We start from the raw sequence: 72,089 nt of genomic DNA, 5'->3' as shown, positions 1-72,089 counted from the left end.
GCAGTATTCCTCGACAAAAGGAAATGTCGTGGTCCTTACTGTCAGCGATAAGAGAACGACGGTTGATAAGCCAGTGCACATTTTATTACGTAAAAGGAAACATTAAATGTTTACTCTGAACAATGGCAGCAGTTTTATCGTACCGGTACACATGAAGTGCCGCTCCGCTAAGCTACAGTTCATCCGCTACGTGGATTCTGCAGCGCCACGCCCTGTACCTCCAAGGTCGGTAGCCTCTCGTTAACAACTATAGATAACGTTTCCGCTTGCAATCATCATCGCTATCATCGCACTGTGCTATAACCATTGGGACTTTCGACTCGTTGCGAACGTCCTCATTTACTGTTGGTATTCCCATAAAGTCCTCGGTCGGCCCACTCTGGCAGTATTTCATATTTACTCTGCACATCTTGAATGATTGCTGTACATTCTATTTTGTCTCCCCTTTCAAAGCTAAAGGCATTCGAAAGGACCGCATTTTCGAGACCTGTGCCATATTCTCTCGCTTGGATGTTGTAAGATATCTTATCAAACAGCAGCCCCACTTGCTTCCATAGCATTAACTATAAACACTGCCTTCCAAAAATTCAAGCATCCAGAAAGAGACGAGAAAATGAAATGAAACTGCCCACGGGTTGAGAGGGTATGTGATGTTATTTCAGTGATCACAAAATCGAATTAAACTTACAAAATGTTCAAATGTGTGTGAATACTTAAGGGACCAAACTGCCGAGCTCATCGGTCCCTAGACTTACTCACTACTTAAACTAATTTTATGCTGACAATAATACAAACCCATACCCGAGGGAGAACTCTAACCTCCGGCGGGAGGGGTCGCGCAATCCGTGACACGGCGCCTCAAACCACGCGATCAAACTTACAATGAGCTTGGAAATATGAGCAACTTATTAGCATGAAGCCGCTCTCCGCCTGGCCAGCACGCAAGCATTGACAAATCTGGTGGAGATGAGATGCATCCTTTGTAACCTCTCTCGAGTTAGCTGGACCACAACTGTTGTAACAGGTCCTTTATACCGGTATTCCTGGGATTGGGACAGACTTGACGTCCGAGCATTTCTCACACATAATCTATAGAGGACATATCCGGGGCCACGGGAGTGTATCGATATCCCGCACATAGTTCACAGACACACGTTGATGAGGATTATCCTGCTGAAAAATGGCCCCACGATGCTGTCGCACAGGACGTAGCACATGAGTACGCAGGATGTCCACGATGTATTTTTGTGCTGTCACTTAGTGAAGTCATAACTAATGGCTCCCCACACCATGAGACCAGGAGTAACACAGCTCTGCCGTTGGAAGGATAGGACTGCTATCCACCTGGCCACCATACTCACCGATGTAGGTCATCAAGTGTACGAAGCACCGCGATTTATCGCTCAACACAAGGCAACGGCCGTCATCAGCAGTCCATGGTTCTCAGTCATGCCGCCACCCCAAACGCAGCCGCCTGTTTTGTAGTCTTAACGGCAGCCTTCGCGTGAAACCCAATTCTCTAGCACGGCTGTTTCTAATCTCCGACCTCTGTTGTGGGGTGACACACAATGTTGGAGGGAATCCATTGCTTATTCTAGGATGGCAGGTGCACAGTAGGGTCTACGGCCGTCCACCATTTGGTGGCTAGATATGGCCGACTGTAGTCTTGACGACACACACGCCTGGTACCACGCCACCGTACAGTGCACTACCTGATCACAGACACATCCGAATGCCACATAATTCGGGATATTGTAAGGTCTGACTATCTATCCAAATCGAGAGGTACACTAAGGTACCTTCCAAATTCTGCCAGGTGCCGATAACGCTGTCTCACACTGTAGCGAGAGGAGACTACAGCTGCAATACCGAATTATTATTTTCACTCAAGTTTGTACTATTAACCGATTTCCAATTACTTCTCAGCTGTGATTCTCGTCGGACGTCACTTTCCGCGGATTATTTAATTTCACCCCATATATCACAGCGTCTCAGCAGACGGCTAATAGTTGGCAGCGACTGCCTCCGTTCACTCACGACGTTTCGCAACAGGTTTGGGACTAATCTACACCGGCCCAGCTCTGAGGAGAATCTGATCTCCGTCTGCAGATCCGTCGTGCTGATCCTCTCTTAATGTAACTTCACCTTCTCCTGCGGATATAAATTTGATTAATGCTCACATATCTGACTCCGTAACGTCAAAAGCCTCAAACCACACGTCCATCGCCATTCGCGAACAACGAGTATTCGTAACAAACTCAAAATATTTAAGAAAATTATCCGAATTCTATCTCGGAGCATATACTACCCTTCCAGGCCTTTATAATGACAATATTACTAGTATATCTGGCTGATAGATGTGATACAGCAACCCTAACTGCCATCAGTGTAGCAACCTGGAGAAACATAACCATTAAGTAGAAACACAATTTTTTCTGTATATTGTCAAAATTTAACCGCGTGTGTTAGAAGCTTTCATTATTATCAATTTATGTCTGAAATTGTGCTAAACGCAATCTCTGAAAATTACTTCGAACAGTTAGTTCATGAACCCACACGAATAGAAATGGATGTGAAGACTCACTTGACCTCTTGTTGTTATTGTTGTGGTCCTCAGTCCTGAGATTGGTTTGATGCAGCTCTCCATGCTACTCTATCCTGTGCAAGCTTCTTCATCTCCCAGTACCTACTGCAACTTACATCCTTCTGAATCTGCTTAGTGTATTACCCTCCACGCTGTCCTCCAATGCTAAATTTGTGATCCCTTGATGCCTCAAAACATGTCCTAACAACCGATCCCTTCTTCTAGTCAAGTTGTGCCACAAACTTCTCCCCAATGCTATTCAATACCTCCTCATTAGTTACGTGATCTACCCACCTTATCTTCAGCATTCTTCTGTAGCACCACATTTCGAAAGCTTCTATTCTCTTCTTGTCCAAACTGGTTATCGTCCATGTTTCACTTCCATACATGGCTACACTCCATACAAATACTTTCAGAAACGACTTCCTGACACTCAAATCTATACTCGATGTTAACAAATTTCTCTTCTTCAGAAACGCTTTCCTTGCCATTGCCAGTCTACATTTTATATCCTCTCTACTTCGACCATCATCAGTTATTTAACTCCCTAAATAGCAAAACTCCGTTACTACTTTAAGTGTCTCATTACCTAATCTAATCCCCTCAGCAGCACCCGATTTAATTTGACTACATTCCATTATCCTCGTTTTGCTTTTGTTGATGTTCATTTTATATCCTCCTTTCAAGACACTGTCCATTCCGTTCAACTGCTCTTCCAAGTCCTTTGCTGTCTCTGACAGAATTACAATGTCATCGGCGAACCTCAAAGTTTTTACTTCTTCTCCATGAATTTTAATACCTACTCCGAATTTTTCTTTTGTTTCCTTAACTGCTTGCTCAATATACAGATTGAATAACATCGGGGAGAGGCTACAACCCTGTCTCACTCCTTTCCCAACCACTGCTTCCCTTTCATGCCCCTCGACTCTTATAACTGCCATCTGGTTTCTGTACAAATTGTAAATACCCTTTCGCTCCTTGTATTTTACCCCTGCCACCTTCAGAATTTGAAAGAGAGTATTCCAGTTAACGTTGTCAAAAGCTTTCTCTAAGTCTACAAATGCTAGAAACGTAGGTTTGCCTTTTCTTAATCTTTCTTCTAAGATAAGTCGTAGGGTTAGTATTGCCTCACGTGTTCCAACATTTCTACGGAATCCAAACTGATCTTCCCCGAGGTTCGCTTCTACCAGTTTTTCCATTCGTCTGTAAAGAATTCGCGTTAGTATTTTGCAGCTGTGACATATTGAACTGATAGTTCGGTAATTTTCACATCTGTCAACACCTGCTTTCTTTGGGATTGGAATTATTATATTCTTCTTGAAGTCTGTGGGTATTTCTACTGTCTCATAAATCTTGCTCACCAGATGGTAGAGTTTTGTCATGAATGGCTCTCCCAAGGCCATCAGTAGTTCTAATGGAATGTTGTCTACTCCCGGGGCCTTGTTTCGACTAAGGTCTTTCAGTGCCCTGTCAAACTCTTCACGCAGTATCTTATCTCCCATTTCATCTTCATGTACATCTTCTTCCATTTCCATAATATTGTCCTCAAGTACATCGCCCTTGTATAAATCCTCTATATACTCCTTCGACCTTTCTGCCTTCCCTTCTTTGCTTAGAACTGGGTTTCCATCTGAGCTCTTGATATTCATACAAGCGGTTGTCTTCTCTCCAAAGGTCTCTTTAATTTTCCTGTAGGCAGTATCTATCTTACCCCTAATGAGACAAGCCTCTACATCCTTACATTTGTCCTCTGGCCATCCCTGCTTAGCCATTTTGCAGTTCCTGTCGATCTCATTTTTGAGACGTTTGTATTCCTTTTTGCCTGCTTCATTTACTGCATTTTTATATTTTCTCCTTTCATCAATTAAATTCAATATTTCTTCTGTTACCCAAGGATTTCTATTAGCCCTCGTCTTTTTACCTTCTTGATCCTCTGCTGCCTTCACTACTTCATCCCTCAGAGCTACCCATTCTTCTTCTACTGTATTTCTTTCCCCCATTCCTGTCAATTGTTCCCTTATGCTCTCCCTGAAACTCTCTACAACCTCTGGTTCTTTCAGTTTATCCAAGTCCCATCTTCTTAAATTCCCACCTTTTTGCAGTTTCTTCAGTTTCAATCTGCAGTTCATAACCAATAGATTGTGGTCAGAATCCACATCTGCCCCTGGAAATGTCTTACAATTTAAAACCTGGTTCCTAAATCTCTGTCTTACCATTATATAATCTATCTGATACCTTTTAGTATCTCCAGGGTTCTTCCATGTATACAACCTTCTATCATGATTCTTAAACCACGTGTTAGCTATGATTAAGTTAAGCTCTGTGCAAAATTCTACAAGGCGGCTTCCTCTTTCATTTCTTGCCCCCAATCCATATTCACCTACTATGTTTCCTTCTCTCCCTTTTCCTACTGACGAATTCCAGTCACCCATGACTATTAAATTTTCGTCTCCCTTCACTACCTGAATAATTTCTTTTATCTCGTCATACATTTCATCAATTTCTTCATCATCTGCAGAGCTAGTTGGCATATAAACTTGTACTACTGTAGTAGGCATGGGCTTTGTGTCTATCTTGTCCACAATAATGCGTTCACTATGCTGTTTGTAGTAGCTAACCCGCACTCCTATTTTTTTATTCATTATTAAACCTACTCCTGCATTACCCCTATTTGATTTTGTATTTATAACCCTGTAATCACCTGACCAAAAGTCTTGTTCCTCCTGCCACCGAACTTCACTAATTCCCACTATATCTAACTTTAACCTATCCATTTCCCTTTTTAAATTTTCCAACCTACCTGCACGATTAAGGGATCTGACATTCCACGCTCCGATCCGTAGAATGCCAGTTTTCTTTCTCCTGATAACGACGTCCTCCTGAGTAGTCCCCGCCCGGAGACCCGAATGGGGGACTATTTTACCTCCGGAATATTTTAGCCAAGAGGACGCCATCATCATTTAATCATACAGTAAAGCTGCATGTCCTCGGGAAAAATTACGGCTGTAGTTTCCCCTTGCTTTCAGCCGTTCGCAGTAGCAGCACAGCAAGGCCGTTTTGGTTAATGTTACAAGGACAGATCAGTCAATCATCCAGACTGTTGCCCCTGCAACTACTGAAAAGGCTGCTGCCCCCCTTCAGGAACCACATGTTTGTCTGGCCTCTCAACAGATACCCCTCCGTTGTGGTTGCACCTACGGTACGGCCATCTGTATCGCTGAGGCACGCAAGCCTCCCCACCAACGGCAAGGTCCATGGTTCATGGGGGAAGACTCTTAGTAACAAATAATCCTGAGCTAGCAACGGGCATCAAACCGGATACAGGGGTTAGTGAACAAAGGGTTGTCGTAGCGAGAATGAATGTTGTAACCACTAAACCCTCCAATTATAAACGAGAAATATACAAAGAGAGAGAGAGAGAGAGAGAAAGAGAGAGAGAGAGAGAGAGAGAGAACAGATAAGAAGAATTCACTTGACGCCTTCCTGAGAGACGATCTCCACTCCTTCCAAATTAACAATGTCAGTGTAGACCAGATGTGGCTTTAATTCAGAGGAACAGTATCGACAGAAATTGAGAAATATATACCAAATAAACTAACAAACAACGTAACTCATTCCCCATTGTACACAAAACGGGTCAGAACACTTTTGCAGAAACAGCAAAAAGAGGGTGCCAAATTTAAACAACGCAAAACCTCCAAGATAGGCTACCTTTTACAGAAGCTCGAAATGTAGCGTGGGCTTCAATGCGATATGCTTGTAATAGTTTCCACAATGAAATTTTGTCTCCAAACTTGGCATAAAATCTTGTCGTATGTAAACTATGCATGGGGCAAGACACAAACAATGCCTTCTCTGCTCGATAGCAATGCAAATACGATCGATGACACTGCTGCCAAAGCAGAATTACTAAAACAGCCGTTCGAAATCCCTTCACGAAAATGACGGACAATATATTCCAGAATTCGAATCAAGAACAGCTGCCAGCACGAGTTACTTAGAAGTAGAGAACCTTGGAGCAGTGAAGCAACTTAAATCGCTTAATAAAAGCAAGTCTTCTTGTGTAGACAGTGTGCCAATTAGGTTCCTTTCGCAGTCCGCAGATACTCTCATACTTAACAATGACATACAATCGCTCGCTGGACGAAAGATTCGTACCCAAAAACTGGGAAGATGCACAGATCACACCAGTGCTCAAGAAGGGCAATAGGAGTAATCCACTAAATTACAGGGCCCTATTGTTAACGTCGATTTGCAGCAGGATTCTGGAGCGTATATTTTATTCGAACATTATGAATTATCTCGAAGAGAAGGGTTTATTGTCACAATGGCAACACGGATTTAGACAATATCGTTTTTGTGAAACACAGCTAGCTCTTTACTCACACTAAGTGTTGATTGCTATTGATAAGGGATTTCAAATTCATTCTGTATTTCTAGATTTCCAGACGTCTTTTGATACTGTACCACACAAACGGCTTGTAGTTAAATTGCTTGATTATGGAATGTCGTCTCAGTTATGTGACTGGTTTTGTGATTTCCTCTCAGAGAGGTCACAGTTCGTAGTAACTGACGGAAAGTCATCGAGTAGAACAGAAGTGATTCTTGGTGTTCCTCACGGTAGTGTTAGAGGCCCTCTGCAGTTCCTTATCTGTAAAAACGATTTAGGAGACAATCTGAGCAATTGCCTTAGGTTGTTTGCAGATAATGATGTCGTTTATCGCCTAGTAAAATCATCAGAAGAACAAAGCAAATTCCAACACGATTTACACTCCTGGAAATTGAAATAAGAACACCGTGAATTCATTGTCCCAGGAAGGGGAAACTTTATTGACACACTCCTGGGGTCAGATACATCACATGATCACACTGACAGAACCACAGGCACATAGACACAGGCAACAGAGCATGCACAATGTCGGCACTAGTACAGTGTATATCCACCTTTCGCAGCAATGCAGGCTGCTATTCTCCCATGGAGACGATCGTAGAGATGCTGGATGTAGTCCTGTGGAACGGCTTGCCATGCCATTTCCACCTGGCGCCTCAGTTGGACCAGCGTTCGTGCTGGACGTGCAGACCGCGTGAGACGACGCTTCATCCAGTCCCAAACATGCTCAATGGGGGACAGATCCGGAGATCTTGCTGGCCAGGGTAGTTGACTTACACCTTCTAGAGCACGTTGGGTGGCACGGGATACATGCGGACGTGCATTGTCCTGTTGGAACAGCAAGTTCCCTTGCCGGTCTAGGAATGGTAGAACGATGGGTTCGATGACGGTTTGGATGTACCGTGCACTATTCAGTGTCCCCTCGACGATCACCAGTGGTGTACGGCCAGTGTAGGGGATCGCTCCCCACACCATGATGCCGGGTGTTGGCCCTGTGTGCCTCGGTCGTATGCAGTCCTGATTGTGGCGCTCACCTGCACGGCGCCAAACACGCATACGACCATCATTGGCACCAAGGCAGAAGCGACTCTCATCGCTGAAGACGACACGTCTCCATTCGTCCCTCCATTCACGCCTGTCGCGACACCACTGGAGGCGGGCTGCACGATGTTGGGGCGTGAGCGGAAGACGGCCTAACGGTGTGCGGGACCGTAGCCCAGCTTCATGGAGACGGTTGCGAATGGTCCTCGCCGATACCCCAGGAGCAACAGTGTCCCTAATTTGCTGGGAAGTGGCGGTGCGGTCCCCTACGGCACTGCGTAGGGTCCTACGGTCTTGGCGTGCATCCGTGCGTCGCTGCGGTCCGGTCCCAGGTCGACGGGCACGTGCACCTTCCGCCGACCACTGGCGACAACATCGATGTACTGTGGAGACCTCACGCCCCACGTGTTGAGCAATTCGGCGGTACGTCCACCCAGCCTCCCGCATGCCCACTATACGCCCTCGCTCAAAGTCCGTCAACTGCACATACGGTTCACGTCCACGCTGTCGCGGCATGCTACCAGTGTTAAAGACTGCGATGGAGCTCCGTATGCCACGGCAAACTGGCTGACACTGACGGCGGCGGTGCACAAATGCTGCGCAGCTAGCGCCATTCGACGTCCAACACCGCGGGTCCTGGTGTGTCCGCTGTGCCGTGCGTGTGATCATTGCTTGTAGAGCCCTCTCGCAGTGTCCGGAGCAAGTATGGTGGGTCTGACACACCGGTGTCAATGTGTTCTTTTTTCCATTTGCAGGAGTGTAGATTAAGTATCTGTATGGTCTAAAATTTGGCAATTGACCATAAATAATGAAAAGTGTGAGGTCATTCATATGGGTGCTAAGAGGAATCCGTTAAACTTCGGTTACCCGATAAATAAATCAAATGTACAGGCCGTAAATTCAACTAAATACCTAGGAATTACAATTACAAACAACGTAAACTGGAAAGAACATACTGAAAATGTTGTGGGGAGGGCGAGCCAAAGGCTGTATTTCATTGGCGGAACACTTATAAGATGAAACCGATCTACTAAAGAGACTGCCTACACTCTGCTTGTCCGTCCTCTTTTGGAGTACTGCTACGCAGTGTGTGTCCTTACCAGATAGGATTAACGGAATACATTGAGAGAGTTCAAGAGCAACACGTTTTGTATTACCGAGAATTACGTGGAAGAGTGTCACTGACATGATACAGGAATTGGGGTGGACATCGTTAAAACAAAGGCGGTTTTCGCTGCGGCGGAATCGTCTCACAAAATTTTAATCACCAACTTAGTCCTCAATACGAAAATATTTTGTTGACTTACATGGGAAGAAACGATCATAATAATAAAAGAAGGGGAATCAGAGCTCGCCAAAACGATACAGGTGTCCGCTTTTTCTCCACGCTCTGTTCGAGATTGGAATAATAGAGAATTATTGCGATGGTGGTTCGATGAACCCTCTGCTAGGCACTTAAATGTGATTTGCGGAGTATCCACGTATATACAGATGTAGATGTAGATAGGTATCTAAAGTTAATGATGAAACGTGCGTTTGTAACAGAAAATTGAAAAATCTATAGTGAGCACCAATTGGGTTGAATAAATTTTATGGGACCGAATGATGAATTAATAAAATAATCCACAATCGCTTTCTGCGCTTACTGAAGTGTCACCACATGCGTCATAGGCTTCTAGCTGACTCAGCAATAGCCATTTTTCCATGTCAGGAAACAATGCATGCGAGTTAGCAAGTATTTTCACATGCGTGACTCAACCTCTTCAGATAATGTGGCGAACGTTTTTCAGAGCGAAGTGAACAACTGTAAAATCTCAGTTACATTAAAATCCTTGTTGTCATTGCTACCTTGACAAATATTTAAATGAGGCCAGAAGCGTTTACTTCGTAAACTGACACATGTGTCCTCAGTGAGGCCTCGTCACCTTGTAAGCTACATTTTAATGTCAGAATCCCCACTGTTTCTATACTGCATAAAACATTATTTTATTACGGTAATGTTTATGGTGTAAACAATAATTTTGAAAGTAGTTGATGCAAATAATCAGCAGTAATTACACTACTGGCCATTAAAATTGCTACACGAAGAAGAAATGCAGATGATAAACGGGTATTCATTGGACAAATGTATTATACTAGAACAGACATGTGATTACATTTTCACGCAGTTTGGGTGCATAGATCCTGAGAAATCAATACCCAGAACAACCACCTCTGGCCGTAATAATGGCCTTGATACGCCTGGGCATTGAGTCAAAGAGAGCTAGGATGGCGTGTACAGGTACAGCTGCCCATGCAGTTTCAACACGATACCACAGTTCATCAAGGGTAGTGACTGGCGTATTGTAATGAGCCAGTTGCTCCGCCACCATTAAACAGACGTTTTCAATTGGTGAGAGATAAGAATGTGCTGGCCAGGGCAGCAGTCGAACATTTTCTGTATCCAGAAAGACCCGTACAGGACCTGCAACATGTGGTTGTGCATTATCCTGTTGAAATGCAGGATTTCGCAGGGATCGAATGAAGGGTAGAGCTACGGGTCGTAACACATCTGAAATGTAACGTCCACTGTTCAAAGAGCCGTCAGTGCGAACAAGAGGTGACCGAGACGTGTAACCAATGGCAACCCATACCATCACGTGGGGTGATAGGCCAGTATGGCGATGACGAATACACGCTTCCAATGTGCGTTCACCGCGATGTCGCCAAACACGGATGCGACCATCATGATGCTGTAAACAGAACCTGGATTCATCCGTAAAATGATTATTTGTCATTCGTGGACCCAGGTTTGTCGTTGAGTACATCATTGCAGGCGCTCCTGTCTGTGATGCAGCGTCAAGGGTAACCGCAGCCATGGCCTCTGAGCTGATAGTCCATGCTGCTGCAAACGTCGTCGAACTGTTTGTGCAGATGGTTTTTGTCTTACAAACGTCCTCATCTGTTGACTCAGGGGTCGAGACATGGCTGCACGATCCGTTACAGCCATGCGGATAAGATGCTTGTCATCTCGACTGCTACTGATACTAGGTCGTTGGGATCCAGCACGGCGTTCCGCATTACCCTCCTGAACCCACCGATTCCATATTCTGCTAACAGTCATTGGATCTCGACCAACGCGAGCAGCAATGTCGCGATACGATAAACCGCAATCGCGATAGGCCACAATCCGACCTTTATCAGTCGGAAACGTGGTGGTGCGTATTTCTCCTCCTTACAAGAGGCATCACAACATCGTTTCACCAGGCAACGCCGGTCAACTGTTGTTTGTATATGAGAAATCGGTTGGAAACTTTCCTCATGTCAGCACGTTGCAGGTGTGTCGCCACCGGCGCCAACCTTGTGTGAATGCTCTGAAAAGCCAATCATTCGCATATCACAGCATCTTCTTCCTGTCGGTTAAATTTCGCGTCTGTAGCACGTCATCTTAGTGGTGTAGCAATTTTAATGGTCATTAGTGTATAAACAAAAACTTATGAGACAGGAGTTTGAGCTACGATTGTAGATCTGTGTAAGAGTTCAGCATTCCTTGGGTGCGGTATTGTAGCAGCAAGGTTCCCGTCTTATTTTCTCTAAGAAACTGAACTGAATATATTCCGACACGTAATTTTCATAGAAAGACGTCCAAGATAAAGGTATATGTATAGCTAAGAGGGATATAACTTTTGTTCCACACTTCCATAGTTATAACGTTTTCATAGACGTAGAACATGTCATAAAAAGTGGGAGATGCATTATTCCGGAAAAAAATGTACGCTTATGTTTCTTTTTTGCTTACTAAGTGAAATGGCTCTGAAGTATGGCGAATAGGATAAAAACATAAAAGCCTGAAACACATTGTCGTTTGAAGGGATATGGCCTTACCAAACGTTTCACAAATATGCAAATGGAGGGAGAGTGTTGCGCTTGGAGGAGAGCGTACCTAGGGACACATATTATTTCCTGGTGGGTTTTTCGGTCTAGTCATCTATTTTAGAATCACGTGAAGAAGTGCGCACTAGGTACCACCAGAAGCAGTTTCCGGCGTTTTAAGTTATTTTTGCAGCGTTTGTAGGTACTAAGAGTTCTACATATTTATATGCTGTAAAATGAATTAAAGCTATTTGAGGATATTGTTCATTCTTCAGTCACGGAGTTTTATGGTGAGTAAAACTGTGTATATTTTTAATACTAGTTATACACTAATACCAACCATTAGGAGCAAATCAAATATGTTCTTTATTATATAACACCAGTGTAGATTTTGTAATTATTTTTTTTGCAGAGAGTTCACCTAATTTGTAATTTGATTACTGCAATGATTCTTTTAATTTACTTTGTGTACTATTTTCCATCAATACAGATTATGTCACTAATATTTTCGAATGATACCGAAGCTTTGTTAAACCAACTCACAACAGTACACTTCCTGCCAGTAAAAGTGCAGCACCTAGAAGAGCGGAGGAAACAAAATGGAAACATAACGGGTTGACAGAGTACGTGATTTCAGTGATTGCAATTCGAATCAAATTGACAAAGAACATCGCAGTATGAGCCCGCTTATCTGTATGACGTTCCACCTGCTCTGGCTTGGATGCATACAATGATTAGTTGGGAACGTGTAATAAATATGTTGTATTCTCAGCCGTTGCTGTCATCAGCATTAGCGGCTGCAAATTCCGGCATAAGAAGTTACACTCGTTCTGCCAGCTGCCTCCTGAAAGAGGGAAAGGAGCGGAAATACACTCCTGGAAATTGAAATAAGAACACCGTGAATTCATTGTCCCAGGAAGGGGAAACTTTATTGACACATTCCTGGGGTCAGATACATCACATGATCACACTGACAGAACCACAGGCACATAGACACAGGCAACAGAGCATGCACAATGTCGGCACTAGTACGGTGTATATCCAACTTTCGCAGCAATGCAGGCTGCTATTCTCCCATGGAGACGATCGTAGAGATGCTGGATGTAGTCCTGTGGAACGGCTTGCCATGCCATTTCCACCTGGCGCCTCAGTTGGACCAGCGTTCGTGCTGGACGTGCAGACCGCGTGAGACGACGCTTCATCCAGTCCCAAACATGCTCAATGGGGGACAGATCCGGAGATCTTGCTGGCCAGGGTAGTTGACTTACATCTTCTAGAGCACGTTGGGTGGCACGGGATACATGCGGACGTGCATTGTCCTGTTGGAACAGCAAGTTCCCTTGCCGGTCTAGGAATGGTAGAACGATGGGTTCGATGACGGTTTGGATGTACCGTGCACTATTCAGTGTCCCCTCGACGATCACCAGTGGTGTACGGCCAGTGTAGGAGGTCGCTCCCCACACCATGATGCCGGGTGTTGGCCCTGTGTGCCTCGGTCGTATGCAGTCCTGATTGTGGCGCTCACCTGCACGGCGCCAAACACGCATACGACCATCATTGGCACCAAGGCAGAAGCGACTCTCATCGCTGAAGACGACACGTCTCCATTCGTCCCTCCATTCACGCCTGTCGCGACACCACTGGAGGCGGGCTGCGCGATGTTGGGGCGTGAGCGGAAGACGGCCTAACGGTGTGCGGGACCGTAGCCCAGCTTCATGGAGACGGTTGCGAATGGTCCTCGCCGATACCCCAGGAGCAACAGTGTCCCTAATTTGCTGGGAAGTGGCGGTGCGGTCCCCTACGGCACTGCGTAGGATCCTACGGTCTTGGCGTGCATCCGTGCGTCGCTGCGGTCCGGTCCCAGGTCGACGGGCACGTGCACCTTCCGCCGACCACTGGTGACAACATCGATATACTGTGGAGACCTCACGCCCCACGTGTTGAGCAATTCGGCGGTACGTCCACCCGGCCTCCCGCATGCCCACTATACGCCCTCGCTCAAAGTCCGTCAACTGCACATACGGTTCACGTCCACGCTGTCGCGGCATGCTACCAGTGTTAAAGACTGCGATGGAGCTCCGTATGCCACGGCAAACTGGCTGACACTGACGGCGGCGGTGCACAAATGCTGCGCAGCTAGCGCCATTCGACGGCCAGCACCGCGGTTCCTGGTGTGTCCGCTGTGCCGTGCGTGTGATCATTGCTTGTACAGCCCTCTCGCAGTGTCCGGAGCAAGTATGGTGGGTCTGACACACCGGTGTCAATGTGTTCTTTTTTCCAATCCCAGGAGTGTAGTTTAAGGGCACACTCTTGCCCTTGTGGTGGAAATGTACCCATAGTACGCGGAATAAACAGCAATGATCAACTTAATGAGAATGCAGAAGGAAATGGAAACCACTGCATTAAGGGCATGTAAAGTGCATGCGCAGGAACTATTGTCTTTAGCTGAAGTTTCATGCCGATGCATCCATTGGTAAACGGTTGCGGATTAGTCCCCCATTCGGATCTCCAGGAGAGGACTGCCAAAGGGGATGTAATCGTAAGAAAGTGTTGGAATAATCAACGAAAGGATAACTTTCTAGTTGTTGGAGCGTATAAAGTCAGAAGTTTGAATGTGGTACGGAAGATAGAAAATCTGAAAAGTGAAATGCAAAGGCTCAGTCTGGATGTAGTGGGGATCAGTGAAGTGCAATGAAAGGAAGATAAGCATTTCTGGTCAGACAAATCAGCAGAAGATGGTACAATGGGTATAAGAAGGTACGGCATAGAGTTACTGCGAATTCCTCAGTGATAGGACTGTCCTCATTAGATTCGATAGCAAATCAACGTGGACAACAATAATTCAGTTATGAGTGCCGAAGTCGCAAGCAGAAATGACAATATAGAGAAACGGGAAATTCAGTATGTAAACGGATATGAAAATCTAATACTTGTGGGGTAATGGAACGCAGTTGCAGGGGAATGAATACAAGAATGGATTACGGGAGAAAATGACCTTGGTAGAAGGAATGAAAGAGGGGAAAGACTGAATTCAATAAATTTCAGTTAGTAATGGCGAATATTCTGGGATCACAAGAGGTGGAGGGATACTCGGAAAAGGCCCACGTACACCGGAAGATTTCACCTTTAGTACATCATGATAGAATTTACGAAAACTGATATTGTTCTGTAGGGCATAGAGGAGGTGATATAGACTCATACCACAATTTAGTAATGGTGAAGACTAGACTAGTTTAAGAGAACAGTCCGAAAGGATCAATGTGGATGTTTACTGCGGACTGATGAAACGCGTCTACAGTTCTCTACGAATATGATGAAAACGATAAGGAATGCTACTGTAGGCAGTTCAGTAAAAGAGGAGTGTAGATCAGTAAAAAGAACAATCAGATGTAGGACAGACGAGCGAGCATATTTATAAATAAGATATCTGCGAAGAGATCATAGGTAATAGAAGAGGTATTTCAGCTGATCGGCAAAAGAAGGAAGTACAAAAAGTATTTAGAGAAGGACAGGATTACAGCAATACATATCATCTAGGAATGAAACAGATAGGAAGTTCAGGGAAGCCAAGGCAAAATGGCTACCGGCAAAAGGGGAAGAAACCGAAAAAGAAATGATGGTCGGAAGGTCTGACTCAACATGTAGAAACGTCGAAAAAACCTTTAGTAAAATTAAAAGGAAGAGCGTCAGCATTAAGAATGTAACCAAAATTCCACAGTTAATCGCAGAGAAGAGAGCGGGTATTCGTAAATAGGGGGAAAACTGTCTTCAGTTTGAGGGGGAAGATTGGGCCGTAGCTGGCTGATGCTATGCGTTGGATTAAATCTTGGTTGCTATTCTGTGTTTAGTCTCCTGCGGTTATCGCGATTACGCTGTTATCCTCTCTTTCCGCGGGTGGCAGCAGCGGTGTGTATCGATATTCGCACCTTGGACTATCTTTGGCCTGTCACTTATAGTTTCTGGCTGGGGTGTGTGTGGGCAGTTGGTCAGTTGGCGTGGAGCAGCAAGGAAATCTCTGAGACGCGTTGTTTGGCCGGGCCCGCTGGCGACCTCTATGCGGTGTTGGAGTGTGTGGTGCTGTTCCCATTGCTACGAGGTTCGTGGCTGACCGATGCTGGACGTGAAAGTTGAGTATTTACTTAATCTACCAGCAAATCACGACTGTTCACATTGTATCGTTTGGAGTTCGTTGTTGGCTGTTGCGATATTCCCGCGAGCAACAACATGTGTTTTCAAGTTGGCAAATTTTAGCCACCCTCCGGTGGAGTTGAACTGTACGTGGTTATTTGAATTGAAGTGCACCAGCGGACTCTTCTGCCTTGTGGCCGTTAACATTCCGGTTACCTGCCCTGGCAATGTACTTTCCTCATTGTGTGTACTTTGACAGCTCAATGTGTAATTTATTGTGGGCGCCAATACCTTCTACGTTGTTCCATTGAACTCCCTGTCGTGTGCTGGTCGGTTAAGGCGGAGGTTATCTTGTCGGTGGGTCCGTTGACTGTCTGTAGGTTGGGTTGTCGTCGGATCGACAATGGTTGGGCCGACTGCCTGTCCACCTCTAGTGTTTGAATTCCAGGCCGACTCTCGGAACTTCTGAGCGCCCTTGGGTCTATTGCCTTTTCTTGTTTGTTCTTGTTGTTTGTACCTGTATGGCTTCTAGCCGACTTTTAGATTAAGGTTGTTTTGCCCTTAAGGCGTCAGATGGTCTAGTCGTTCAGCCTACTTTAAGAACTGTTATACGTAAAGCCTTTGGCATTTTTAAAATTAATGTTATTGAGTCTTAAGAGTTGGGACTTCAGCCGATTTTTAATTTAAGTTGTTTGCTCTTAAAGTGTCAGGTTCTTAGGGCCTTCAACCGATTTTGAATTAAAGTTGTTCTACTCTCAAGGCGTTAGATGTTTTGGACCTTCAGCCTTATTTAAGAACTGTTTCACGTAAAGCCTTTGGCATTTTTAAAATTAACGTTAATGAGTCTTAAGTGTTGGGCCTTCAGCCGATTTTGAATTTGAGTTGTTTGCTCTTAAAGTGTCAGATTCTTCGGGCGTTCAGCCGATTTTGAATTTAAGTTGTTTGCTCTTAAAGTGTCAGATTCTTTGGGTCATCAGCCTAAATTAAGGAACTGTTTTAAAATAAGGCTTTGCCTTTCAAATTTCTGATTTTGGTAGAACTATAAGTTATTGGCTTTCAGCCGTGTTTAAATTAAAGTGGTCTTGTCCTTAAGGCGTGAGATTGTACGGCGCATTCAGCCGCTAATTAAGTTACAAAACTTAAGTTTTTTTTTTTAAAATGTTTCTTGGCTCTTGTAATGTTTGATCAAATAAAATGTTCGAGCGTAACTGACAGCCGCTTATTTTGGTCCCTTTCCACAACTTAAACTACCTGTCCTGCGTGTTTAGCAGGGCGTCTCAGTGGGTGTCTGAGCCTCCTACTTGCAAGTACTTTAGTCCGTATTACTACTCGCAGAACTCGGGCTGAATAACGTCTTCCTGTTACTCCTTACTGATACTCTCGAAGTCAGTGACCGATCTGGCCCGACCAGCGATAGACAGCTGGTTAACTCAGCGTTGACAGGAGGTGCTGAACTCTTCCTGGAGGTGTGCAGCTGCCCGCTCTTCCCACTGCCTCGCGGGCCAGCGCTTTTTTGATGCCGTTTGGCGGCGCTCGCTGGTCGGTGTGCGGTCGATGCTTTAGTACTGCAGAGTAAGGTTCCCAGTCTAATGAACGATACTCAAGAATCGATCGGACGAGCGTTATGTAAGCCACTTCCTTACGTTACGAATCTCTCTATAAATCTCAGTCTGGCATCTGCTTTTCCTACTACACTCCTGGAAATGGAAAAAAGAACACATTGACACCGGTGTGTCAGACCCACCATACTTGCTCCGGACACTGCGAGAGGGCTGTACAAGCAATGATCACACGCACGGCACAGCGGACACACCAGGAACCGCGGTGTTGGCCGTCGAATGGCGCTAGCTGCGCAGCATTTGTGCACCGCCGCCGTCAGTGTCAGCCAGTTTGCCGTGGCATACGGAGCTCCATCGCAGTCTTTAACACTGGTAGCATGCCGCGACAGCGTGGACGTGAACCGTATGTGCAGTTGACGGACTTTGAGCGAGGGCGTATAGTGGGCATGCGGGAGGCCGGGTGGACGTACCGCCGAATTGCTCAACACGTGGGGCGTGAGGTCTCCACAGTACATCGATGTTGTCGCCAGTGGTCGGCGGAAGGTGCACGTGCCCGTCGACCTGGGACCGGACCGCAGCGACGCACGGATGCACGCCAAGACCGTAGGATCCTACGCAGTGCCGTAGGGGACCGCACCGCCACTTCCCAGCAAATTAGGGACACTGTTGCTCCTGGGGTATCGGCGAGGACCATTCGCAACCGTCTCCATGAAGCTGGGCTACGGTCCCGCACACCGTTAGGCCGTCTTCCGCTCACGCCCCAACATCGTGCAGCCCGCCTCCAGTGGTGTCGCGACAGGCGTGAATGGAGGGACGAATAGAGACGTGTCGTCTTCAGCGATGAGAGTCGCTTCTGCCTTGGTGCCAATGATGGTCGTATGCGTGTTTGGCGCCGTGCAGGTGAGCGCCACAATCAGGACTGCATACGACCGAGGCACACAGGGCCAACACCCGGCATCATGGTGTGGGGAGCGATCCCCTACACTGGCCGTACACCACTGGTGATCGTCGAGGGGACACTGAATAGTGCACGGTACATCCAAACCGTCATCGAACCCATCGTTCTACCATTCCTAGACCGGCAAGGGAACTTGCTGTTCCAACAGGACAATGCACGTCCGCATGTATCCCGTGCCACCCAACGTGCTCTAGAAGGTGTAAGTCAACTACCCTGACCAGCAAGATCTCCGGATCTGTCCCCCATTGAGCATGTTTGGGACTGGATGAAGCGTCGTCTCACGCGGTCTGCACGTCCAGCACGAACGCTGGTCCAACTGGGGCGCCAGGTGGAAATGGCATGGCAAGCCGTTCCACAGGACTACATCCAGCATCTCTACGATCGTCTCCATGGGAGAATAGCAGCCTGCATTGCTGCGAAAGGTGGATATACACTGTACTAGTGCCGACATTGTGCATGCTCTGTTGCCTGTGTCTATGTGCCTGTGGTTCTGTCAGTGTGATCATGTGATGTATCTGACCCCAGGAATGTGTCAATAAAGTTTCCCCTTCCTGGGACAATGAATTCACGGTGTTCTTATTTCAATTTCCAGGAGTGTATTTGTTTTGTGTAGTCACTCCACTTTAGGCACCTACGGATGGTTGGTTACTCATAGGTATTTTAAGGTAGATATCGTTGCCAATAGTGTAACAGAGTAGTAGTGGATCTCTTCGCCTATTTGTTCACAACACATTACATTTATGTACCTTCTGGCTCACTTGCATGTCCCTGCACCACTCACAGGCCTTCCTGAATTTCGCTACAGTCTCCTGGGGTTACCACCCTTCCACAGACAATAGCATAGTCCGCTGAAAGCCTCACGGAGCGTCCAGTATTATGCACTATATCGTTAGTGTAAACTGTAACTCTACGTCGGGTACCCGAGAAATTACCTTTACAAATGTTGATTTTCGTCCGGCAATGACGACGTGGTTAGTTTTGTCTGCAAGTAGGTCCCGAATGAAGTCACAAGTCTGAAGTAGAGGAGAGTGTTGTACTTTGGAATACGTTTCACACTTTCGCCTCCAACCAGCTCTGCAATAGAAGTTGAGGTTTCTTTCCACTCTGCATAATAAGAAGAGCTGAAGAATAATCTTCCTCATGGTAGTGTACTCTACTCTACAACATCTACGCAAACGATCAGCCAGTGAACCCTTGAACAAGTAAACTTACTCATGCAAATGACACAGCAACTGCAGCTCAAGACAAAATATTCGAGGAAGTGGAGTTGAAGCTGACAGCAGCTCTCGAAGATCTCCGCAGTATTAATAAATAAAGAACCAAATCCCGGAAAGATGCAAGCCTGCGTCTTTCGCCCGAGAAACCAGGAGACAGAAGGAAATTAAATATTATCTGGAGAGGGCTACAACCATGCCATTACGATAAAATACGTGGGAGTAAAGTTGGTTCGTAGTCTCGCATTCAGAGCATTCAGTGATGACTGCTAAGGAACAAACCAAAAAGTATCTGCCCGGGACAACAGCGTCTATAAACGTACTGGCAGGACTTGGGACTCTCAGCCAAACGTGTTCTCTACATCGGCTCTGGCACTCTGCTTGGCTCTGAGCACTATGGGACTCAACATCTGAGGTCATCAGTCCCCTAGAACTTAGAACTACTTAAACCTAACTAACCTAAGGACATCACACACATCCATGCCCGAGGCAGGATTCGAACCTGCGACCGTAGCGGTCACGCGGTTCCAGACTGAAGCGCCTTTAACCGCACGGCCACACCGGCCGGCTGGCACTCTGCATCTCTGCATCACGTTACGCAGTACCAGCTTGGAAAAACTCCTCACATGCCAAATAGATGGATACGGCATTGAATGAGACTGAACGTATAATGACTGGCTGCCTACTACTAATTACTTTAAGCATAACTGATCAAATTATGGATATAGGGCCACCTGACATCAGCAGAAGAACGCTCGCATAAATGGATAAAAGAAACGGGAAATCGATCCATGACACCCTCTGTTCAAATGGTTCTGAGCACTATGGGACTTAACTGCTGAGGTCATCAGTCCCATAGAACTACTTAAACCTAACTAACCTAAGGACAGCACACACATCCATGCCCGAGGCAGGACTCGAACCTGCGACCGTTGCGGTCGCGCGGCTCCAGACTGTAGCGCCTAGAACCGCTCGGCCACACCGGCCAGCCACTCTCTGTTCAGACATGAATCAAAAAAACGTAGGTTAAGGTCGAGGGGGAGCTTCGTGCGCACAACATAAGCAATTCCACCAGCAGCTGGAGCTACAGCGAAATTAGTTTACTGATAGTGAGCCTCGGTAAAATTTGCTGTTTTGAAGAGCGCTCCGCAGCGCGTAGCGTGATGCAGTCGCTCTCCGTTTCTGGCGGTGGCGCAGCTGTGGCAATCGCAGCTTTGGTGTCTCCCTCTGGTGGGAAAGGGGAAAGGTTGCCTGTTCACGTGCATTTAAGGGGCGCTATGAGCTCGCTAGGTGAGGAGTGTGGTCAGTTGGTCAGCCGGGTCAGTGTGGGGCAGTCAGTGTCTGTCTGTAGTCCGGAGTGCTAGTATGTGTTAGGCCGCCAGTCTGCTCGAGTTTGTTCAGGCAATGGGCATTGGCGGTCGGTCGCCAGATGACTTGTCCGCCTGGAGCGTCGGCGCATGTGAGGTCGCCACGTCAGTCCAGTGGGCCGCGCCGTATAGCGAGGGGTAGTGGCTTCGCGGCCGCCACGAGAGCAACAGGAGGCAACCCACGACATCGGTCTGGCCGGGGCGAGCTGCAACGCCGTGAGACACGGGAGATCGGCGCGCCTTCCTGCGTCCGTTGAAGCGGCTGGCAGCGGACGGTTCGGGAGAGCGTTTTAGGGGGTGCTGCGCCAGGTCTTCGCCAGACATCGCAGTTTATTAGAAGTGATTCGTGATATGTTGTTTCATTTACTTGTTAAATTCTACCTGTTTTCTTGGTCAGTCTCTCGTCTCCTGCTAGCTAGTCTGTCTCCCGTCCGCGTTTGTTAGGCAGTTAGTGTCTGTCTGTCTGTCTGTCGGTCTGCCATATGTTAATAGCTGCCTCTGTCATGTTTGTCGGATTCGGTGTTAACGAATTTATTCCTTGAAGTATAACGGCCGAATTCCTGAAATATGTTTCTATCTTGCCTATCATCTTGAGAGGAGGTATATGTGTAATGTAGAGCATGTTTGTATATTTTATGTAAGACTGCATTTCATGCGTTTTTATTTGAATGGTCATTTTAGTACATCAAGCTGCCACCCTTCCACTGTAAGAGTTTTTTTTTAAAAACAAGTTGCACTTTCGGTGCCAAGTAGTTTCTTTAATGTGAGTGTTTTGTACCATTTCCATCCCTCCTACAGGGTGCATAGTTTATGTGTTTGTGTGAGTTGTTAAAATTTTCAGTTTGAAGTAATCTGGTGTGTTGCAGATTTGCACCCCAGAGTTGTTGTGAGCGGTCGTGACTACGGCCGTGTTAAAAGGGAGCGGCAAGCTTAGCAGCCCGAAAGCTCATACTTTCTGGTTATAATTTTTAAATCTGTTTTTTATTTTTATTTTTTTAAAAGGAAAGGGTTTTAGGAATAAAATATCCATTTTTTGAAAGAAATTTGATTTCATCAGTTACCCACTGGCAACTACTTCCACGCTCACATAGTGTGATTAAATGTGTTAATGTTCTTGATGAATCGCTAGTAAATAAAGTAGATTTTTTAAGGAAAGGTTTTGAAAGTAAATCCACGGTTCAGGTAGAGTTGCAGAGAACGTCAAAGAGGAATCTGCTCCGAGCTTTTGTCAGCCGTATTTGACATGGAAGGCACTGAACCTATTGGGGAGTGGAGTGTCACAATGCAAGGTTAACCTCAGGAAGTGGGGTTTCATGCCTGAAGAGTCCTGTGAGCGTAGTGTCCTCCAGAGCTCACTGCATCTCCTGATCTGTAGAAACACGCCCGATCCTTGCACAACAAAAGATCTAAATGTAGCAAGTGATAAGATCATCAAGACAGCAGAATTCTGGAGCTTACGGTCTACCTAACAGAACATCAGCAGTGTCTGCTGAAGTTTTCTTATTATTTTCAATGTTTTGTATTATCTAAGTCATGGATGAATAAAACAATAAAGAAGTAAATAAAATAAATATATTATCTTATTCCACATTGAAATGATAGCATTGATTTTATGTGTATTCCTTTCTTTTTTTGCAATTATAGAAAATACTCTGGAAATGTGAAGCTTTCATAAATGTGATTTTGATCCAAGGGACAAGATGGTCGTGTAACAACAAATATTCTACTTAATTATAAAAGTGTTAACAATCGAGAAAATCTTGTCAATACTGTGCTTAGTAGTCTATGTGTTACTCTATTAATATACCACAGACCAACAGTCGATAAGTGACATCAAATTAAGAAGTGTTATCAAAAACCAGTTACAAGTTAAAAAATTTTAAATTAAACCTATTGGGCAACTAACACGAATTTCCATTTTCGAGACAGGGGAAATCGTTGAAATATTAAAAAAATCCAGTTGATTTGCAAATATCACGTGTTCCTTGGTAGAAAGCCTTCTGATCCATGGTACACGATGGTACACGACTGAAGTATGGCTTTACAGCCCCCATGTTATATAAGTGGTTTAAAAATGTACTGAATTTACTCACCATAGAACATCATATATTAACAGTATCGTCCAAATAGTTTTAATATATAATATAACACACTGAAATCTGCTTTCGCAGAACAGAGCGGATCAGGTTGCGGAAATGGGCCAAGGTCAATTACTGTTAGTTGTGCAAGAACACACAACTTTATTGCTCGAACCAAAGCACAATTTTCTCTTTAAAAGAACGAAGATAAATTCACGGCTGAGGGCCCACGTAACTTCTCCAAAATAAGTTTAAATGATTCCTTCTAAAACATCGGGATTTAGAGTAACTGCTGAAGGTCTTATTTAAGTAAAATTACAATATTTTCTCGGCTAAAGGCCGAATTAATATTTGAGATCAGCTAAGGGAATTCTTTAAAAACCAAGCATTTACAAATTTCGGCTAAAGGCCATATTAAGGAAAATTCAAATTAATTCTTCGGCTGAAAGCTCAATAAAAAAATTTTCTTTTTTACATAATAAAAGAGAGGCTTTAAAGATAAGCTTTTACACAGTACAACAGAAAAACATCTTTAGAAAACTTGAAGTATCTTGTCGGCTGAAGGCCCAAACAATTACTCAAGGATAATTAAAGACAACCTTAAGATAAACATTTACAGAACACGGCTGAAGCCCGTTTCAAGAATTCAAGATAATTGAAGAGCAACCTTAAAGACAAGAATTTACATATTAAAGCCACAGATTCTGGAACAAACGCGACTGAAGGCCTAAATACACAGCAAAAAGAATTTTAAATAAAACACGGAAGAAGGCGTAATCTTAAAATAGCTGACATGAAGTTAGGCTGATGGCCATATACCACACATAAAACAGACAATATTAATACACGGCTGAAGGCCTGGCGCAATACCTGCGACCAAATAATATGACAATTACAAACAACAAACAGTGGTGCTCAGAAGTGTTCCAAGGGTCGGCCTGGGGAGCAAACTCTAACAACAGTTTAGGTGAGACAGGCAGCCAAGGTAAGACTAAACAATCGGGTGGCTACACGACGTAGGGACAGCTGAAGAACCAACCAACAGCCTAATCAATTCGATGAATTCCCTTCCACCCGACACACTCGCTGCTCTATTTCAACCTACCGACTGACTACTCCAGTAGGCAGACAGCATTCATCTGCACAGTGAAAATCACAGAAGCTACACACGGTTCCACGTAAACACACTTGCACAAGAACTGGAACAATCGTAAAAGCAATCACTGTGGAACAACAAGGACGAATCAATTCGACCCACAGAGTTTCCACAAGCGGTCGGCGACCAAATACACGTCGTCCGATGAGACGACTGACCGAACGGCCAACCCAGGTCGTTCCCACTCAAGTTACGTGTGTCGGCAATAGTGAGGCGAGTCTTGGCTGTCCGAAACTGACTGCAGCTCCAACCTGACTCTACTCGATGTCAGTTCGGAATTCGGAGACACGGCACCCTGGCTCGGACCCATCCACGGAGAGGTAACTATTGCAGATTGGCCACGACATCTCTGCAGAAGGAAGGCAAGATGAACTGACGAGGCCGAGAAACGGTCAAAAGACCAAATACACGTTACCTGATCAGACGACCAACTGAACGATAAACCAAAGGTCGTCCCGCTCCGATCTTCTTCCGTCAGACCTCATGTGTGTCGGCAGCGGTCGGCGCGCACTGGCGGTCCGCACCTCCATTGCTGCTGAGTCAGGACTGAACTCCCCACTGAACTCCAAACAGATGACAACCCCAAAAAACTAACGGTCACTCCAGAGATGGTACGGCAGTGCACTTTCCGATAAGAACTGCTGCTGCCACTGACGGGCAAGCAAAGTAGCAACCGAGCGACGCCAGTAAATCGAATTAAAGACAAAACGAGGCGGCGGAACCACAAAAACAAGATGACGAGCAATAAACGGCCTGAGGGCGAGCTGCGCATGGCTCATACACAAATATGTAGAATTCTTAAATGCTGTGCAAAACACTACCCTATTTCTCAGAACAACTAAAAATTAGAAAATGCCAAAAACTGCTTATGGCGGTTTGTAGTGCACATTACTAGATTGAAACACCGACCAGGGAACATCATGTTTTTCTAGGTACGGTAGCCTCAAGAAATGAAACTCTCCCCTACTACGGGAGTTAATTGGAGTTGCAGAAGTGAAATAACGCACATTACGAGCAGTACTGCTATGTTCTGGCCGCTGTCAACTTCAGCTAGCACATCACACTGTTTTTGGTGCAACTGCGTCCATGAACCCTGAAGTGACAAGTGGAATTAATAGTCACTCAATTATTACGTGCAGTTGAATTTGAAATCATCTTATTTGTTGACATGTTAGACCAATTAAGCACATTGTTTTCCGTTGGCTTAAATTTGTGAGGCATTCGAAGACTCTTAACATCGATCGATGTTAATCGGTTTCTGGCGACTTATCTACACGCATCGGCTACCTTAACGAGAATGGTTCAAATGGTTCAAATGGCTCTGAGCACTATGGGACTCAACTGCTGTGGTCATTAGTCCCCTAGAACTTAGAACTACTTAAACCTAACTAACCTAAGGACATCACACACATCCATGCCCGAGGCAGGATTCGAACCTGCGACCGTAGCAGTCGCACGGTCCCGGACTGCGCGCCTAGAACCGCGAGACCACCGCGGCCGGCTTAACGAGAATGATTTTTGTATTCACATATAGTATAGATACAAATAAACGAATTTTTTGCAAAAAGATACTCGAAGAAATAAAACACAGTTTTTGAAGAAAGAAAAATCGAATTAATTTTTTTTGCAGCCGGATCAGCGATAGGGATGGGAAAATCGACCGATTGAAATCGATACCGGCATTTTAGTTCTTAGTAACCGCTGTTTTTGGTGTTTGTTTGATGTCGGTTATAGTAGTGTTTTTCATTTTTGGATAGTAACAGAGTAAAAGGTCGAAATATTGACTAGCCATAGCAGCAGTGCGAAAATTTTTCGGTTTCAAATAAAACTTTGGGAAAAGCGATCAGTGGTATTTTAATAACAGTGACAACAGAAACGAGCAACACAAAAATGGCATAAGAATTGGCACAGCATTGCTGAGACAATAATGTTACCATTATGTAAATTAAAGGTGGAAGGGGGAGAAGTGATAAAAGGGAAGGAACTTTTGATGTCAGCTGGATTGCGACTTTAGACGGATACAGCGACGATGAGTGAAAATGTGTGCCGAATCGAGACTCAAACCCAGCATCTCTTGCTTACTGGGGAGTTGCGTTAACCGCAGCTCTACCCGAACACGGTGTTTGATGCGTGGAAGATCGCGAAACGCCTCTCGGCCAGCCCACGTTGCAAACTAGTGTCACCTATCTGCTGTCCCTGTCCATGTCCTCCGTGCTCGCTACCTTGAGATTCTCACGGGATGTCGAACATAATTATGTATCCGTACTGAAGGTGGTGGACCCATTGCCCATCGAGGCGAATCAGTTATACGAGTGCCTGGTGTCTGTTCTTTCCAACATGTCCAAGAGAACAGACATCACACATTCATAAACAATAGTTGTTCAATAAGTAATGCCGCATATTGTTTTACTCCGAACATACTTCTTGTAAGGAGCCAGAATGTGGTGGCAATATAAGTCAACATGTCTTGTCCATGTTCTATTGTTCTACGTAGCCTCCATCACGTTCTATGGGTGTAAGCTAAAGTTGTGGAGGAACATGTATTCACTGCTGGTAAAAGCTCTTGTCCTGTAGGACTAGCCATGGTTTCTCTGCATAACTGACACTCTCATCATCTTCAAAGTGTGTTTCCCGTAGAGAACCTTTAAGCGGCCCATAGAGATGGAAGTCCGAGGGTGCCAGGTCTGGTCTGTAGGGAATATGAGGCAATGATGTCTAACCAAATTTGGTGATGTGTTCCCGGGCTCTCAGACTTGTGTGTTGGCGTGCATTATCGTGCTGGACCAAGATTTCTGCTGGATTGTTGTCCGATCGAACATGTCGGAAAGGGTTCTTGAGTTTATTCAGAGTCATCACGTATGCCTCTGAAATGATGGTTGACCCTCTTGGCATCACATCTACGTGAATGACGCCATCACAATCCCAGAAGACTGTCACCACGACTTTTCCGGCAGAGGGGGTTGTCTTGAATCTCTTGAATCTCTTCCATGATGGTGAATGAGGATGATGCCACAGCCTCTTTGTTCCCTGCGCAAAGTGATGCACCCAGCTTTCATCCCCCGTAACGATCCGTATCAGAAAGCCTCTCCGTCGGTCTCAAAACGCTCCAGTAATCCAGGTGAAACGGCCTTTCTTTGAATATTTTGGTTCGCTGTGAGCATTCGTGGAACTCATCGTGAGCACCTCTTTGAATATCCGAGAGTCTTGATCATTGGAGACGCACTTCCAATGCTGCCCGACAACTGCAGTGCTAATTGTTGAGTTGTGATGCGCCGGTCGGCAAGAATAATAGCATTCGCACGATTCAGCATGTCTGGAGCAGTGGCTGTGACAGGACGTCCCGAGCGTGGCTGATAATGGAACTCTGTTTCCGCATTTCCTGAGGCTGTAACTCTCTTTACACATCGACGAACTGTATTCCTATCGACCGGAGCATCGCCATACACTGCGCACAAACGTTTATGGATCTTCATCACGGTTTCTTTTTCTGCACACAAGAATTCAATAACAGCACGTGAGTCGTATGTAGACTCAATTGTAACTCTGTGCTACGGCTCTGCCACCTGACACAACGGTTTGAAACTTCACTGGCGGGCAGAACAAACATCAAACGTGCAGAACCAACAAGGATGTTTGTCTAGGTACAGGTATATTAACCGCTTTTAAAAAAATCTGGGGAATTATTTATCGAACGATCCTCGTAAATGTACCTGTTGCCACGTGTTTTGGCTTAAGGTAATGTGCAGTGTGCAAGACTTATCCTCCCCTGGCCTATACGACAGTGTCTCGCTGTCATCGCCAGATATCCGTTCCGTTACAGATTTTCACCAGTCCTAGTCTGGAAATATTTTTACGAAGTGGCGTAGCAGTTAAGTACAATGCTTCATTTGCTTTAAATGATTAAAGATTGGTTTGCAGTTTATATGAAATAATAAAAGAGGAAGGAAATTATGGTAACAGGAAACAATTAATAACTTTACAAAATTCATTCACAGTATACAATAAAAATAGAATGTAGATCTCTTGCTGCCTGTGGCTACACATTATGCCTTTATATCGATGTAACCCTTGAAAGCGAATAAATTAACGCGAAAAACTGTTCTTCAGCCTCAGTTTTCACTCACAGTCGTATGATCCTCGATTAATACATTATTTTCAAACAGTTTGAAAAAAAATAGAAACAATAGCAGAATACTGGTATTTGTTATAGCATTCAACTACTTATACTTTTTTTAAGAAAAGTAGCGAACTATAGACGGACTTTCATTTACCTATTTAATTTAATATTTCGTTCTGAAACTATAAAAGTAAAAATATTCCATTCTTTGTTCCCTTTCTACGTCTAGGAAGGAACGTAATAGGAAGAAACAACTGAAAATCCGTTATTTCAGAAACCAGTTATTTCGACCAGTTTTAGCAGTCGGGTTAAACTGGCGTGGAAAAGAAATTTCACCTTTTGGTACTTTACTTTCTGGGCAGCCACCAAGTAACTCCGTAACGCATTCTCAGAACAATGGAACGACAGAATGAAAACTGATTTTTAATAGGATGCATGAATGATGCAGTGAATTCGGAGCGCAATATAAAATAGGAAGAATGCGCGAGTTGTACCGAATTTTACATTGCATCCTTAAATAAACGTCTGTTTTGGGAGGGGAGCGGGAGGTTGACGGCTCCAATAACCCGCTCCATATTCACTTAGAGACGTACAATACAAGATTTTTGGAAGCAGTATTAGAATCGCAAAGGCTATCATGAGGTTATCGTAAATGTTAGAGATAATAAAACAAAATAGCAGCTTCTGTAGAGATAAATCTATAGTTAGATCGCATCGAACCCATTGATGACAAAAGAAAAGGTCACAGTGTGATAATTCTGATAGTAGATATCAAGAGTCAGGATGACGTCTCAGATATTTCAGAAATTTTCCCGACCATGAGTTGGCAAACAGAAGGTATTATGAAGCCGACATAGAACGTGGCAATGAAATTCTGATGCTTCGATACGGTTCTGTCAGGACGTATCGCCAGAACACTTAGAAAACGTAACAGGTTTACTAAAGAATCTCGATTAGACTACGCCTGTCCGCCCTCTTCTAGAATTTTGCTATGAAGTGTGGGATGCGCATTAGACAGGATTGACGAAGGTCATCGGAAAGGTACAAAAGAAGGGCAACTCCTTTTGTACCATCGGGAAATAGAGGAGAAAGTGTCACTGACATAATACACGCGACTTTATGCGAAAACAGCGGCGACGTGTAGAAATGTGTTCCGTGGCGGGTCTCGCATCCGGCATCCCCTGGTTACATATCAGTTGCGTTAACCACAGCACCTACTGGACATAAGTGTTATGAACTTTCAGTCACCAACCTTCTCCTGAGAATGTGGAAATATTATGTTGGCAGCCACCTACGCAGGGAGAAATGATGATAATAATAAAATAAGAGATAGCAGAGCTCAAACGGAAACGTTTAAGGGTTTGTTCTTCCCGGACGCTGTTCGATGGTGGAACGGTAGAGAAGTAGCTTAAATGTGGTTCGATGAACCCTCTACCAGACACTTAATTGTGAACCGCAGAGTAATCATGTAAATGTAAATGTAACCTTCGACGTTATAGTTATTGAATAGACGAGTCACATAGTACGACAGTCCCTGCAACACGTACTTGACGGCCCATTAGACATATATTCATAGTTCCTTTACTCTGAAAGAAAATAAACTAAATTATTACTTACGTGGACTCACCGAGAACCCCCTACTGTACGGCCTCGACCCCCCTGGGGACGCGATGCGTAATTTAAAAATTAAAGACACTGATCTAGTGGATTTTATCATTCAACTGTGATGAACGCGATGGCTGCAGTCCATTTCGGGTCTGTCGACCTGAAGTCACTTGTGGTGTCAGGTTTTGTGATTATTACAATGTAAATATCGACAAACAAAATATGCCTCCATAGCTCAGTTCTTATTCTGTTAACAAATGATAGAACTTCCTAGTGACGGACATCGTGCATTGTTATACACTCTTCAAATCCTGCATTTGGTTGCAGGCCTAGCTGTCGTACAATGCATTCAACTCATTCGCAAGTGATGCTTGGTTTCAGTTAAAGCGTATTTAAATGCGCCCCTCCTCCCGCCAGTTTAACGGTTTACATTTCACAAAGTGAAGTATAGGAAATTATCTAATAATGGAAGTAACCTGTCTAAAGGCAAGCTCTGTGTTCGTTCATATTAGTATTTACTCAAAATAGTATATCTGTGGACTATTACATTTGTTAGAATGTAAATTAATCTGGTAGAAACCGTACTTGAATCATCTATTATCTCCTCAAATCTATCATCTTACAAACATAAAATAAGTGGAAATTTTACTAAATTTAAATGTATTCAGAATTTATGTGTAAAATATCTCATTTTAAAGAAATTTATGTACTGATGCAAAACTGCTCTTAGAATTTGAGAGTCTGTAATATTTCCGAAGTTACGGAGAATTCAATGTTCTAATATATATTTTAGGAAATATATATTGTTGAAAAGACTGGGCTAAAAATATCCTATGAAAAATCCGAGTATATAGAACACAAACATAATACAGAAAAGTTTATAAAAACAAAGAATGGAAAAATTAAAAGAGTTGATAGATTCAAATACCTGGGGGAGTGGATCCAAGCCAATGGACTGGATAACACAACAAATAAAGAAAGAATAAAAAAGTTGGAATTTGCATATAAATTAATACAAAATTACTACAATAAGAAATCAATATCCATACAAGCAAAGATTAAACATTATAATTCAGTTATTACGACACAAGCAACATATGGATCAGAGTGCCTAACATTGAATAAGAAAGGCGAATTAAGAGAACTAGAAAAAAGAGAGAGAAAAATATTGAGAAAAATTCTAGGTCCTGAGAAAAACAAGGAAAATAGGTGGATTAAAACGAGAAATGAAGACCTATACAAAAATACAGAAAAGATCACAGATACAATGAGGAAGAGACGGCTAAAATTTTATGGACATTTAAAAAGAATGGACGAAACACGGATTACAAAGAAAATTTTTAATTACGTCAGTAAGCTGAAAAAGACTGTAGGATAGATAGAAGCAGTAAAGAAAGACGCCTACAAAATTGGTGTTACAGAAGAAATAATACGTGACAGGAATATCTTTAGGCTACTTATAGAAAACGCAAACTTTGAAGAAGATGCGCCAAAACATCGACCCAAGAGAGTGTAGACAGATGAGCAGAGACGAGCAGTTGGCGAGAAAATGAAGAAGTACTGGGAAGAACGGAAGAAAAAGAAACACCATAAGTCTTAAGTTGTATGCGGTCCATAGCTGGCCAAATTCATAATAAAAAAAAATAATTTAGGAACAGCAACATCGCAGTTATATGTGTAAATCATGATATTTGGTTCTCCAGCATCTTCTGAAGAACTGTTACCTTCAAAAAAGTCATTTACTTAAATATGTATATTATACAACAGTTTCCTCTCTTCATGTATGTCATACTAAGTTTTGGAATCAGTCAAATGAGTTACTCCCTCATGAAACCTGTTATCCTACTATGGTCTTTAGTTGCTAACTAGCCTCAGTTGATGATAGAAAAATTTAGGATTTTCTGGTCGGGAGGATGCACCATGCTATCGTGGATGGAGACTCATCGACAAATATAGGAGTAACTTAATGTGTGTCCTAGGGAAACGTGTTGGGACCCTTACTGTTCATGTCGTTTATTAATGACCTTTCAGACAATATTAATAGTAACTTTGTCTTTTCGCAGATGATGCTGTTATCTACACTCCTGGAAATTGAAATAAGAACACCGTGAATTCATTGTCCCAGGAAGGGGAAACTTTATTGACACATTCCTGGGGTCAGATACATCACATGATCACACTGACAGAACCACAGGCACATAGACACAGGCAACAGGGCATGCACAATGTCGGCACTAGTAAAGTGTATATCCACCTTTCGCAGCAATGCAGGCTGCTATTCTCCCATGGAGACGATCGTAGAGATGCTGGATGTAGTCCTGTGGAACGGCTTGCCATGCCATTTCCACCTGCCGCCTCAGTTGGACCAGCGTTCGTGCCGGACGTGCAGACCGCGTGAGACGACGCTTCATCCAGTCCCAAACATGCTCAATGGGGGACAGATCCGGAGATCTTGCTGGCCAGGGTAGTTGACTTACACCTTCTAGAGCACGTTGGGTGGCACGGGATACATGCGGACGTGCATTGTCCTGTTGGAACAGCAAGTTCCCTTGCCGGTCTAGGAATGGTAGAACGATGGGTTCGATGACGGTTTGGATGTACCGTGCACTATTCAGTGTCCCCTCGACGATCACCAGTGGTGTACGGCCAGTGTAGGAGATCGCTCCCCACACCATGATGCCGGGTGTTGGCCCTGTGTGCCTCGGTCGTATGCAGTCCTGATTGTGGCGCTCACCTGCACGGCGCCAAACACGCATACGACCATCATTGGCACCAAGGCAGAAGCGACTCTCATCGCTGAAGACGACACGTCTCCATTCGTCCCTCCATTCACGCCTGTCGCGACACCACTGGAGGCGGGCTGCACGATGTTGGGGCGTGAGCGGAAGACGGCCTAACGGTGTGCGGGACCGTAGCCCAGCTTCATGGAGACGGTTGCGAATGGTCCTCGCCGATACCCCAGGAGCAACAGTGTCCCTAATTTGCTGGGAAGTGGCGGTGCGGTCCCCTACGGCACTGCGTAGGATCCTACGGTCTTGGCGTGCATCCGTGCGTCGCTGCGGTCCGGTCCCGGGTCGACGGGCACGTGCACCTTCCGCCGACCACTGGCGACAACATCGATGTACTGTGGAGACCTCACGCCCCACGTGTTGAGCAATTCGGCGGTACGTCCACCCGGCCTCCCGCATGCCCACTATACGCCCTTGCTCAAAGTCCGTCAACTGCACATACGGTTCACGTCCACGCTGTCACGGCATGCTACCAGTGTTAAAGACTGCGATGGAGCTCCGTATGCCACGGAAAACTGGCTGACACTGACAGCGGCGGTGCACAAATGCTGCGCAGCTAGCGCCATTCGACGGCCAACACCGCGGTTCCTGGTGTGTCCGCTGTGCCGTGCGTGTGATCATTGCTTGTACAGCCCTCTCGCAGTGTCCGGAGCAAGTATGGTGGGTCTGACACACCGGTGTCAATGTGTTCTTTTTTCCATTTCCAGGAGTGTATAATTAAGAATAGCCTCATAAAACACCACAAATATTCAGTCGCATCTAGGTAAGATTTCAAACCGCAAATATTGAAAACTTGTTTTAAATGTTCAGAAAAGAAAAACTTTGCATATCACAAAACGAAAAAAAAAAAGTTGTACCTGACTGCAATATCAAAGAGTCACAATGGAGTGGTCATCATACAAAATTACCGGCTGTAAAAAGTGTAGGAATATTAAATGGAACGATCACATAGTGTCAGCTCTAGATAACGCACGTAGCAGACTCTGGTTCATTCGAGGAATACTGGGGAAATCGAATCAGTCAACAAAGCAGATAATCTGCAAAATACTGGTACCAACATTTTTAGAATATTGCTCAATTTTGAGGGACATATGGAAAATAGGACTAGCAGGTGATACTGAGTTAACAAAAAGGACAATACGAACGATCACAGGTTTCTTTGACCAATGAGAGAGTGTTAAAGAGATGCTAAAGAAACAGAACTGGCAGACGCATGAAAATAGAAACAAACAATCTCGAGAAAGATTACTTAAATATATTTAAAAAGCGGTTATATGGTGAACGTAGGAACACACTGCAACCCTCTACATATCGTTCCAGTTGGGATTGCGAGAACGCATTTGGACTAATTACAGTGCGTACAGAGGCCCTTAAACAACCATTCTACCTGCTCTTCATACGTCAATCAAACGGGAAAGTAGATTTGGAAGTACTTCTGCCATGCACATTACTGCACTTCGCGGAGTACAAATCTATATGTAGGTGTAGAACACCATCAGAATATGCAGAGCTTGTAACCACAATAATGGCCTCGCAGCACTTAATAATGGCTAGCAATAAATCAGTGTGTATTATCATTAGACTGACCCAGTGGCCTTGATTAAACACCAAACTTCTCCACGGTGTTTTACAAAGTAGAGACATGTTACGCTGTTGATGGTGATCCGACTGCCGGATGGAACTTTAAGCTCGGTGACCCCTTTTGTGCTATTTGAGAGGTGTTTGTCGGCATATATTTGTACAGGGTAGCTGATAGTCATGTTTGCGGACATCGTAAAACGTCGCGACCTGGACAGCTACTACTCTGTCAGGCAGCTCCTCAGTTGGTCCCATGAGGCTGAGTGCACCCCGCCAGTCCTCCCATCAAGAAAGAAACCCTAGTAGGACCAGGATTCGAACCCGGGTCCTCTACACGGCAGACAGCTGCGCTGACCACTCGACTACGGAGAGGAGGCCAAATGTGGACAGCACATACTAGAAACGCTGGTATTTGCCATGTAAAGTTGCTCTGCACACACAATATACCACTGTATCCAAAGTTGCTATATAGTTTTATTTTGTTGTTACTACTTTGGACTATTTCACGATCTGGTGGTACACATTATCTAAATTAGAGTGAGTTTTATGGTCACATAGCTCTGTGTCAACGCCGGGCATAATCAAGTCTTCAGATACAGATTTCACTTCCTCTGATAAATATTGTTTTGTTTTAGAATTGTCATCTGTTTGCAGAATAACTAATTTTGGGGCTGACATATCATTCGCGGCTGTTTCGCACAGGTCGCTTTGGATACTTCGTGTACTTGAAATGATCATCATGTCCGTATGATCGCTAATTACCACTTTCCTGAATTGGTGATCTAAAACGTATTTTCTTTTCTCTACCGCAAAGTTATTCGTAATTTTAATCCTTCAGTATTTAGTTGAATTTTCAGCCTTTAGATTTGTGTGATTTATCGTGTAACCGAAATTTAGCGCATTCTTTTTAGTACTCATGTGGATGACCTGTCATGATTTAGAGTCAATTTCAAGTTTTTGCACCATAAAAACGTCTTGTCTAAGTCATTTTGCAATTTGATGACAGTAAATGACGGTAAGTGGTAGCATCATCTGCAAACAGTCTAAGAATACTGCTCAGATTGTCTCCTAAATCGTTTATGTAAATCAGGAACAGCAGAGGGACTATAGCATTTCCTTGGGGAACGTCAGATGCTACTTCTCTTTTACTCGATGATATTCAATCAGTTATGACGAATTGTGACCTGTCATCACTAACATTGGTATCGTGCAGTGAACGTACAGTTAATATCCGCAAGTACAAGACGCTATAAGTTTTGATATATTTTGGAAAATTCTACTTGTGTGAGGCGGTCTTTAAAGCATTGACAGTTATCAGCACGAAATAGAGATAGCGAATGAGTGTGAAGGATTAGATACGAGACGCTGCTGAGATTTGAAGAATTGATGATGAAGAAACAAGCTCAGACTTCCCATTGATTTTGTTTCAAGAATAAGAATAACATTAAAAGTTGATTAAAATGTGTTATGTCGTTAGTAAAGAAGTAACTACTCTTAGTAATTTTTTTCGAAGTTTATTCACCCCACACTTCGAATCGGAAGTCATCTGCTAAAGGTCTTTGTTTATGTTCAGATCAAGGGAGTCGTGGACCCAAAAAGTTTGAAAACGACTGCACTATTTAGACTTGTGAAGTACTAGTGCTATGATGTCGAATATAAGAACATTTTTAAGATTTGCGGGAATTTCGAATCAAATAATGGCATTTTTTATATTAATTTTGAATATAAGACGCACCAGAAATTTGGAGGCAATTTTTCGAGAAAAAGATGCGGCTTATAGTCCGTAAAACACTGTGACATGTGGTTCGTGAAGAGGGGGAGCAATCTTTTCAATACTTCAAAAGTCAACAATCTGGATAGTGAAAAAAGTGGCTTTGTAACATTGAGCCTCGTTGTGTTGCTATTGTGAACGACTGAAAGCATGTGGAGACTATAGCCGTCATTTTTGACAAGGACATGCAGGTTTGTTGCATGGCTTGACGATGGTGGCAACCTCTTGAGTAAAATAGTCCACATCTACATACAAATCCCGCAAGGCACCATAGGATGTATAGTGGAGGCTAATCTTGTACCATTGCTAGTCATTCCGTTTTCTGTTCCACTCAGAAATGGAGCGAGGGAGGAACGACTGATTATATGCTTCCGTACGAGCCATGGTTTCCCTTATGTTGTCTTCGTTGTGTTTCCGCGAGATGTACATTTGTGACAGTAGAATTATCCTGCTGTTTATCACAAATGCCTGGCCTCTTAAATTTCTCCAAGGATTCCCATTTGAGGTCAAGGATGTTTCCTGTAAAAATTGCATCATGTGTATCGTACTTATCGGTGACAAATCTGTCAGCATTTTTTGAAGTGGTTCGATGTTTTCCTTTAGTCCGACCTGGTAGGGATCCCAAAAATTCGTGCAGTTCTCAAGAGCTAGTCACTCAAGTGTTCTGTACGCTTTCTCCTTCATATATGAGTTACACAATCCAAGAATTCTCCCAATTAACTGAGTTCGGGCATTCATCTTTCTTATAACCTACCTCACGTGCTCGTTCCATTTCATATCTCCTTGAATCGTTCCGTCCAGATATTTAATCCATGCAATTGTGTCAAGCAGCACTCCACTAATCGTGTGATTTTTCTACTCATCTACAGCAATTTACGTTTCCCGTATTTAGAACAAGCTGCCATTCATCACACCAAACAAAAATTCTGTAAAATTCATCCTGTAACCTCCTGCAAGCACGCAACGACGACAGTTTCCCATTCAATGCAGCGTCAGCAGCAATAGTCCATGACGATGAAGTTTGGTTTGTGGGGCGCTCAAATGCGCGGTCATAAGCGCACGTACAAAGTAGCAATTTCTACACAGTCCAATTTTTTCCACAGTCCAATCGAGCCACTGTCACGAATGACGACGATGATAAAATGATGAGGACAACACAAACGCACAGTCCCGGGGCAGAGAAAATCCCCATCCCGGCCGGGAATCGAACCCGGGAACGCTAGCCACTAGACCACGAGCTGCGGACATCAGCAACAGCCTGTCAGATGTTTTATGTATACAGGGTGTCTCCGTAAGAGCGTGAAGAAATTTAACAGAACATAGAACCAGGGATCGGAGAAGCCGGCTTAAGGAGATAATAGGAATAAAGTCACAGCACCGCGTACTTTATTATTTACATTAGTTACCTGCACATGCCATCATTGACACAATGAACGTAACATTTGTACTGTATCTTACAAAAAGGTCTGAAACTGACTGCCATAAACCTCAATGCAAGCATGATATCGGCGAACAGTATTCTGACGCACCCTGGTAAATATCCCTGGTGTATTTCGAATGACATCACAGGCGGCTACAATTCTGGAAATTAATTCCATCTCCGTATCGAATGGGGTCTGTACACAAGTGACTTTAAATATCTCAATAGGAAATAATCAAGGGGATTCAGGTCCGGTGACCGCGCAGGCCATGAAATAGGACCTCCCATTCCAATCCAGCGACCAGGAAATACTTCCTAGTAATCAGGCTCGTCCTCCTCTTTTCCTTGCAGAACCTAAAGAATGTAAATAAATATCACATTACGTATAAACCTGTACTCATTTTAGTTGTAAATAAGCTGGAAAACACTGACAAAGCGGTAGACAAGTTTACTTCCGTATCTCCGTAAGATAGTTCCTCCGACCACCGGATACCCCCCTCAAATCGTTCAGTGGAGCATTCTTTATGTCCTGTTACATTTTTGCACGTTCTTACGGAAACACCCTGTATAAAGAACAAATGCGGTCCTATCACGCATCGCTGTGGCATTCCTGACGATATCCTTGTCTCTAATGAACAGTTGGCCTTCTGAATAACGTACTGTATTCTATTATTGTAAAAGTCTTGGAGCCACTAATATATTTGGGAACCTATTCCGCACTCTTGGACGTGTGCTAACACGGAGCTGTTTCAAACGCTTTCGGCATACTTAGGAATATGGAGTCAGCCTCTTGCCCTTCATCTATGGTTGGCAAGGAAGGATAAGCTTGTTTTAACTGAGCGATTCTCCGTGTTATTAGTGGAGAGAAGCATTTCCCACTCCAGCAATTTTACTATATTCTGACGTAGAATATGCTCAACTATTCTGCAGGGTATCAGTCTGTAATTTTGCTGATCTCTTGTTTTACCCTTTTCATACACGCGAGTCGCCTGTAATTTATTCCAATTGCTGGGGACTGTGCTGGGTAAGAGTTCGTGACAGCTTCAGACTAATTAATTAGCCAGTGCTGAAGAGTAGTCTCTGCAAAATCGCTGCAGGATGGCGTTCCAAAGTGGACCAACTCGTTATTAAGAATGTGCTCTTAATGTTTCGGCTTCTCGGTGTACACTTGTTGTGCATCTGTGAATGAAAGTCGATAAGCGTTACAATCCAAAGAAGAACTCAGTCAGTAAGCAGATTATGAGAGAAATATCGAAAAAACAAGCATTAATCAGAGGCTCGTATTTAAGGAGCTGGGTGGGGCAAATTAATTTGTTAATTTGTATTTTCTTAGTGTGAGGAAATAAGGACACTGGTTTAGGGACAACAGAAGTTGCTAACAATGAATACGATTGACAACACTAAAATCCTAAATGGCCACTGAAAACTAAAGAAACGTCGAAAGCAAAGTTTTCAGTATGGCTAGGAGGAGAGCTCGACATACTCATTCCGCGGGTCAGTTTTTTGTGTCCGTCTGAATCAAGATATCGGCTATGAGCATAAGCGAAGATGACCAGCTAGAATCTCTGCCGGTAGACATTTGGTCCAGAGCGGCCTAGCTGCGTCCTACACATATGCCTGCTAATGCTGCCTTCTCTAAGAAGGGGCACAACGGCTGACCCTACCTCACACTGGTCACAGCCTGTTAACGGTACGCGCTAAAATACCCCGGTAAATGCCTGGCTACCAATGTTCGTACTCTCAAAGTAAATAATGCTGTAAAGCGGTTTAGAGATTACAATTAATAGAGGTGGCATGTTGGAGCTTTGTTGTTGTTACTGTGTTTGTCTTTAGCGCAAAGACTGGTTTTATGCTGCCATCCATGCTAGTTCATCGTTTGCAAGACTCCTCATCTATGCATAACAGCTGCAACCTATCCTTTTGGATCTGTCTACAGGATTCAGTTCTTGATCTCTCTATAATTTTTAGCATGTCTCCTCACACTTCTCTCTATTATTAAATATATGATTTCATGACGCCTACTACACAGGCCTTTCTATTAGTCAAATAACGCCATAAATGTCATTTTTCCCCAAGTTGACTCAGTACCTTCGCAAGAGTTATCTGATCTACCCATCTAATCACGAAGTTTCAGAAGTTTCCATCCTCTTCTTGTCTGAACTGATTGTTGCACATGATTCGCTTTCGTAAAAAATACCATCGGAAAAGACTTCCTAATACTTACATTTAAATTAAATGTTAACAAATTTCTTTATTCGAGTACAGTTTTCCTTCGTAAAGTTATTCTGCGTTTTATATCCTCCTTACTTTCAGCTATTCTCAGCGCTGTAAAATCATCAATTATTTTGATGGCCAGATAGCAGAACTAATCTACTGCTTTTAGCGTTTCATTTCACAATCTAATTCTGGCAACATTGTCTAGTTTAGTTCGACCACATGCCATAACCATTGTTTCACTTTTCTTGATCTGCATCTTATAAACTCTTAAAAAAAATGGTTCAAATGGCTCTGAGCACTATGGGACTTAACATCTGAGGTCATCAGTCCCCTAGAACTTAGAACTACTTAAACCTAACTAACCTAAGAACATCACATACATCCATGCCCGAGGTAGGATTCGAACCTGCGACCGTAGCAGTCGCGCAGTTCCGGACTGAAGCGCCTAGAACCACTCGGCCACCGCGGCCGACAAACTCTCTTCAAAACGCTATCCATTCTCTTCAACTGCTCTCCCAAGTCCACTGCAGTCCCTAATAGAATTACAAATCAGACTGGGCACATAGATTAGTCTCCAACAGGAAAATTATTGTATCATATCTTGTGGCAAAGCGATGGAAGGATTTTGGGTGTGGCGAATGTCTGGCGAACGTTACCTGCCACCATGTCTAATGCCAACATTGAAGTACAGAGAAGTTGGTGTTACGGTATGGAGATACTTCTCGTGGTTAGATAGTGATCGCCTTATTGTACTTAAGAAAAAGGAGCACATTTTAGAGCATAATGTACTGCGTGCAGGAGAGGAACAATTCGAAAATGATGATTGCATCAGCATGAAATTACACCCTGTGTTAAAGTGACATGGCTGAGTCTGTGTACAATAATATCCCTGAAATGGGCTGGCCAGCCCAAAGTCCCGACTTGAGCCCAATGGAATATCTTTAGGATGAGTCAAAATGACGGTTTCGCTCCAGAGATGAGCGTCCAACGTGACTAACTTCTCAGGTTTCTGTTATTGAGATGTGATGGACTGACTTTCTCCACAGGCATTAAGACACTTCCCAGCACAGTTCAAGCCATCGTAAAGGTGAAAGTTGGACACACGCCATATTCACGTACACTAATGAATTAGCAGATACTTTGGCTCAGACAGTGCATGAAATGAAATAAGACATTTTCAAAAAGCCGAGAAGTCCACAGCTCGTGGTCTAGTGGCTAGTGTTCCTACCTCTGGATCACGGGATACCGGGTTCGATTCCCGGCCGGGTTGGGGATTTTCTCTGCCCGGGTACTGGGTGTTTGTGTTGTCCTTATCATTTAATCATCATCATCATCATCATCATCATCATCATCATCATCATCATTCGTGACAGTGGACCATGAAAAGTTGCGGCGAACAGATTTCTTTATGAAGCAGACAACAGTCGTGTTATGAGATCAACCATGGAAGTATGAAATGCTATAAATTACGATACATGCTCCACCGAACAGCAAATTCAATATTTGGCAGATGTTGAAAAATTAATTTGGACCACGGGGTAGCCGGCCGGTGTGGCCGAGCGGTTCTAGGCGCTTCAGTCTGTGACCGCGCGACTGCTACGGTCGCAAGTTCGAATCCTGCCTCGGGCATCGATGTGTGAGATGTCCTTAGGTTAGTTACGTTTAAGTAGTTCTAAGTTCTAGGGGCCTGATGACCTCAGATGGTAAGTCCCATAGTGCTCAGTGCCATTTTAACCACGGGGTAGAGACAGAATCTTGGAACGCAACTATAATCTGGTTACTATCATTTGTAAGATAATAATAGGAATGCGTTTTTCTCTTTACTGTTCTTCGAGAATCGCACAACAATATTTAAGTAAGTGACATCTGATTATTAAATATTATCTTAATTCTTTTAGAACTCCGGATCTTCTCACACTAAATTTAATTAGCCTTAATGAGCTTTACTAAGATCAGCTTAATTGTGAATTTCGCTTGAATGGCTACTATAGACAATTTACATGAGCTCGTCTGTAACGGTGGAATCGAAGTCTCTAAGAACTGGACACACGCCTTCTTTCGGTAGAGAAGGGGAAACGTAAGAAGGTAGACAGAGATGTTCTTTGACATTTATCTGTCACTTTACGTAAACTCATATCGGGGGTACTCACTGCATTACTAGTTGATATTATTAAAAACTTACGGCGTAATCTCTACTCAAGCTGGATGGCGGAAAATACTCGTATATGAGATATTACATGTCTCGTCTTCTTGGTTTTTAATCCAAATGTAACTTCGAGATTTCCTGTTGGAGATAAAGGAAGTGACTCTTGAGTCTTTCGAAACGTGCAGGAAGCTGACAGGAAATGTAGTTTGAGAAACCGCGAAGCACGGACTACACTCAGCGCGCCCCATCAGCTGCCGTTCGTATCTTATCAGCATCGGGACCGGATATTTGGCAAGAACAGTCGCGATCTATCTCGCCGCGCTATATAATCTTCTGATAGGCCGATCTTTATTCGTCGATTCATTCATCCCCTTCACAGTTGCTGGAGCGTAGTGCAAGTTCAGGGAGCTGTCCGACAACCATGGAGAAGTACTGCGGCATTGTCTACGAGCTGGACGTTCAAGGCCAGCAGAACATGGAGCAGTTCTTGCGCGCACTAGGTGAGTATTTTTGTCTGATAGAAAAGTATTTCTCGTATACAGGGTGAGTCACCTAACGTTACCGCTGGATATATTTCGTAAACCACATCAAATACTGACGAACCGATTCCACAGACCGAACGTGAGGAGAGGGGCTAGTGTAATTGTTTAATAGAAACCATACAAAAATGCACGGAAGTATGTTTTTTAACACAAACCTACGTTTTTTTAAAAGGAACCACGTTAGTTTTGTTAGCACATCTGAACATAGAAACAAATACGTAATCAGTGCCGTTTGTTGCATTGTAAAATGTTAATTACATCCGGAGATACTGTAACCTAAAGTTGACGCTTGAAGCCTCCGACGTTCAGTTGCGTGTTGTAACAAACACGGGCCACGGTCGGCGAGCAGCTGCAACATACATCGCGTTTCTACAGAATGATCTGCCAACGTTGCTCGAAAATGTCCCACTGCAAACGCGTCGACGTATGTGCTATCAGCATGATGGTGCACCTGCACATTCCGCAATTAACACTAGGCTGACCCTTGACAGGATGTTCGACGGGTGTTTCATAGGACGTGGAGGACGCATAAATTGGCCAGCCCGTTCTCCTGATCTTACACCTCTGGAATTCTTTCTGTGGGGTACGTTAAAGGAGAATGTGTACCGTGATGTGCCTACAACCCCAGAGGATATGAAACAACGTATTGTGGCAGCCTGCGGCGACATTACACCAGATGTACTGCGGCGTGTACGACGTTCATTACGCCAGAGATTGCAATTGTGTGCAGCAAATGATGGCCACCACATTGAACATCTATTGGCCTGACATGTCGGGACACACTCTATTCCACTCCGTAATTGAAAACGGAAACCACGTGTGTACGTGTACCTCATGGTAATGTACATGTGCGTCAGTGAAAAAGACCATTAAAAAGGTGTTAGCATGTGGACGTAATGTGCTGTTCCAGTCTCTTCTGTACCTAAGGTCCATCACCGTTCCCTTTGGATCCCTACGTAATTCGGTGCTCTCCGATACACACGATCGAACAGCGGAGGAGTGGTACTCAAGCGTCAACTTTAGGTTACAATATCTCCGGATGTAATTAACATTTTACAATGCAACAAACGGCACTGATTACGTATTTATTTATATGTTCAGATGTGCAAACAAAAGTAACGGGGTTCCATTTAAAAAAACGTAGGTTTGTGTTAAAAAACATACTTCCGTGCATTTTTTGTATGGTTTGTATTAACCAATTACACTAGCCCCTCTCCTCACGTTCGGTCTGTGGAATCGATTCGTCAGTATTTGATGTGGTTTACGAAATATATCCAGCGGTAATGTTAGGTGACTCACACTGTATAATGTCTCTGTTGCTCGCATTTGAAGCTCAGTGATAATCTCACGTGATTCTGTTTATTTCCACTCACAAAGTCGTGTAGTAGTTTTAGGTCGGCGTTACCCTTAACAGGAATATTCCTTTCATAATACATTGTTATTGGTTTCAACGAAAATTACTTCATTGACAATGGTTACTCATTAGTAAGTTCTTCTCGAGATGTTGATGACAATCTCGCTGACGTACGTGAGCTGTTAACATTTTTCCTGCCCACGTTTCCACTGACTATACGTGTATAAAGAACCGATTCATTTACAGTTCACGTACGGAGCAAATTTAACAGCATACTAAACTACGTTCGTCTTTCAGATTTATTTTTAAGAGCTTCTCAAGCTAAATTTAGTGTATGGCATAAATATAGGTCTCAAATCTCGTCCATACAACTAGGTAACCACTACAATCCACCCCCAATTCTTCAAAGAAAGAACTTATATAAAACAACTTCAAGCGTCTGATTATAAATGATTTAATGTGTTCAATATTTTCTGTTAAGAATGTAAAACCTTAACGGTTAAATACACTAAGTCCTATTTATGTGGATTTTATTAGTTTCGGATTATTCGCCCATAGACAACTGAAAAAATTCAAGATCAGATAGTTATGTTTAGAGCTATTTACATTTTCCTGAAAAGCTAGTTATTCTCTGTGCCGTACAAAGACATAAGCTTGTCAGTATCTTTAGTGGTATACGTGCATGTCTACAAAATTTGTAGTGAATTTAGTTAGAGGTAATGAATCAACAAATTAAAACGTCACGATGACGTTGAAGTTTTACTGCATGAAAAGCAGAACCACGCGACTGCTACGGACGCAGGTTCGAATCCTGACTCGATCATGGATGTGTGTGATGTTCTTAGGTTAGTTAGGCTTAAGTAGTTCTAAGTCTGGGGGACTGATGACCTCAGATGTTAAGTTGCATAGTGCTCAGAGCCATTTGAACCATTTTAGATCACTCGATAGTCAGTACTTAGAGGTAAATAACTAATGATCTCTAACAAACATTTAATTTCTTATTGACAGAAGCAATTTACACTTCGTTATAATCACTAAATCTCAGTGCAAGGTAATCCACTGGCATAACTCAACTCTTGGATCAGAACCATTCGCGCCATTGCTTGCACACGATGTTTATGATAAGGGTACAACTGTAAGATAATTCTTACTATATACACTGTATTGTTTGCAATACGCATTTCACGATCAAGTTGATTAGTTCTTAAAGATGAATCTTCTCATCAAATTTTACTCTGCGAACTATTATTCTGTCGCTTGAACCACCTAGGTTTTCCTCCTCACGGAAGCGTCACCAAACATCAATTCGTAGACAGCACTTTGTATTGTAATACATGTTAACTTCGGTTCTGAAAAGAACTGTGGAGGAGTTTATTCTGCAGTCAAAAAAAAAAAAAAAAAAACCGCATGTGTGTGTCGGTTTGGGCCTTATGATTATAGCTCGCATGATCTCATTACCTAATATGAACCACTCAGAAGACAAGGCTGGATGTTGTCAAAGTAGCTCCGTACATGTACACAACATCAACGGGTATGTAACTGATTAGAGCTGTAATTGCGTGAGACAGGTAAACCAGTCACCTGGGTGCATGAGTGTTGTTCGTGCTTACAGTTGTTACCTGGCCTGATAGGATATCTAATAGACGTGAACAACGTCAGATGTTGAGTGATGACTGAAGAATACGGAGATGGTGCACACTCGTGTGAGATAGCTTTATCAGCACACGGCAGAGTTTTAAAGGGGCATCATTGTGGCTTTCTATTTGGCCGGCTCCTAGCATCATGCAATATCCAGACTTGTGGGGCAGTCGGAATCGACAGTGTCCCGATGTTGGACTGCATGGGACATAAGAGCAGGCTTAACCATAGTCAGGGTTATCGAGGACGAAGCCTGACCACCACAGGATGGTCCTATTTTGCAGCAAGAGCATCGCCTGCCATCCGGGAACTTCTAGCTAAACTCTGTATCATTTCATACCACTGGTCGGACACTAGTGGCAGCTGGAGCAGGGAATGACTATCACATGTGTAGGCTACCGTTAACATCACGAAACTAACGATTGAGTATGGAGCGGAGGCGTGACTGGGAAGCATGGACAGCTACCAAATGGCGTCTCATTGCGTTTTGCCAGTAAGCGCGGTTCTGAATTAACCCGGATGGCCATCGACGGCCAGTTTTGCAGCGCCCTGGGAGAGCTTCCCTTCTTCCATTGTTTTGAAGAACCGCAGCAGTGGTACTCCTGGGAGCCATCGGGTATGAATTCAAGTCTGGGGACTGTAACGGCACAACGGTACGTCGCGATTTTCCTGCGTCCACATGTGTCACCTCTCATACGACAGCATCGAGGAGCCAGGACAATGCTCGTTCACGTATGTTATGTGTGTGTTCCTACGATCTGTCTGCTTGATGTTGAGATACTCCTTTGGCCAGCAGAATTCCCAGATGTTACCCCCCCCCCCCCCCATAGAACATGTGAAGGATCAGCAAGGGCATGAACTCTAGGATATCAAGAAAAGAGCTTGCCTCAGGTGAGGATGCAGCGGCTTTATGACATCCTTCGCCGGCCGAAGTGGCCGCGCGGTTCTGGCGCTGCAGTCTGGAACCGCGGGACCGCTACGGTCGCAGGTTCGAATCCTGCCTCGGGCATGGATGTGTGTGATGTCCTTAGGTTAGTTAGGTTTAACTAGTTCTAAGTTCTAGGGGACTAATGACCTCAGCAGTTGAGTCCCATAGTGCTCAGAGCCATTTGAACCATTTGACATCCTTCCCAAGGAAACCTGCGCGAGCCAGAGAGTGTGCGACGCAATGCTGATGAGTGTGCTCATACTGCCAAGTCTTTGTAAATCTCATTCGGTTTTGTAATCACTGAAATAACTTCATATATCTTCCCAGTCTCTAAAGTTTCTCCGTCACTCCATCTAGGTGCTTCACTTCTTTTGGTTAGTCAGTATAGGCAATTGATTTGCCACATGTGAGTAGAAGGTACACGTATCTTTCTGAACTACCATTTCAGTGGATTCTGTATACCACACCAGGTTGGTTCAAATGGTTCAAATGGCTCTGAGCACTATGGGACTCAACTGCTGTGGTCATAAGTCCCCTAGAACTTAGAACTACTTAAACCTAACTAACCTAAGGACAGCACACAACACCCAGCCATCACGAGGCAGAGAAAATCCCTGACCCCGCCGGGAATCGAACCCGGGAACCCGGGCGTGGGAAGCGAGAACGCTACCGCACGACCACGAGATGCGGGCTATACCACACCAGGCAGCGTGTCACAGCACACGTGCAAATTGTCTTGACAGATGTTTCAAATGGCTCTGAGCAGTATGGGACTAAATTTCTAAGGTCATCAGTCCCCTAGAACTTAGAACTACTTAAACCTAACTAACCTAAGGACATCATACACACCCATGCCCGAGGCAGGATTCGAACATGCGACGTAGCGGTCGCGCGGTTCCAGACTGTAGCGCCTAGAACCGCTCGGCTACCCCGGCCGGCTGTCTGGATAGGTGGGGGGTATACTGACGGCAGTGTTACAATTGCAGGTGTCAGCGACCAGTTGGCCGTAGACTTTGTGCTGTCGGCGTCGTGCAGGGTGACTCTGACGTCAGACGGTGACGAGTTCACGCAGCAGACGAGCACCTGCTGCTACGAGGACGTGGTGAGCTACCGGCTTGACGAGTGCTACGAGCAGCAGGGCTACGACGGCCGCCTCGTCAGCAGCCTGGTGACGGAGCCGCGGCCCAGCACACACCTGCAGCAGCAGACGTACGAAGACGGCACCTCCGTCACCATCGAGAAGCGCTTCAGCACCACGGAGCTCGTCATGGTGCGTGTGCAGGCAGTGCTCAAATTACACACACTGTTCTCTATTACTTGCACGAGGCTCAGAAACCTCAGGGTGACTAAAACAGGACAGCGGCTGCATAGAATTTGGTCTAAATATTTTACTATGCCAGACTGATATTGGGCCTCAGTCCCATCTTCAGTATCTAATAACCCTACCACAACAAAGGTCAGCATTTAATAACGATTGTGGTGTTGCTCACGCTGCTAAATACTGCATTTTCGGGCAACAACAGTCATATTATGTTGTAGGTGTCATTGGAGCACAGTTAATAGTCATTTCATGTAACAATGAAAAAACTAGGCACTCATCTTTTTGTGTTTCCCACGCTGCTCTCGTCGTAAAATCATGGCTCACTCGTTGAAAATCTAGGTGGTTATGATTCCAAGCTCGAATGCAAAGAGGCCTAGGTTTTATTCTGCTATATTCAAAAGTTTTGTAGATGCGCTTCACAAATCATTCTTGAAGATTACACTTTTGCTGGACAATGGTGATGTAAAAAAATAATCAGCACTCCGAAATTAAGTTACACTTCCTTTTAATTGCTTTTATTGCAATATCACGCGACACACTAAACATCACTTCACAATACAAAACATACTTGAAAAAATCTTCCTCACAGTCACTGTTAAAGTTCACATTTTATAAGCTGACGACAATATTCGTCTTTCCAACATGACGTCCACGACTTGACTCTCTCAAGGTCCGACTCTCTAACAACTCAACAACTAACTAACTAATAATCGCTTACGCGCCCAAAAATCACAGTTACAAATACGTCAAAGATCATAGTGACAAAAGAAAGAATACACATAAGAATAATATCATTGCAATATAAACATATCGATGTATCACAAATGAAATCAAATATGAATGTTGTCTCAGAAATAGTTAAGTAGTTAACAGAAACATTGCTGGTATCGAGAGGTTCAGGTGAGGTGCCGTAATGGTTACGTAATTGAAGTACCATTACAAGTACCACACGTAAAAATGGCTGTGTGACAACCACGTGTTAGCTTATAGTCCCACTTACAGTGAGGTACTAGTTCACGTTACCATTTTTTTTTCTTTCGCTGGGGAGCGAAGGGGGGGGGGGTCTTCATTCACTTCAAACTCTCTCTCTTTCTCTCTCTCTTTCCTCTTTCATGTGAGGTCGGAATTCCAGATCTTTCGGGCGAACTTCACTTCTTGTTTGCGTATAGGGTCATGCTTCAGGAGTGTCCACAACTCTATCTCCGGCCTTATTGTTCTAGAGGGCTTTTGAGCTGACGCCTTTGGGGTTTTGAATCTATACCAGGGGAAAGGATTTGGTCTTCCGATTTCTTCTAGATGACTGATGATGCCAGGGACTGTTGTTAATCATTTCTGTACAAGCTATGTCCATATGGGAGTCATGGTGTAGCTATGCTACTTCAGAGTTTTCCTTTCAAAATCCATCAAAAGTGTTTGTTCTGAACTACTTTAGCATGGAATCTAGTTTTGCTCGTGAGCTCCGAAACAGAACTGCCATATTGTGTTTTCGATAAGACTGTACTCTTATAAAGTCGGATTTTGGTAGCCATTCCTCATTATGCTTATCCATTACAGATATTTTAGAACCGTGACTGTATATTTAATGTAAATAAGTTATACAGAACTGCAACCAGTCCCTTTTTTTTCAGAAGTGACTTGTTGCAGTTCTGTATAACCCATTCCTAATTTGTTGGGCAGGAATAGAGGTGTGAGCTTCTCTGACATGGCCTGTGTTTTCGCTCTAAAGTCCTCTCTACACGTTCATGCAAGAACAAGTATGGGTCCAAAATTCCCTCAGGTACCGGAGAGTGCGAATTCGAGATACGTTCGTATTGCGCAATTGTTACGTGTCTCCAACGTTGATATTGTTTTACTGAATTTGACATCAGTCTTCTTCTCATTCTGAGGGTGGAAGTCGCACGGATTCTACTAGTATCTCCCGCGAGTTGGGGGATCTGCACCTGTGGCTCTGTGGCTATGTCGTTGATGTAAATTGTAATCAGGAAAGGAGACAGCAATGATCTTTGTGGTAGGCAGGCAGGAGGAATTTTAAGGACTGGCAGTTATCCTCCGATACTGATGTCTGGTCTCCGGACAGTGAAGCAGCTGAAGGTGCTTAAGCCAAGCGGGACAGAAACGCCGGTGGTGAGGGGGGTTCAACACGAGGGAAGAAGTGAGAATTGTTTTGTTCCAAGTTACTTAAAGAAATTTGATTACTATGCTATTATGTAACCGTAATGCAACTTGAACACAATGTGTATTTAGTCACCTAAACACAGTTACTGAATAGTTGAACTAGAACACGACAAAAAACAGATATGTTCGGGATGGAAGCCACAACATAAGATGCACCAATGGTTAGTTCTGAGTTATCGCCATCGGTGCACTTGCCTAGCTTCAAACGAGTAGCATCAAGTACTTTACTCTTTGGTGACCTCCCGATAAAGAAACGTGGTTAGAAGAGAATGAAGAGCTTTCGAAAGAAGAAATGGAGACACAACTGAAACCGCATCATCACTCGACTAATAAGTCGGCGCGGGGTTAATCACACAGTCAGGTCTACGTATGCCGCTGAAGATGGACATGAGGCTCAATACTGATCCGACACACTAAAATCTAAAAATAACTCATATGCAGCCGATGTCTGTTTTTCAGTTGATCGGTAAGACAATGAATAACCGTGCCTTCTCTCTCGTACTGTCACCTATAGTAACATTTCTCTGCTATTCAATTTACGCTCTCGCCACACCATGACAGAGTATCTGAGTAGCTTACATTGTCTTACCAATCTTACTTAGGCGAAAATTGTGCTACTGAAAAAATCATGTAGTATGTTATACATGGAACAAACATGTTCGCATTTTCCAAATTATGCACGTCACGAACTGTTTACGTCGGAAAAACAGCAAGGAATTCTGTAGACTCGAAGTGCCTCGAGAAGTGATGCTATACACTCCGCTTTCTCATATCACCTCAAAGAGGGAAACAATAACCAAATAATACTGAAACTAATGTGCAGGTTCTCCGAGAAAGCGACAGGCGCTTTAAAGTAACGATACAACAATACTACCATACAACACAGCAGTGAAACAAAGAATTAAAGTGTTGCGTGAATGCACATAACACTATAACAGTCAAGTAGTTACGAGCGTAAAACCACCTCCAACAAGAACACTTCAAACATTCTCTGTTGTTCGAAATATCTACTTCTCAGTCTCTCCCTCTCTCTCTGCTGTGTGTGTGTGTGTGTGTGTGTGTGTGTGTGTGTGAGTGTGTGCGTTTGTGTGCGCATGCATCAAACACCAAACACAAAAATCACACAAAAAGTAAGTACGCAGCAGAAACATCAATATCACCTTTCGATGGGTGTGACATCACAGCTCTTGGTAAGTTTGTTTTTACACCAGCACCGGCTGAAACCACCCAGGTGTTGATAAACAGTGCACAGACACCAGAAACAGTAAATAAAGTGCTACAATAGCTTAATCTTCGCTGGGTTTTATTTTGTTTTGCACCATAGAGATTTGTTTTGTCTTAAACGTAAGCAACATAAGACAGTGTATGTTGGAAGAAAGTCTGAAACGTGTAGTTCTGCGCATAGTGACTTAAATAATATTGTTTGACAGGACGCGTCCATTAACGAGTAGTTGCTGCTACAAGATATGTAATTAATAGAAACATATCTATTGTGTGGTCTAATAGTGTAATTTAATTTTACTTACAGATTCTAAAGATTGGTGACGTCACGGCAAGGAGGACCTTCAGAGCAACTACGATGTCAGAGGGATGTTATACGTCAGTTTCACAGCAGACGGCGCAGTCTTGCCCTCCAGATTGTATTTTACAAGCAGATGGTGCTTGACTGACAAAACGAATTTCCCAGAACATATTTCCACTAACACCAATTACAAACTGCTTAGGCATATCGCAGCTAGAACGATACCGTTCTCGCTATTTCCAGAGACCTCACACTCGACTCTTGGCAGTTTTTTCTCCACTTCACATTTCCTGAGAGAAACAGTCGCTTTTATGATTCACGAAAGTGCTGTTTAAGGTTATATTTGATAACCATGGTGCAACTATGATTTGTAGACCAGAAGCTTCTACGTATAATATCAAGAAGATGTGTTACACAGCAGTAGTTATGGGAGAAACCTGGAAAATGTAACGTGACGTGCATGGAGCAGAGACGTTCCCTGTATGGTACAGACACAATATGTCTCCACACTTTTGGCAACAACACTGACCGTCCTGTGGAACAGGAACGGCCGTTGGATAGAACTTCAAAGTTGGATATAGAGTCAACTGTGGAGTTGAAGATCTCAGGCAACTTGATAAGATGTGGATCAACGATCAGAAGAATATTAATGGTTCACACGCTGTTCCAGTGGAGGTAATGGACTACTCCTTCGCAACAGCGCAGTGAGAGGAGTAGAATATCCGGTTACTGTACGTAGGTCCTGAAAGCAGTGAGAAGATCTGTGGTACTGACATCAGAAAGGCTCTTATTCTTCACAAAATACGAACAAATGAAAACAAAACCTTATGAAAGTGAATGTCAAGGAAAATTTTGAATGAGAAGTTTGGAAATAAATTGTATATTGCTGAAAGCAAATGAATCAGCGTATGCAAAATAATATTCAAATCTCAATAAAGATTTACTAAGCAAATTGTGTGCTCTCTTTTTTACACCAGCAACTCCTACTACCGTTTCTTTAAAGAACCTGTCATGTGAAAACAGCTTCACACGTGGAATTACTTATTATGTTTTAAATTATCTTTTAAGTTTTTAGTAAGTAGCTAAGTGCTCTCATTATCAAACAATGGATGTGTGTAATCTGGGTAACTTGTTCTTTGTTTAAAAAAAAAAATTCAAATATGTTCAGTGGTATGTGTGGATACTGTAGCATAGTGTGTTGTAAATAGAGTTGGCAGGAAGGAAGTAATGAATGAAACCGTCATGCCCGATGTTGAAGTTTTAATGTCTGAACAGTAAAAATACCTTCTTTTATTTTGCGGGGGGATACCAGCAACAAAAATTATGTGTTAAGTTTTTTGGAAGTCGCTAAGAGATCTCATTCTCAAATATTAGTTAGTCTGAGTAAATTACGCGACGTAAGTTACGCTCCCACAAGACTTATGCACAGTTTCTAAATTTAATCCTTGTCTTACTGTGTTATACTTTAACTCCAAGCTATACATCTTAACGAGTGGATTATGAAAACTTTTAAAAATTTTTAAATCCAGCCAATAATTATATGAAATACTGAAAATCAATTTTTGTTGCCCCTGGAAGCCGTTACATAGGCAACCTGTAGAGCGTGTCGTACTGTGGGTTGACCAGGTGAGTGCTTTGCCCGTTTATAGATGTCACTTCAATAAATTAATGTTTTTCTAACAATGAAGAGTATTAATAAATTATCGAGTCTTTCCACTCTTCATATATGGTTTGTTGTGGTAAAACTCATTACTAAGGTGACAGAAATAAAACCACACAAATGACGCTTCTTCGACATCTGAGATGAAAAAAATGTAGAACACAGCAATTACAACCGCAAAACAGCGTCCAAAGTATTCCAGTCTTGTTACCAGTGGATGAGCAATCGTCCGCATAGGAATCTGCACACTGAAAGAGTTTACGTTGCTGGATGATTTGAAGTTAGAGCGCTCCACGTACACGATCTGTTTACAAGGGTAAAGTGAAATAAATTTAGGTGAACCATTTACGTGCGTTTCAGCATTCGCCAGTACATCTCTCTGCCTATATCAAATAAAACTATTATAAGCCAAGAGATATTTTACTCCTGGTACACTGTACACGCGAATAAGAAGGACATTGATAACACAGAAAACGCCGTTCATAAGTTACATAAAGATATAAAATTGATGGTGAAATACGAAGTAAAATGTGTTATAACTTCTTGACTTTCGGATAACCAAATTCAGCAAGATGCAGGTGGAAAAATGTACAGAAAGTTGACACAAAAATAAAGTCACAATTTTCATGCCACCTGTCACAATACAAGATTAAAAACCTGCACGTACATGCTTCCCAAAGCATATGGACGTTTCGTAAATAAAAATTAACTGCAGAAACTTCGTTGTTCTTCTACACAGCTCTCTCTAGCTTCTCTCTCGCTCTCTCTCCTTCAGTAACTAATTTAGCATTCAAAATAGCATTTTGCAGTGAAAAAATATCTATGGCGGCAGAAGGAGCCAACATGTGACCACAATTTAATGTAGAGACAATAAGTAATGACGGGATGATGCTGAGTCTTATCAAAATGATCAAATAACAAAAAATAAAGTAGTGGACGAAACAGAAACAAAAAGTCGCAAAGAAAGTGAAAAATAATGTCAGTCGCATACTAAGCAACCCAGGTCCCGAGAGGGGCACAATCCACTTTAATACCAAGATGTTGACACTACAGAAACTTACAATTGGGCAGATAAGTGCAGACAGTCGTACTTGTCGTATAAAAGCCACAAATTGTGGGAGAAGACCCTGGTGTAACAGTCGTACTTGTCGTATAAAAGCCACAAATTGTGGGAGAAGATCCTGGTGACTCTTTTACACCATTTACCCACTGCCATCCGCCATACTTCGAAGTAGAACATTCCTTAAGAGAAAGTGATGCATGCAACTTAAACTGTCTATGGCCTTTCTTGACGGCGTCCTACAACTCTTCCTAACCGGTGACATTTTCACTCTCTTTTCTTCCTCCTATGCCCATCCTCCCATTGTTGACCTTCCTTGATTTCCATGCAGCGTCCATGAAACTCAATTACAAGTAGAGCTTCCTACATTCTAGAATAGCACTCAGTACTAGCACTTCCCTTTTACTGTGAAAAACTATCTTCGCCTACGTGGTTCTTTCTTCACGTCTTAGGTACGATACGACGATAGGTACTATGCCAATCATGCAGAAGTTTCATTCTTTGGTATCTAAGCCATTAAATTTCTGGGTCCTTCACCGAAGATTTAGGCCAGGTATCTTATCGACCTCATTTAACAGTTCTACTAAACCTATAAGTCTGGCTAGAAAATGCATGATGTCATCTGCGAGTTTTGCCAATGGCATCATTCCACCTTACACTTTTACTCGTTTTATTAAGTTTTCACTTAGTCCGATACTTCACCAAAATCCACACTTATTAGCGGTTCTACCACCATACTTTGGACCCTTATTAATCAAGAAGTATGATTTATCTTTCACTTCATTATTCTACAATGTGTATCGACAGCTACCGACGATTGTGAGCGATTGGAATTTGATACTCTACGGATAAACACATGTAGATTCCTAATAAGAAGAACAGAGTTTTAAGCTGAAATACAATGTTGTTGTTGTTGTTGTTGTTGTGGTCTTCAGTCCTGAGACTGGTTTGATGCAGCTCTCCATGCTACTATATCCTGTGCAAGCTTCTTCATCTCCCAGTACCTACTGCAACCTACATCCTTCTGAATCTGCTTAGTGTATTCATCTCTTGGTCTCCCTCTACGGTTTTTACCCTCCACGCTGCCCTCCAATGCTAAATTTGTGATCCCTTGATGCCTCAAAACATGTCCTACCAACCGATCCCTTCTTCTAGTCAAGTTGTGCCACAAACTTCTCTTCTCCCCAATCCTATTCAATACCTCCTCATTAGTTACGTGATCTACCCACCTTATCTTCAGCATTCTTCTGTAGCACGACATTTCGAAAGCTTCTATTCTCTTCTTGTCCAAACTGGTTATCGTCCATGTTTCACTTCCATACATGGCTACTACACTCCATACAAATACTTTCAGAAACGACTTCCTGACACTTAAATCTATACTCGATGTTAACAAATTTCTCTTCTTCAGAAACGATTTCCTTGCCATTGCCAGTCTACATTTTATATCCTCTCTACTTCGACCATCATCAGTTATTTTACTCCCGAAATAGCAAAACTCCTTTACTACTTTAAGTGTCTCATTTCCTAATCTAATTCCCTCAGCATCACCCGATTTAATTTGACTACATTCCATTATCCTCGTTTTGCTTTTGTTGATGTTCATCTTATATCCTCCTTTCAAGACACTGCCCATTCCGTTCAACTGCTCTTCCAAGTCTTTTGCTGTCTCCGACAGAATTACAATGTCATCGGCGAACCTCAAAGGTTTTACTTCTTCTCCATGAATTTTAATGCCTCCTCCGAATTTTTCTTTTGTTTCCTTTACTGCTTGCTCAATATACAGATTGAATAACATCGGGGAGAGGCTACAACCCTGCCTCACTCCTTTCCCAACCACTGCTTCCATTTCATGCCCCTCCACTCATACAACTGCCATCTGCTTTCTGTACAAATTGTAAATAGCCTTTCGCACCCTGTATTTTACCACTGCCACCTTCAGAATTTGAAAGAGAGTATTCCAGTTAACATTGTCAAAAGCTTTCTCTAAGTCTACAAATGCTAGAAACGTAGGTTTGCCTTTTCTTAATCTTTCTTCTAAGATAAGTCGTAAGGTTAGTATTGCCTCACGTGTTCCAACATTTCTAGGGAATTCAAACTGATCTTCCCCGAGGTCCGCTTCTACCAGTTTTTCCATCCGTCTGTAAAGAATTAGCGTTAGTATTTTGCAGCTGTGACTTATTAAACTGATAGTTCGGTAATTTTCACATCTGTCAACACCTGCTTTCTTTGGGATTGGAATTATTATATTCTTCTTGAAGTCTGAGGGTATTTCGCCTGTCTCATACATCTTGCTCACCAGATGGTAGAGTTTTGTCAGGACTGGCTCTCCCAAGGCCGCCAGTAGTTCTAATGGAATGTTGTTTACTCCCGGGGCCTTGTTTCGACTCAGGTCTTTCAGTGCTCTTTCAAACTCTTCACGCAGTAACTTATCTCCCATTTCGTCTTCATCTACATCCTCTTCCATTTCCATAATATTGTCCTCAAGTACTTCGCCCTTGTATAAACCCTCTATATACTCCTTCCACCTTTCTGCCTTCCCTTCTTTGCTTAGAACTGGGTTGCCATCTGAGCTCTTGATATTCATACAAGTGGTTCTCTTCTCTCCAAAGGTCTCTTTAATTTTCCTGTAGGCAGTATCTATCTTACCCCTAGTGAGACAAGCCTCTACATCCTTACATTTGTCCTCTGGCCATCCCTGCTTAGCCATTTTGCACTTCCTGTCGATTTCATTTTTGAGACGTTTGTATTCCTTTTTGCCTGCTTCATTTACTGCATTTTTATATTTTCTCCTTTCATCAATTAAATTCAATATTTCTTCTGTTACCCAAGGATTTCTATTAGCCCTCGTCTTTTTACCTACTTGATCCTCTGCTGCCTTCACTACTTCATCCCTCAGAACTACCCATTCTTCTTCTACTGTATTTCTTTCCCCCATTCCTGTCAATTGTTCCCTTATGCTCTCCCTGAAACTCTCTACAACCTCTGGTTCTTTCAGTTTATCCAGGTCCCATATCCTTAAATTCCCACCTTTTTGCAGTTTCTTCAGTTTCAATCTGCAGATCATAACCAATAGATTGTGGTCAGAATCCACATCTGCCCCTGGAAATGTCTTAGAATTTAAAACCTGGTTCCTAAATCTCTGTCTTACCATTATATAATCTATCTGATACCTTTTAGTATCTCCAGGATTCTTCCAGGTATACAACCTTCTTTTATGATTCTTGTACCAAGTGTTAGCTATGATTGGGTTATGCTCTGTGCAAAATTCTACAAGGCGGCTTCCTCTTTCATTTCTTCCCCCCAATCGATATTCACCTACTATGTTTCCTTCTCTCCCTTTTCCTACTGACGAATTCCAGTCACCCATGACTATTAAATTTTCGTCTTCCTTCACTACCTGAATAATTTCTTTTATCTCGTCATACATTTCATCAATTTCTTCATCATCTGCAGAGCTAGTTGGCATATAAACTTGTACTACTGTAGTAGGCATGGGCTTTGTGCCTATCTTGGCCACAATAATGCGTTCACTATGCTGTTTGTATTAGCTAACCCGCACTCCTATTTTTTATTCATTACTAAACCTACGCCTGCATTACCCCTATTTGATTTTGTATTTGTAACCCTGTAATCACCTGACCAAAAGTCTTGTTCCTCCTGCCACCGAACTTCACTAATTCCCACTATATCTAACTTTAACCTATCCATTTCCCTTTTTAAATTTTCTAACCTACCTGCCCGATTAAGGGATCTGACATTCCACGCTCCGATCCGTAGAACGCCAGTTTTCTTTCTCCTGATAACGATGTCCTCTTGAGTAGTCCCCGCCCGGATTGCTAAATCTACGTTCTGAATTTAAAAAAAATGAAATGAGCGTATGGCATCGTTGGCCGGAAGGCCCCTCCAGGAACGTTCGGCCGCCAAGTGCACGTCTTATTTCAGTCGACGCCACACAGGGCGACTTTCGCGCCGGTGATCAGGATGAAATGATGATGAGGACAACACAACATCCAGTCCCCGAGCGGAGAAAATCTACAACCCGGCTGGGAATCGAACCCGGTCCCGCTTGCATGGGAGGCGAGCACGTCACCACCCAGCTAAGCAGTCGGACTACGTTCTGAGTAGGCCTTTGCTTGAAGATCATCAAATCAGTCCACTTGCACTTACGTACTGATAAAAAGGATCTCTGGAGTGGATGTTCAAACGTGACGCTGCTAACCAGGTGAATGTACCAAAGCCACATCGGGAATGCATTCATTTCAGTCGATGTTGTTCACCTTTTTCCACTAAATAGGTTCCACTACTGAAACATGATTCTGCTTACCGCTGCTACAAACTCTTAATTCCACTATAAACGTTTGCCAGCCCAAAATTTCATTACGTATGAAATATATGGGAGTGAGTGCTAAACCTAAAGAGTGGCATGTACAAGGTGTCCTACGAAATTATTTATACTGGCAGTACCGTGCAAGAATTGACAGTGCTGTTGCCTTCCCCATCACACAGCAATGAGATAGGAATAGTGATCATGAGTTAGCAGCAATTAGTATCTGCTACACTTCCACGGCGAGTATTGAGAGTGTTTGAAGTTATTGTCGTCACGTGCAGTGCGAAAATGGATTGACAATGCTTTCAGAAATGTAGGCAGTACCATTTAATTTTGTGTGAAGCCTGGAGAAACTGATACTGTGACTTATCAAAAGTTAGAGTGGACTTACAAAGAATAATATTTACTGCAGTGGAGGACGTGGGCACTCGATGACACACGGAGGCTTGCGTCGGTCCTGGAAGCGTGCTCGGATAATCTAACTCGTAATAAGCTCGGTAGCTCAGCGATTCCGTTAAAGGGCTAGCTGCCCTATGTAATTAAAAAAATTGAGCGAAGTATTCAACGATGAACTGGTGGGCAGTTCCGTGACATCTGCTCAGAAAAAAAAAACACTTTTTAAGCCAACCACTAGCATAAAGCGGGAAATTAGGGTTCGAGTAGTCACAGATTTTCATATGTCGCTGATAACTCCTACAGCTGGAGACTCGTCGTATTCACAATTGCAAATACATTTAGTGTAGTTAGAGAGGACATTCGCAACTGTACAGATGGCACAAATCCTTTTCAGCAAGCCGAGAAGAAGTGAAATACGGTCATCCCCAATAATGGTTGACAATGTGGAAATATGAAGTACCTTATCAGGCCATGTCGTATAACTTCTGTAAGACTGATGTGCAGTGAAATAATTTTTAGTGTGTTTCCGTCCATCAGATTTTAACATAGGGTTCACGCAGGCGATAGGTGTGCGGAAATATTGCTCCAAGCTACCTGACAAGTAAATAAGTGACTCTCTCAATTTACTGGACCGCCTTGAGAGAGAGCCAAATTCGTGAGTCGCGTTACAGGTGATGGAAAATCAAGGACTCTTAAACGCAATCCTGACAATCCTGACACAAAATCCTGTCCTAGGAAAGCGAGAATGACTAAATCCAAAACCAAATCGAAGCTCAGGTTTTTGCTGTTATGGTATAGACCATTAAGTATTTGGGCCTCCAGAGGAAACTGAAAGTGAATGTTTTGTTTGCGGAAATTGTGTTGTCTAAGTTTTGAATTACAAGAGGTGGTTGTCAAAAAAATTACGAACGGTGTTACAATGCAAATTACAGAGCTCTAAAAGTCTTAAACTTTATACACATATAAAAGAAATTTAAAAAAAATTGTGTACTTTTAATGAAGCAATATTCATGTTTTTAATGACATATGTTATTTCAGCGCAAACGAATACCTTCAAGAACCTAGAAGCAAATAACTATCAGCACAATCTCTTGTTTAGTCGGTGGCAGAATACTACGCCCTAGTCTGGTACAAGAGCACACACACTAAGAAAATAGATGTCCAGCTTAATACGACCATGAGGATTGTCTCAAGAACCCTGCAAACAACTCCCCTGGCTGCATGCCCTTTGGAATATAGCTCCTCCCTCCCTCAGAAGGCAACAAGCAGCTATCCGAGAATAGAAGAAAATTAATGACCCCTCTGTCTCTGAAGATATACCTATCCGAAAAATATTGGACCAACTACCCACCTAAAATCCAGGAAACCTATATGGGAAGACGAAGTCCTCAAATTCCCAGAAAGGTATGCACAGCAAGGGGATGGAGGCAATAGTGGTCGCTGAATAATCACCATCCTCTCATCACTGATTATGATCCTTCGATACCGGTGCAAGGAATGCAAATGCCCAGAAGAACTTGGTGCAGACCTCATAGTGTGAGGACTAACCACGGCAGGTGTAAGGCCATTCTTCACAAATGGAAACTCACTGATGACTCACGATGCGACTGTGGTGCAAAAGAACAAACAATCCCTCATCGTGTCCTGCGAGGAGGTTTGAAGGAGAATGGAGGGATATCATGAATGCTACTCCACGTGCTGTTCAGTGGGTGACCTGCTTAGATGTGGACTTGTAATAGCTGCAGTGGCTGTCTTCCTAATCTTTCGCATATTGTTGTTTGCGATCAATCATTTAGTATTATATTGGTAATTTGTTTATTATACTAATTAATAGTATGTGTGCAATTTTACTCTGTAGATGCCAAACGCTAAATAAATAAAATAAAAAACTATCAGGTTACCTTCCATTGGGAAAGCTGTTGCACTCAGCGACTGTTATATTGACTTGTAAATTATAGATTTCAGCGATCAGTCGTCCTTTTTAAATTTTATTAGCAGATTTAGATTTCAGCTAGAAGCTAGCCATTCACGATCGACTATTATTTTTGCTCAATGCAAGTAATGCCTGTTTGTCGGGCTTCATCCACAGTTCATTTAATACTCATTGAGTATTCGTGCGTTACATGCATTGACCAATGCATTACATGCATTGAGCAAAAATAATAGTGCATTGAGAATCGCTGAAATTTAAAACGGACGACTGATCGCTGAAACCTGTAATTTACAAGCTAATAACTATATTCATGTGCTGTGCAGTATTGTATGCCATAGTCAATGTCAAGAGTATTTTCAGTCTAATATTTGCTATGATCCGAATTAGTAATTTGAACAGAGGTAACTATGGTTTGTGTTTCTCTAAATCTCAACTAAGTATTCCGTGAAAAATATCTATAAGTAATTAATCAAAATTGTATATGCAGTTTTCTAGTGATACCGTGTAAGGTAATGTGCATTCCTGTATTTGTAGGCCGTTGTACAGACATATATTTTCTAGTGGAAGTTATTGACGAGGTTGCTGTTGCTATAACTGACCATGCAGCACGTGTCCCAGGCAGTGCTAGAGCTCGTGCAGAATCAAAATTGTCCGTCCCCTGGTCAACATTACGGGAAGTCTTTCAGTCTATTTTACTGCGGTACCCGTTTAAGATCCAGGCGGTGCAGTAACTGAAACCTCATTCTGAATTTGTTCTTCGGTTTCTGGCACGAATCGAAGTTGATGGCATTTGTCCTGGCAGTATTTATGGCATGAGAGGGCGCATTTTACAGAACATGGTACAGCACTGCCGAATCTGGGGTACATTCTGAATTTGTTCTTCGGTTTCTGGCACGAATCGAAGTTGATGGCATTTGTCCTGGCAGTATTTGTGGCATGAGAGGGCGCTTTTTACAGAACATGGTACAGCACTGCCGAATCTGGGGTACTGTTAAACCACGAGTTGTGCTCGAAGAGCCATTACACTCGCCATATGTTACTGTGTGCTATGGACTCCCAAGCACCTCTATTCTCGGTTCGTTCATCTTTGATGAGAATGCACCAAGAGGAGCTGTCAAGTGTCGTGTCTTCTCTATCGAGACCTCTTTGCACAGCATTTGACTACTGCTTTGAAACAGCATGACTCCAGAGGTTTTCTAGATGCACGGCATGCAAGATCATCTGATCTGAATCCATGTGACTATTAGCTCTAGGGATATCTAAAAGACTGCGTTTACCAGGAACACGTCCGGTCTCTGCCTGCACTGAAGGCCAGTATACAGGAACGCGTTGTTCAGATTCCACAGGAACTGCTGCAAACAACTGTTGATTACGTAGTTTTACGGATGCAGCATGTTTTCGACGTCTCCGGTGTTCATACTTAGCAAATAGTGTAAGCAGCAGTTGATGATAAAATTAGCTTTTCGCCTTTTTCGCTTGTTTGAGCTTTTATATCCACGTCGGGTTCCTATTCTATTTAATGTGGAAACATTTCTCTTCTTTTTTATTGCTTTCACAGCGCTAGATTAGCACTTGGCGGCCAAAATTGGAACTAATTTTTTCCCAGCGTAAATCGGTTCAGCATTATCACTTTAACGTATTTATAAAATTACGGTACCATGTGGTAATTACAGCTCACACCGGTCTTCAGGAGTATCTGCCATTTAATTATAGCCACCCGGTGTGGGCTTCTGTGGCCGGTGTCTTGATGATTAAAATTCTTCTGTGTGTTGTACCGCGTTATTGTATCAAATACATTAATTATAAACTCAAGACCAACGTTCCACTCGTATTACAGCCGTCGAAATGTTGATTTTACTTTTATAATTAAAGTATTTTATATAATGACGAAGTAAAACACCCAGAAGAATTTTCATCGTCATATCCATGTACGTTACACATCTCCGAGGCTCAGTTCTAACCAAATTTGGTCCAAATATTATTTATTAACTGGAAAGAAGTGCTGTGGGGGTAAGAACCAACTGGACATGGATAAGGAGGTGGGCTGCGACAGGGGGAGGAAGAATTGGCAGAGAGGGTAGGAGGAGATGGGCAGAGAAAGGGATAGGAGGAGATGGACACGTCGGACAGGGACGAGCAAATGGACAGAGGGAGGAGATACAGATTGGCAGAAGGAGATGGACAGGGTGAAGGGGAAGAGAGAGGGTAGTGGACGAGGATGTGAGGAGACTGGTGGAACAGTGAGAAGATCTAAGGTGGAAGAGGATAAGGATGTAAAAAGGCAGGTGGAAGTGAAAAGCGGTGGAAAGAGGTAGGTGGAATAGGGACAGGTTTTGAGGGGAAACGTGGAAGAGGAAAAAGTTGTAAAAAGATACAGGGTTAGAGGAGTCAGGTGAATGAGGGAGGCAGGCGGACGAGGGACAGAGTATGATGAAGCAGATAGTAGTGGGGAGAGAGAAGTAGAAGAGGTAGATTAAGAGGAGATCAATCACACAAGTTTGAAATATATGTGACATACAGGTAAACAGGAGAAGCCACCGATTGAAATCCAGTACATTTATATTATGCGTAAATTAAGCGTGATGGGCTCATTTTACTGCTCGACATGTTACAGGTTGTGTGCAGAGACTGGGTTTCACACTGTCATACGCGCAACGTTAAAATAATAAATGGTTCAAATGGCTCTGAGTACTATGGGACTTAACATCTATGGTCATCAGTCCCCTAGAACTTAGAACTACTTAAACCTAACTAACCTAAGGACAGCACACAACACCCAGCCATCACGAGGCAGAGAAAATCCCTGACCCCGCCGGGAATCGAACCCGGGAACCCGGGCGTGGGAAGCGAGAACGCTACCGCACGACCACGAGATGCGGGCGTTAAAATAATAATAAACGGTAGGTACACCCGTCACAATTACGGATAATAAACATATTTTCCATAAGGCATGACATCCACATATCGTGACGTCAAAATTACAGTACCCGAAAAACCGTACGGATCATCCGCGCCAGCCGGCCAGTGTGGCCGAGCGGTTCTAGGCGCTTCAATCGCGCTACGGCGCTAGGCGCTACGGTCGCAGGTTCGGATCCTGTCTGTGGCATGGATGTGTGTGATGTCCTTAGGGCCGGCCTCGGTGGTCTCGTGGTTCTAGGCGCGCAGTCCGGAATCGCGCGACTGCTACGGTCGCAGGTTCGAATCCTGCGTCGGGCATGGATGTGTGTGATGTCCTTAGGTTAGTTAGGTTTAAGTAGTTCTAAGTTCTAGGGGACTGATGACCACAGCTGTTAAGTCCCATAGTGATCAGAGCCATTTGAACCATTTGATGTCCTTAGGTTAGTTAGGTTTAAGTAGTTCTAAGCTCTAGGGGACTGATTACCTCAGATGTTAAGTCCCATAGTGCTCATAGCCATTTTTTCATCCGAGCTAATAGTACCATATGCCAGATTATTGTCACCATACTGTTCCGATTAAGTGACTGAAACTGATTCCTCGCCAAGAATATAAACCAAACTGTACGGCTATTGTACTCACGTAATGAGATAATTGCGATCGGTTACTCGGTTGTTTACTTGCATACGTCGGACAGTTCGTACCCTTACGCAGCTGAGTTAAGCGATAGTCTTTATTTTAAAACGTGTGAAAAAACACGAATAACAGTGGAAGCACCTACCAAAAGAATACAGTGAAACTGGAATTCGCCAAGGACGACGAGCAGTCAGCAGATTTCAAAATTCATAACTGTGGATGTACCCACATGAAATTTGATATGTAGCTAGAGAAGGCCGAAATGCACGCTATAAGCTCACGCAGGCTGGCGTGAGGTCTGAAACAGGATACGTAATGAATGCTATAAAGAAAAGTACGTAGCTTCTGGAATACTTAACTTTAATCCATAATTGGTGAACATTGGTCTTGTTACTGTACATGCTTCATTAGATACATAGCAAAGGAGAAATAGCGCCTTGCTAGGTCGTAGCAATTGACTTAGCTGAAGGCTATGCTAACTATCGTCTCGGCAAATGAGAGCGTAATTCTCAGTGAACCTTTCCTAGCAACGTCGGCTGTACAACTGGGGCGATTGCTAGTGTCTCTCTAGACCTGCCGTGTGGCGGTGCTCGGTCTGCAATTACTGACAGTGGCGACACGCGGGTCCGACGTGTACTAATGGACCGCGGCCGATTTAAAAGCTACCACCTAGCAAGTGTGGTGTCTGGCGGTGACACCACAAAATTAACATGTGATTAAATAGGCAGTGCGCCGCTCAAAACTAACGAGTGAACCTACTATTTTAAAATTTACTCTGACTTAATGTAAGAGCGAATGATCCGTGAGTGTGCTGGTTGCTTTGAGTTAACGTTGGCTGCAGTCTCTGTCTCGAAGTTTTCCATTGTGCAGGCGAAGGAAAGTTGAGATTTTGGCGCCTGTTCCAAACAGAGCAATAAAACTCAAACTCCAGATTTATGGAAATGTTCCCGCATTGGGAACGAAATATGGGCAAATTTTTATCTGTTGCCCATCCCAAACGTAATAAGAACTACAAAAAAATGGAAGTTAGAAAACCGATCACATCCTCAGTGAGACGTGAAGGACATCAAGCATGCATTACGTCCATGGGGCAACTACCACGATACTTCATATGTCTGAAACAGGCCATATAAAACAGAACTGTTCCAGACGAAAGTTTGGAATTGGCCTCAACCTAACTAAACGTAAATGTTTAGTTTTGGACCTCGTAGCAGGAACAAGTACAGAAGTGACGGCAAACGGTGTTGCATCAGCTGAAAGTAATTTAGCTTCAGTTAATGGTCTGCAGTCTGTAAACGATAAGCATCATCTCAGTAGTAATTTAAACGAAAGTTAATTTCCGCTCTTGGCGTCCTTGAAAGTGTCATGACAATTTAGGACCAGGAAATACTAATCCATTACCTAGCAGTCCAAGGCCAGGTTAGTAGGGCACCTAAAGATGAAACCGTAGCTGACACTAGCAGTGTCTAGGCAACATATTGTAAACGACGCGATCGGCATAGTAATCCTGCTATCACGATCGGTCAATTTTCAACAAACAATTTTCAAATGTCCGCGATCGAGGTTGTTCAATGTGATGCAGTGTACGGACCTTTGGCGAAAGGATATCAGACGGAATGCTTGGTGCACCCAGAGGCAGCATGCGCAGATTTACATCTGAAACAACAGAACAATCGCAGATGGACAGGAGTGAGTCTGCTGATAGGGAAAAGTCGAGTAAATTTTGACCGAAAATTCGGAGAGAAAAATTTCTGAGAGTAGTAACGAAGAGGAGGAAAACGATGTAAATATAGAGTCTTCAACTACTAGTAGTAGTCATCAAGGTGAAAAAGAGGTTGAATATGAATCGTAAACGATTGTTTGCCAATAACAGTAAAGGAGTGACCATAGTATAGAAGTTGGGAATTTTTGGGTCAAGTAAAACTAAGTGGAATTAGACGCTAAGAGACACTAGGCCTAATCCAAATCCAAAATCCAGAATTGTTACAAGACTGTGAAAAACAAGTATAGATATCGGAATTTAAAAAAATTTAAGTTGGAACCAGAAAAGACATTAATGAGCTATCACAATGTTAAAATGTTTACCTTAGAAGTAGAGCCTACGCACTTGAGCGTAATCAAGTGTAGATATCGGAACTGGAAAATGTAAGTTACAACCAGAAAAGACGATAATGAAGTATTAAAGTGGTAAAATTTGTAGTTTAAATATACAGCTTACGCACTTAAATGTAATGGTGATACAGTACGAAAGAGTTGCTACAATGAAGGAGAAGACTTTTTTAGACACAAAAGTAAGAACATTAGTTTCTATAAATGTGTAAGGGATTGGAATTAGGCACAATATCCGAATTCCTTGCGTTTATAAAGAAACAAATTTCAGTTTTAGAACATAGGGCGACAGAGGCATAAAAGAGTTCCGAAGAAGAATAAATTATTTTAAATGTTTAGAATGAAGAAATATGTCATCAAAAGGACCTTTATTAAAGTATCATTAATAAAAATGCCAGTTTAAATAAATAATTAACAAACTAACATTAGTTCATAGGAAACTATTAAAAACTTCATCATTTTAAGGTTCATGAACGTTGTTAGCACGAACTTCAACTTTTCATTGGATAATGAGGTCGGTAACACTGTTAAGGGTTCTGAAATGCTCAGCGTCCATTTTATAGACTGGAATGTTGAAACCATGGAGCATTCCTTCAAGAGCCTCCAGATTTTATGAAGAAATGGACTGCAGTATGGCCAGTGAACGTTCCTATACCAATGAAAATTTGTGAATAGTCTACATTATATTTGCGGCATTCTCTGTCATTACTGCTAGAAATTAATTTCTCAATTAACACACCCGCAACAGAAGACTTCACCGCGCTGCTGAAGAAATACTACCGTTAGAACACTTTTGTTAGCAGGAATCGTATACAGAACACAGTCGACAAGAAATGTTCTTACTTGTACTGATGTTACGCGGAGAGGACTAGGGGGACAGTCGGAATTCTTTACGTAAAGTTGTAGACAGCAACACTCAACAGATTACAAAACAAAATAGGAAAAACTGAAATAACCGTTCTTAAGGATAATCCACTCTAAAACTAACAGGCGTGAAACAAATATCGGCACGTCTATAATCGATTACGAGAATAGTTACTATTAATAGATTAATTACATTTACTCGCCCATCCATAAAATTACGACACTATTCTCAGACGCCTCGAGTAAAGGGATCGTTAAGAGCGGAGGACGAAAAATCAGTCATATCAGGCTGCTGAACCTGACTCTCTGGTTTCCCAGACCACTCTTCCTTTGCTTATTGTACGGCTGTGAACTGCCTGGCTGAGTACATGAGCACTATTGGTGTTTGGAGTATCCACTTTCCTTAATGTTTCCACTACTTTTTTCACCTATCGCGGAAATACGCACTCACACTGCCATATCACATAAATAGCTGGATCAAGTAATCCGATAAGAACGTTATCTCGCCTTCCATCCTGTGCTGCAAAGAAACAAAGCAGCCACATGCAGAGAGGCTGTTGGACGTAACTGGCTGCCGTCAGTTGTACACCGGTGCACCATGACTCTTCGTCTATCCGCAGCATCTGCCAAGAACGCAGAGTTCAACGGCAAATCGATGAAACAATTCTCCGGAATAATATACCTACTTGATGTCGACAGCCAAGAGAACATGGAGGACTTCTACTATGAGTTCGGTAAGTAGCTCGCCTTAAGATAAATCGTGATTACTAGCAACAAGTGGAAATTTTACAATCTAAGCCACTTCCTGAAGAAACTACGCACGTTCTAGCTTCCACTTTACTGACTGTTGTGTCACTTCCATGTGAGGCTCGGATATTTTCTTTCATTTTCTTACTAGCACTGGCACTCCGTCTTCAGGCCACAGGTGGCCCATCGGGACCATCCGACCGCCGTGTCATCCTCAGATGGTCAGCACACTGCTCCCCCGGTCGTTATGATGGTTTTCATTGACCGGAGCCGCTACTATTCGGTCGAGTATCTCCTCAATTGGCATCACGAGGCTGAGTGGACCCCGAAAAATTGCAACAGCGCATGGCGGCCTGGATAGTCACCCATCCAAGCGCTGGCCAAGCCCGACAGCGCATAACTTCGGTGATCTCACGGGAACCGGTGTATCCACTGTGGCAAGGCCGTTACCTCATTTTCTTACCGGTAGACAGTTAATATTTACAGGCAGACAGTTAATATTTACTAAAATCCATTTAACACATCTTACCCTTCTCGGTAGGCAACGGCTTTGCCGCAGTGGATACACCGGTTCCCGTCAGATCACCCAAGTTAAGCGCTGTCGGGCGTGGTCGGCACTTGGATGGGTGACCATCCGAGTCGCCATGTGCTGTTGCCATTTTTCGGGGTGCACTCAGCCTCGTGATGCCAACTGAGGAGCTACTCGACCGAATAATGGCGGCTCCGGTCAAAGAAAACCATCATAACGACCGGGAGAGCGGTGTGCTGACCACACGCCCCTTCTATCCGCATCCTCATCTGAGCATGACACGGCGGTCGGATGGTCTCGATGGGCCACTCGTGGCCTGAAGACGGAATGCTTTTGCTTCTCGGTGTCACCAATGTAAGAAGACAGAAACTAAATAATGCACTCGTACATGTGCACTTGTAACGCTTATGGAATTAGCATGGTTTTAGAAAGCATCGCTGGTGCGAAACTCAGCTTACCTTTTCTCACATGATATACTGCGAACTATGGAAGCTCAAATAGTTGTAGGTACAGAGAGCTGGCTACAGCCGGAAATCAGCCGAAATTTTTTCAAACTATCTAACAGTGTTCAGAAAGGATAGATTAAATACAGTTGGTGGTGGAATGTTTATTGCTGTCAGAGGTAGTTTGCCTTGTAGCGAAATTGAAGTAGATAGTTCATGTGAAATAGTATGGGTAGAGGTTTACTTGACAATCGGACTAAACTATTATTTGGATCGTTTTACCGACCCCGCAACTCAGAAGACATAGTTGCTGAACAGTTCAAAGAAAACTTGTGTCTCATTTCAAATAAGTACCCCGCTCATACAATTATAGTCGGTGGTGACTTCAATCTACCCTCGATATGCTGGAAAAATTACACGTTTAAAGCCGGCGGCAGGCATAAAAAAATCATCCGAAATTGTACGGAATGCATTCTCAGAAAATGATTTTGAACAATTAGTTCATGAGCCCACTCGAAGCGTAAATGGTTGCGAAAGCATACTTGACCTTTTAGCAACAAATAATCCTGGACAAACAGTGAGTATTGTGACGAATACAGGGATTAGCGACCACAAGGCAGTTGCTGCCAGGCTGAATACCGTAACACCTACAACCATCAAAAAGAAACGCAAAGTATATCTATTTGAAAAAGCTGATAAAATGCTCTTAACGCCTTTCTACGGGACAGTCATCATTCCTTCCGATCTGATCATGTACGTGTAGAGAAGTTGCGGAATGTTTTCAAAGACATAGTATCAACACCAATTGAGAGATATATACCACATAAATTAATAAGTGATGGTACTGATCCCCCATGGTACACAAAACGGTTCAGATCGTTGTTGCAGAAGCAACGAAAAAAGCATGCCAAATTTAAAAGAACGCAAAATCCCCAAGATTGGCAAAGTTTTAAAGAAGTTCGAAATATAGCACGTACTTCAGTGCGAGATGTTTTTAATAATTTCCACAACGAAATTCTGTCTCGAAATCTGACAGAAAACTCAAAAAGATTCTGGTCATATATAAAGCACACCAGTGGCAAGACGCAATCAATACCTTCACTGCGCGACAACAACGGTGAAGTCACTGATAACAGTGCCACTAAAGCAGAGTTATTAAACACGGTTTTCCGAAACTCCTCCACCAAAGTAAATATTCCTGAATTCCAACCAAGAACAACTGCCAAGATGAGAAACATAGAAGTAGATATCCTCGGTGTAACAAAACAGCTTAAATCAATAAAGGCAAGGCCTCCGGTCCAGATTGTGTACCAGTCAGGTTCCTCTCAGAGTATGCTGATAAAATAACTCCATATTTAGCAATTATATACAACCACTCTCTCACAGAAAGATCCATACCTAAAGAATGGAAAATTGCTCAAGTCACACCAATATTCAAAAAGGGAAGTAGGAGTAATCCGCTGAATTACAGGCCTATATCACTAACGTCGATTTGCAGCAGGGTTTTAGAACATATACTGTATTCGAACATTATGAAGTACCTCGAAGAAAAAGATTTATTGGCATATAGTCAGCACGGATTCAGAAAACATCGTTCTTGTGAAACACAACTAGCTCTTTATACTCATGAAGTAACGTGCTATCGACAGGGGATGTCAAATTGATTCCATATTTATAGATTTCCAGAACGCTTTCGACACCGTTCCTCACAAGCGTCTTCTAACGAAACTACATGCCTACGGTGTATCGCCTCAGTTGTGCGACTGGATTCATGATTTCCTGGCAGAAAGGTCACAGTTCGTAGTAATAGATGGAAAGTCATCGACTAAAACAGAAGTAATATGCGGCGTTCCTGAAGGAAGTGTTATAGGCCCTCTATTGTTCCCGATCTATATTAACGACATAGGAGACAATCTGAGTAGCCGTTTTAGATTGTTTGCAGATGATGCTGTCATTTACCGTCTTGTAAAGTCGTCAGATGATCAAAACGGCTTGCAAAATGATTTAGATAAGATATATGTATGGCGCGAAAAGTGGCAATTGACCCTGAATAAAGAAAAGTGTGAAGTTATTCATATGAGTACTAAAAGAAATCAGCTAAATTTCGATTACCCCATAAGTCACACAAATCTGAGGGCTGTAAATTTAACTAAATACTTAAGGATTACAATTACAAATAACCTAAATAGGAACGATCACATAGATAATATTGTTGATAGAGCAAACCAAAGACTGCGATTCATTGGCAGAACACTTAGAAGATGCAACAGGTATACCAAAGAGACTGCTTACACTACGCTTGTCCGCCCTACTCTGGAGCATTGCTGTGCGGTGTGGGATCCGCATCAGGTGGGACTGACGGATGACATCGAAAAAGTACAAAGAAGGGCAGCTCGTTTTGTATTATTGTGAAATAGGGAAGATAATGTCACAGATATGATACGTGAATTGGAGTGGCAATCATTAAAAGAAAGGCGTTTTTCGTTGCGACGGGATCTTCTCATGAAATTTCAATTACCATTTTTCTCCTCCGATTGCGAAAACATTCTGTTGGCACCCACCTACATAGGAAGAAATGATCATCACGATAAAACAAAAGAAATCAGAGCTCGCACAGGAAAATGTAAGTGCTCGTTTCTCCCGCGTGCCGTTCGAGAGTGGAACGGTAGAGAGTCGGCATGAAGGTGGTCCATTAAACACGGCACCCCATTGCAGGCTGTTAGCGAAGGTACGAGCATGTGGAATAAGTTCACAGATATGTGAGTGGCACGAGGACTTCTTAAATAGTAGAACCCAGTACGTTGTTGTCGATGGTGAGTGTTCATCAGAGACAAGGGTGCCCCAGGAAAGAGTGATAGGACCGATGTTGTTCTCTGTATACATAAATAATTTGGCGGAAAGGATGTGAGCAATCTGCGGTTATTTGCTGCGTGGTGTACGGTAGGGTGTCGAAGTTGAGTGACTTAGGAACATACAAAACGATTTACACAAAATTTGTAGTTGGGGTGATGAATGGCAGCTAGCCTTAATTTGGAAA

At 43.3% G+C, this 72,089-nt stretch overlaps 1 protein-coding gene and 1 pseudogene across 1 annotated transcript; both read left to right on the top strand.

Annotated features, from left to right (window-relative positions):
• The first annotated feature begins 42,341 nt into the window (after nt 1–42,341).
• On the top strand, nt 42,342–52,060 carry LOC126203963 (uncharacterized). Its single transcript, XM_049938361.1, has 3 exons — nt 42,342–42,470; nt 47,419–47,702; nt 51,457–52,060. The coding sequence occupies exons 1-3, from the start codon at nt 42,392–42,394 to the stop codon at nt 51,592–51,594; spliced, it is 501 nt and encodes a 166-aa protein (XP_049794318.1). The 5' UTR covers nt 42,342–42,391; the 3' UTR covers nt 51,595–52,060.
• A 16,560-nt stretch (nt 52,061–68,620) lies between these two features.
• Nucleotides 68,621–68,738, top strand: LOC126204489 (5S ribosomal RNA; annotated as a pseudogene).
• Nucleotides 68,739–72,089: the final 3,351 nt, after the last annotated feature.

The sequence above is a fragment of the Schistocerca nitens genome, chromosome 9, assembly GCF_023898315.1.
Source record: "Schistocerca nitens isolate TAMUIC-IGC-003100 chromosome 9, iqSchNite1.1, whole genome shotgun sequence".
Classification (NCBI taxonomy): domain Eukaryota; kingdom Metazoa; phylum Arthropoda; class Insecta; order Orthoptera; family Acrididae; genus Schistocerca; species Schistocerca nitens.
The sequence above is the reverse complement of the archived record's forward strand: the minus strand, read 5'-3'. Positions and strand labels throughout refer to the sequence as shown.

Coding starts and splice junctions, on each gene's coding strand:
- LOC126203963 (XM_049938361.1), top strand. CDS start 42,392: ATGGAGAAGTACTGCGGCATTGTCTACGAGCTGGACGTTCAAGGCCAG. Junction 42,471..47,418: donor GCAGTTCTTGCGCGCACTAG/GTGAGTATTTTT, acceptor TTACAATTGCAG/GTGTCAGCGACCAGTTGGCC. Junction 47,703..51,456: donor GCACCACGGAGCTCGTCATG/GTGCGTGTGCAG, acceptor TTTTACTTACAG/ATTCTAAAGATTGGTGACGT.